The sequence below is a fragment of the Cebidichthys violaceus genome, unplaced genomic scaffold (assembly GCF_023349555.1).
Source record: "Cebidichthys violaceus isolate CVI_PGR_0920_01 unplaced genomic scaffold, fCebVio1.0.p SCAF_21, whole genome shotgun sequence".
NCBI classification, from domain to species: Eukaryota; Metazoa; Chordata; class Actinopteri; order Perciformes; family Stichaeidae; genus Cebidichthys; species Cebidichthys violaceus.
Genome location: NW_027176384.1, coordinates 5,571,784 through 5,643,872, shown reverse-complemented (window position 1 = coordinate 5,643,872; position 72,089 = coordinate 5,571,784). Strand labels below are relative to the sequence as shown.

Sequence of the window (72,089 nt, the reverse complement as noted above, 5' to 3'; positions counted from 1 at the left end):
CGGAGCGGAGGACCTATTGTTATTCTAATGTTTTTTATTATTAGGGCCCGAGCATCGACGTAGTCGGAGCGGAGGACCTATTGTTATTCTAATGTTTTTTATTATTATTAGGGCCCGAGCACCGACGTAGTCGGAGCGGAGGACCTATTGTTATTCTAATGTTTTTTATTATTATTAGGGCCCGAGCACCGACGTAGTCGGAGCGGAGGACCTATTGTTATTCTAATGTTTTTTTATTATTATTATTATTATTATTATTATTATTATTATTATCGTACCAGTTTCATCGCAAAAAGGAGGTGCTTGGGATACTGGGAATCTTTTGAAATTTGGCACAAAATTCAATCGTGGTGAAAATTCCAGTATTATTGGGGTGTCCAGCTGCGGCATGACATTTTGGCTCGATAGCGCCCCCTACAGAGTAGCCCCAACTTTGGGTTTCACCTAGCTGTATAAAATTTGGTAGGTATGTGGAACGTGATGCGACGTACAAAAAAGTCAAAAGGAGGTATATCCTAAACCAAACAGGAAGTCGGCCATTTTGAATTTTATGACGTTTTTGGACCGTTTCAAGGCGCCGTACTTTAACGAACTCCTCCTAGAGATTAAACTCGATTGCCTTCAGATTTGGTCAGTATGCTCTTGAGACCTTGGCAGTGAAACGATACTCAAAGATCAAAAAGTTATCGAACTGTGTCCGTGGCGTGGCGGCAAAAAAACACCATTCGCCATGAAACAGGAAGTTGTTGTAACTCGGCTGTACATTGCCTAATCTGCTCCAAATTTCTCATATGTCATAACATCTTGACCCTGAACACATGTATATGACAATTTAAAATCATAGTAATAGCGCCACCTAGTGGCAACAGGAAGTCATAGGTTGTGTACTTTGACACCCTACTGCTCACAGATTAATCGGATCCCTCTCAAATTTTGTCACAAAAGCCTTAAGACCTTGATAATGCTTCATTGTGAAAATTGTAGGAAGTTGTCGAAGCGTGGCGACGTGGCGGCTCTGCGAATTTCGATCCTTCGCCATGAACGAATAAACTGATGTAACTCGACTCCGCATCATCAGATCTTTACCAGATTTCACATGTTTGATTAAACTCCAGGCCTGAAGACATCTGCAAGCCAATTTTGAATCATAGTCATAGCGCCACCTACTGGCAACAGTAAGTTAAAGTCTTTATACTTTGGCTTGTTTCTCTTAGTTGGAAAATCAGATCAACATCAAATTTGTTCCACACAAATGTAAGAAGTTCATAATGCCAGTTCTCTAAGCTTTTGATGTTTCGTCGAACGCCGTTGCCGTGGTAAGGCAGTCTTCGCCGTGAAAAACGATGGTCATTTGGAGAGGTTAAAAAAGCTCCAAACACAAGCAAACTTGACACACAGATCACAAGGCCAAAATGTAGTTATATAATATGATTTTATTCAATCAGAGTGTTAAATCGGCTCAATAGCGCCCCCTACAAAATTTCGACGAAGCAGCCCTCGCAGTACGTTTCACATAGATTAACAAAATTTGGTAGGCACATGTATCACATGTGGACTTAAATAAAGGTCTCTTGGGGCCATGCCCTAAACCCAACCGGAAGTCAGCCATTTTGAATTTAGTCTGAATTTCTAGTGTAGTTTTTGCAATTTCCAGGCGCTCTACTTTAACAAACTCCTCCCAGGGAACTAATCAGATCAACTTAGAATTTGGTCAGAACAATCTAAAGACCTTTGTGATTAAAAGTTACTCAAAGCTTGTTGTTTCGTGAAATGCCGTTGCCGTGGCGATGCATTCCTCGCCATGAAAAACAAAGGTGTTTTTGAGGGGCTAAAAATACTCAAAACAAAATCAAAGTTGTCACACACATTTAAAATCCTGAATGTAGTTATCTGATGTGATTTTAATGCTTCAGAGTGGCAACTCGGCTCGATAGCGCCCCCTACAATATTTCGACGATGCAGCCCTCGCAGTACGTTTCACCTAGATGTATGAAATTAAGTAAGCAGGTGTATCACATGTAGACTTAAAAAAAAGTCTTAGGGGTCCATGCTCTAAACCCAACCGGAAGTCAGCCAATTTGAATTTTGTATGATTTTCTTGTTGTTTTATTTCCTTTTCCAGGTGCTGCACTACGAACTCCTCCTGGGGAAATAATCCGATCAGTTTAGAATTTGGTCAGAACAACCTAAAGACCTTAAGGATTAAAAGTTACTAAAAGCTTGATGTTTCATCGGATAACATGGACTTGGTGTCGCGGCAATTTTACATGATTCGCCATCATCCATCAAGCTTTTGTAACTCAACCTTACTTTGTCAAAACTGCCCCAAACTTGACATGCTTGACTGCTGTCGTGATTTTAGGACTTCTGCATGCCAATATTAACTCATAGTCATAGCGCCACCTACTGGCAACCACGGACGTAAACAGAATTCTATAATAACAGCGGCCCAAACAGGGTTTGTGGGCACACCATGAGAAAAAGACTTCTCTGATCTAAATATGTGCAAACTAAGATGCTTGGAGAACAAAAGTTAATCAACAGTGTTTTTCAAACCATGTCAGTGGGCATTCGTATAAATGATCTGTCTAGAGCTTCTACATGAGAATCAGGTTAAATGTTACAATGAATGCTTCACACTACAATCTAAAGTTACAGAAGAGCTTAAAATGAAAACAGTGTCAAATTAAAGTGTTCAAGTAAAAACAAATGACACTGCTGTTCTGTTAACTCTCATGTAAGTCCAAATACAATCAGTAGGACACTGCAGGGAGTTGAACTCCATCCCAGTAACCGGACAGTCTGTTATGTTACAAATACTGAAGCACATTCACACGTTCATTTTCTTAATGATCTTAACAGGCTTACATTTATGATTGTATCGGAGGTACACTCAAAACATTTGAGGCTTAAGACCTGGCAACATGGTCCTGCTATGCTGCTGGTCGACGCAGGAAATATCATCTAACTTGTGCATGCAGTGTATGATGGTCACAGAAATGCATTGCCGCATCAACCAGAGTCTTGCCAGTACCCTCGACGTGTGTGACGTTGCGAGGGCCCGATCAATGCTGCTTGCAGCTTTAATTATTATTATTATTATTATTATTATTATTATCGTACCAGTTTCATCGCAAAAAGGAGGTGCTTGGGATACTGGGAATCTTTTGAAATTTGGCACAAAATTCAATCGTGGTGAAAATTCCAGTATTATTGGGGTGTCCAGCTGCGGCATGACATTTTGGCTCGATAGCGCCCCCTACAGAGTAGCCCCAACTTTGGGTTTCACCTAGCTGTATGAAATTTGGTAGGTATGTGGAACGTGATGGGACGTACAAAAAAGTCAAAAGGAGGTATATCCTAAACCAAACAGGAAGTCGGCCAATTTGAATTTTATGACGTTTTTGGACCGTTTCAAGGCGCCGTACTTTAACGAACTCCTCCTAGAGATTAAACCCGATTGCCTTTAGATTTGGTCAGTATGCTCTTGAGACCTTGGCAGTGAAACGATACTCAAAGATCAAAAAGTTATCGAACTATGTGTCTGTGGCGTGGCAGCAAAAAAACACCATTCGCCATGAAACAGGAAGTTGTTGTAACTCGGCTGTACATTGCCTAATCTGCTCCAAATTTCTCATATGTCATAACATCTTGACCCTGAACACATGTATATGACAATTTAGAATCATAGTAATAGCGCCACCTAGTGGCAACAGGAAGTCATAGGTTGTGTACTTTGACACCCTACTGCTCACAGATTAATCGGATCCCTCTCAAATTTTGTCACAAAAGCCTTAAGACATTGATAATGCTTCATTGTGAAAATTGTAGGAAGTTGTCGAAGCATGGCGACGTGGCGGCTCTGCGAATTTTGATCCTTCGCCATGAACGAATAAACTGATGTAACTCGACTCCGCATCATCAGATCTTTACCAGATTTCACATGTTTGATTAAACTCCAGGCCTGAAGACATCTGCAAGCCAATTTTGAATCATAGTCATAGCGCCACCTACTGGAAACAGTAAGTTAAAGTCTTTATACTTTGGCTTGTTTCTCTTAGTTGGAAAATCAGATCAACATCAAATTTGTTCCACACAAATGTAAGAAGTTCATAATGCCAGTTCTCTAAGCTTTTGATGTTTCGTCGAACGCCGTTGCCGTGGTAACGCAGTCTTCGCCGTGAAAAACGATGGTCATTTGGAGAGGTTAAAAAAGCTCGAAACACAAGCAAACTTGACACACAGATCACAAGGCCAAAATGTAGTTCTATAATATGATTTTATTCAATCAGAGTGTTAAATCGGCTCAATAGCGCCCCCTACAAAATTTCGACGAAGCAGCCCTCGCAGTACGTTTCACATAGATGAACAAAATTTGGTAGGCACATGTATCACATGTGGACTTAAATAAAAGTCTCATGGGGCCATGCCCTAAACCCAACCGGAAGTCAGCCATTTTGAATTTAGTCTGAACTTCTAGTGTCGTTTTTGCAATTTCCAGGCGCTCTACTTTAACAAACTCCTCCCAGGGAATTAATCAGATCAACTTAGAATTTGGTCAGAACAATCTAAAGACCTTTGTGATTAAAAGTTACTCAAAGCTTGTTGTTTCGTGAAATGCCGTTGCCGTGGCGACGCATTCCTCACCATGAAAAACAAAGGTGTTTTTGAGGGGCTAATAATACTCAAAACAAAATCAAACTTGTCACACACATTTAAAATCCTGAATGTAGTTATCTGATGTGATTTTGATGCTTCCGAGTGGCAACTCAGCTCGATAGCGCCCCCTACAATATTTCGACGATGCAGCCCTCGCAGTACGTTTCACCTAGATGTATAACATTTGGTAAGCAGATGTATCACATGTGGATTTAAAAAAAAGTCTTAGGGGTCCATGCTCTAAACCCAACCGGAAGTCAGCCATTTCTAATTTTGTATGAATTTCTCGTGTATTTTTCCCATTTCCAGGTGCTGTACTACGAACTAGTCCTAGGTAATTAATCAGATCAGCTTAGAATGTGGTCAGAACAATCTAAAGACCTTTGTGATTAAAAGTTTAGAATTCATCAAACATGGACTTGGTGTAGCGGCCATTTTACATGGTTCGCCATCATCCATCAAGCTGTTGTAACTCAACTGTTCTTTGTCAAACTCTCCCAAAGTTGACATGCTTGATTACTGTCATGATTTTAGGACATCTGCATGCCAATATTAACTCATAGTCATAACGCCACCTACTGGCAACCACAGACGTAAGCAGGATTCTATAATTACAGCGGCCCGAACACTGAACTTAATAAAAGGGTTTGTGGACACACCATGAGAAAAAGACTTCTCTGATCTAAATATGTGCAAACTAAGATGCTTGGAGAGCAAAAGTTAGACAACAGTGGTTCTCAAACCATGTCAGTGGGCATTAGTATAAATGATCAGTCCAGAGCTTCTACTCGAGAATCAGAATAAATGTTGCAATGAATGCTTCACACTACAATCTAAAGTTACAGAAGAGCTTAAAATGAAAACAGTGTTAAATTAAAGTGTTCAAGTAAAAGCAAATTACACTACTGTTCTGTTAACTTTCATGTGAGTCCAAATACAATCAGCAGGACACTGCACCCAGTAAACTGACAAGTCTGTTATGTTACAAACACTGAAGCGCATTCAGGCACATTCATTTTCTTAATGATCTTAACAGGCTTACATTTATGATTGCATCGGAGTAAACTCAAAACATTTGAGGCATAATGCCTGGCAACATGATCTTGCTACGCTGCTGGTCAACGCAGAAATATCATCTAACTCGTGCACGCAGTGTATGATGGTCACAGAAATGCATGACCGCGTCAACCAGAGTCCTGCCGGTATCCTCGACGTGCGCGTAGTTGCAAGGGCCCGATCAATGCTGCTTGCAGCTTTAATGTTTTTTATTATTATTATTAGGGCCCGAGCACCGACGTAGTCGGAGCGGAGGACCTATTGTTATTCTAATGTTTTTTATTATTAGGGCCCGAGCACCGACGTAGTCGGAGCAGAGGACCTATTGTTATTCTAATGTTTTTTATTAGGGCCCGAGCACCGACGTAGTCGGAGCGGAGGACCTATTGTTATTCTAATGTTTTTTATTATTATTATTATTATTATTATTATTATTAGGGCCCGAGCACCGACGTAGTCGGAGCGGAGGACCTATTGTTATTCTAATGTTTTTTATTATTATTATTATTATTATTATTATTATTAGGGCCCGAGCACCGACGTAGTCGGAGCGGAGGACCTATTGTTATTCTAATGTTTTTTATTATTATTATTATTATTATCGTACCAGTTTCATCGCAAAAAGGAGGTGCTTGGGATACTGGGAATCTTTTGAAATTTGGCACAAAATTCAATCGTGGTGAAAATTCCAGTATTATTGGGGTGTCTAGCTGCGGCATGACATTTTGGCTCGATAGCGCCCCCTACAGAGTAGCCCCAACTTTGGGTTTCACCTAGCTGTATGAAATTTGGTAGGTATGTGGAACGTGATGGGACGTACAAAAAAGTCAAAAGGAGGTATATCCTAAACCAAACAGGAAGTCGGCCATTTTGAATTTTATGACGTTTTTGGACCGTTTCAAGGCACCGTACTTTAACGAACTCCTCCAAGAGATTAAACCCGATTGCCTTCAGATTTGGTCAGTATGCTCTTGAGACCTTGGCAGTGAAACGATACTCAAAGATCAAAAAGTTATCGAACTATGTGTCCGTGGCGTGGCGGCAAAAAAACACCATTCGCCATGAAACAGGAAGTTGTTGTAACTCGGCTGTACATTGCCTAATCTGCTCCAAATTTCTCAGATGTCATAACATCCTGACCCTGAACACATGTATATGACAATTTAGAATCATAGTAATAGCGCCACCTAGTGGCAACTGGAAGTTGTACGTTTTGTACTTTGACATCCTGCTCCTCACTGATTATTCCAATCCCTCTAAAGTTTTGTCAGAAAAGCCTTAAGATGTTGATAATGCTTCATTGTGAAGATTGTAAGAAGTTGTCGAAGGGCGGCGACGTGGCGGCTCGGCGAACTTCGATCCTTCGCCATGAACGAATAAACTGATGTAACTCGACTCCGCATCATCAGATCTTTACCAGATTTCACATGTTTGATTAAACACCAGGCCTGAAGACATCTGCAAGCCAATTTTGAGTCATAGTCATAGCGCCACCTACTGGCAACAGTAAGTTAAAGTCTTTATACTTTGGCTTGTTTCTCTTAGTTGGAAAATCAGATCAACATCAAATTTGTTCCACACAAATGTAAGAAGTTCATAATGCCAGTTCTCTAAGCTTTTGATGTTTCGTCGAACGCCGTTGCCGTGGTAACGCAGTCTTCGCCGTGAAAAACGATGGTCATTTGGAGAGGTTAAAAAAGCTCGAAACACAAGCAAACTTGACACACAGATCACAAGGCCAAAATGTAGTTATATAATATGATTTTATTCAATCAGAGTGTTAAATCGGCTCAATAGCGCCCCCTACAAAATTTCAACAAAGCAGCCCTCGCAGTACGTTTCACATAGATGAACAAAATTTGGTAGGCACATGTATCACATGTGGACTTAAATAAAAGTCTCATGGGGCCATGCCCTAAACCCAACCGGAAGTCAGCCATTTTGAATTTAGTCTGAATTTCTAGTGTCGTTTTTTCAATTTCCAGGCGCTCTACTTTAACGAACTCCTCCCAGGGAATTAATCAGATCAACTTAGAATTTGGTCAGAACAACCTAAAGACCTTTGTGATTAAAAGTTACTCAAAGCTTGTCGTTTCGTGAAATGCCGTTGCCGTGGCGACGCATTCCTCGCCATGAAAAACAAAGGTGTTTTTGAGGGGCTAAAAATACTCAAAACAAAATCAAAGTTGTCACACACATTTAAAATCCTGAATGTAGTTATCTGATGTGATTTTAATGTTTCAGAGTGGCAACTCAGCTCGATAGCGCCCCCTACAATATTTCGACGATGCAGCCCTCGCAGTACGTTTCACCTAGATGTATAACATTTGGTAAGCAGATGTATCACATGTGGATTTAAAAAAAAGTCTTAGGGGTCCATGCTCTAAACCCAACCGGAAGTCAGCCATTTCTAATTTTGTATGAATTTCTCGTGTATTTTTCCCATTTCCAGGTGCTGTACTACGAACTAGTCCTAGGTAATTAATCAGATCAGCTTAGAATTTGGTCAGAACAATCTAAAGACCTTTGTGATTAAAAGTTTAGAATTCATCAAACATGGACTTGGTGTAGCGGCCATTTTACATGGTTCGCCATCATCCATCAAGCTGTTGTAACTCAACTGTACTTTGTCAAAACTGTCCCAAAGTTGACATGCTTGATTACTGTCATGATTTTAGGGCATCTGCATGCCAATATTAACTCATAGTCATAGCGCCACCTACTGGCAACCACGGACGTAAGCAGGATTCTATAATTACAGCGGCCCGAACACTGATCTTAATAAAAGGGTTTGTGGACACACCATGAGAAAAAGACTTCTCTGATCTAAATATGTGCAAACTAAGATGCTTGGAGAGCAAAAGTTAGACAACAGTGTTTTTCAAACCATGTCAGTGGGCATTAGTATAAATGATCAGTCTAGAGCTTCTACATGAGAATCAGGTTAAATGTTACAATGAATGCTTCACACTACAATCTAAAGTTACAGAAGAGCTTAAAATGAAAACAGTGTCAAATTAAAGTGTTCAAGTAAAAACAAATGACACTGCTGTTCTGTTAAATTTCATGTAAGTCCAAATACAATCAGTAGGACACTGCAGGGAGTTGAACTCCATCCCAGTAACCTGACAGTCTGTTATGTTACAAATACTGAAGCACATTCACACGTTCATTTTCTTAATGATCTTAACAGGCTTACATTTATGATTGTATCGGAGGTACACTCAAAACATTTGAGGCTTAAGACCTGGCAACATGGTCTTGCTATGTTGCTGGTCGACGCAGGAAATATCATCTAACTTGTGCATGCAGTGTATGATGGTCACAGAAATGCATTGCCGCATCAACCAGAGTCCTGCCAGTACCCTTGACGTGTGTGACGTTGCGAGGGCCCGATCAATGCTGCTTGCAGCTTTAATTGTTATTACATTTTTTAAACAACTATTAACAATTATAACTTTTCTTTCTTTTTTATAATTATAACATATTTATAGATTCTTTTTGTTGCCTTTAATCATGTTGTACAGGAAATACAGATAGGACAGACAAAACAAAGAACAAAAACATATAACAGCGGGTGCTCCGGGAAACGCATTTCTCAAACCCTACCAGCATCATTCCCCCACCCCGATGCACGCTTCGCCCACATGTCGACCCCCTCAGGGGGCAGGCGTACCCACACTTCCAGCGCATGCGGTCGGGCGGCGCTCTCCCCCTCCGGTGTCGTTTGGCTACCTGGTTGATCCTGCCAGTAGCATATGCTTGTCTCAAAGATTAGCCATGCTGAGTACACATGGCCGGTACAGCGAAACTGCGAATGGCTCATTATTTTTTATTTTTTTATTTTCTTATACTATATTTATTCCGTTAAGGGGGAAATTTGTCTTTGCGTTTGACCCATCCCTAACCCAGGGAGCAGTGGGCTGACCATAATCAGTTATGGTTCCTTTGATCGCTCTAACGTTACTTGGATAACTGTGGCAATTCTAGAGCTAATACATGCCAACGAGCGCTGACCTTCGGGGATGCTTGCATTTATCAGACCCAAAACCCATCTCGGGGTGTCCCGGCCGCTTTGGTGACTCTAGATAACCTTGAGCCGATCGCTGGCCCTCGTGGCGGCGATGTCTCATTCGAATGTCTGCCCTATCAACTTTCGATGGTACTTTCTGTGCCTACCATGGTGACCACGGGTAACGGGGAATCAGAATTCGATTCCGGAGAGGGAGCCTGAGAAATGGCTACCACATCCAAGGAAGGCAGCAGGCGCGCAAATTACCCACTCCTGACTCTGGGAGGTAGTGACGAAAAATAACAATACAGGACTCTTTCGAGGCCCTGTAATTGGAATGAGTACACTTTAAATCCTTTAACGAGGATCAATTGGAGGGCAAGTCTGGTGCCAGCAGCCGCGGTAATACAGCTCCAATAGCGTAAAGTTGCTGCAGTTAAAAAGCTCGTAGTTGGATCTCGGGATCGAGCTGACGGTCCGCCGTGAGGCGAGCTACCGTCTGTCCCAGCCCCTGCCTCTCGGTGCCCCCTCGACGCTCTTAACTGAATGTCCCGCGGGATCCGAAGCGTTTACTTTAAAACAAATTTGAGTGTTCATAGCAGGCCCAGTCGCCTGAATACCGCAGCTAGGAATAATGGAATAGGACTCCGGTTCTATTTTGTGGGTTTTTCTCTCTGAACTGGGGTCATGATTAAAAGGGATGGCCGGGGGCATACATATTAAGAAGCGCTCCATTTTTTTTTTTTTTTTTTAGAACGTTCGGTTCTTCACGCACACGCAACATCAGTCAAGGCGAAAATCAAAAACATTCTATGGCAACTGGACCGGGTCATATAGGCTACGATGTTTTTGAAAAGTTCATTAATTTATCATTATTATTAGAGGAAATTATGAGGGCATTTTTTTGGCTATTTTTTGGCAATTTTCAGGGGCAAAATTATATATTTATATTTTTTATATAATTTTATAATTATATAAAAGAAACACCTTGGTGCCGACCGAAAGTCCTTCTCCATGGCTACTCCGAACTCCTCCCACACCCGCTGCTTTGCCTCCTTCACGGCAGCGGCTGTAGCGCCTTCAGGTCTGTCGGTACCTTGCAACTGCCTCAGGAGTCCTCCGGGATAACATATCCCGGAAGGCCTCTTTCTTCAGTCGGACGGCTTCCCTGACCACCGGTGTCCACCACGGTGTTCAAGGGTTACCGCCCCTTGAGGCACCTAAGACCTTGAGACCACAGCTCACCGCCGTAGCTTTGGCAATAGAAGCTTTGAACATCGTCCATTCCTGTTCGATGCCCCCAACCTCCACAGGGATGCTAGAAAAGCTCCGCCGGAGTTGTGAGTTGAAGATCTCCCTGTCCCTCCTCCAGACGTTCCCAGTTTGCCCGCACTAGTAAAGTCAACTTAATATTTGCTACTAAAGTCGAGTTATTGTTGCTAGTAAAGTCAAGTTATTATTGCTAGTAAAGTCAACTTAAATTTGCTAGTAAATATTAGTTGACTTTATTTGAAAAATTTTGTTGATTTTACTTGAAAAATTCTGTTGATTTTACTTGAAATATTAAGTTGAATTTACTTGGAAAATATTTGTTTTGTTCCATACAAAAACCAGCATTGCTTGTTCTACATAATAATTCTATGCAAATAGTTGCCTTAATTTTTTTAAGTAGATCAAGAATATTTTTATCAGTGTTCATACTTTTAATCAGCAATTGGCTAAACTGCTTCATAGACCCGCCTGCTGTGGGCAATTTTGCCAGAGCTGCTGAGACATGCAGACAGGTGGAGAGGATGTGCAGGAAAAGCATATATGTTGCGCAGATATCATATTTTACACATATTACTGGGTGCATTCTATATTTCAAAAACACAAATATTGACAATTTGTATAATTTATTATTTTTATTTTTTATTTCTTGTGGCTCAAGGGGGGGCGGCGCCCTAGCACCCTCTATTGACCAGCCGCTACTGGATTGGACGCTGCAGCCGATTGGACTGATCTGATTTTTTCTAAATATCACTGGAGTTGCATACCAGAGTGAAGACAGATCAGAGATTAAATTCAAGTTTTATTTTTGATTAATTTTCTGATTCACCATCTGGTTAAAATAGATGTTAATTGTAGACTGAACTGTAACTTTTCTGTAGTTAAAAAAAGTTATACACCAGACGAACAACGACTTGATGAATAGCAACAGACTTTTATTCCGAGGCCCCTGGATGATAACACAGTAAATACAAGCCACACAATTGACTAACGTAAAATGTAGGCCAACGCTTCAGTGTAGATAATGAGATATCAGTGTTATTTGACCAACTCTCAGAGTTTCAGTGGTTTGATAACATTTTGTGTATTCTATCCCTGCTGTTAGGCTCCGATCACAGCAAGATGCGTACTATTCTTTTCCTATGGTACGCCTGGTGTGCGCCTGACGTGCGCTCCTCACATGTCACACTTGGCTCAAGCAGCCAATCAAATCGAGCAAGAGGCAGGCGTTACTACTTAACCGCTACCTACATGTTTTGAAACCAGTAGTCTTGGACAAAGGCAGACGAAAGGTTGTTATTCGCATTTTTTAATTACAATGAACTATATAATATCCCCTCCTTCTCGATGTCTGCATTGAATCCATTATTTCCTCGATATTTAAATTTGATTGCCTGAAGGGGCACGCACCCCTGCTCTACAGGCTCATCAGCTGTTTGGAACGACTGCCTTTGCCATGGGGCGTTTTTGAAAGGGCCGCTTGGTGTAATCGGGGCCTTAGTCAGTTGTTGGCCTTCTTGTTAATAACTGATGACTTACATTTTTTTTTTTTTTTTTAGGTGAAATGTTTTCCCCTACAGAGTAGTGCAGTGGGCAACTTTCTAGGCCAACCCCAGAAGTTAGCCTGGCACTAGTTCCCTTGTCAAAAAGCCAATGTGATTTTTCCATTGGATATAGGATTATTGCAGAAAATAATCTCTTAATAAAGTTTCTGATACCAACACGTTTTGTTCAGCAAGATATCTTCACAAATGAACACCGTTTTTATGTTTTTTTGCAGAGTGAATGCAATCAGCAGAAGTAAGTAGCTGTTTTTTCCAGCATTTATTGTGACATGCTTGAAGGCAACTTCTCCCTCCCAGCCAACATGTCCAAGTGGGTTACACATTGGTTAAATGTGTCAAAATGGGTTCAATAACATTACTTCATATGGAACACATTTGAGATACTTCTGGGTGACTGCTTTGAATTAGACCAAAAATCAATAGCCTATTGGAAACTTGACCCCTGAAACTCTGATTTCCACCTTAAATGTATTTAGGTTTCCTTGAACTTGTAAAAATAACCCACATTTTATGACACTATTACATAATACATTTTTGTGTATGAAATATTTAAAGCCAAGACAGCATGTTTTCTTTAGATTTCACCTTAGCAAAATTAAGCAGAAATCCTTTGGTGGTAAAGAGCAGTACAATACAGCTGACCCCTCAACAGAGAAGGACAAAATTACATATCAAAATGTATTTTGATACAAAATACCCCTCAAATAAATGTATTAAAATAAAACAGAAAATACTGGTGCCAGAAAATGTAAAAAAAAATTCCCTAATTTCCTATATTTTAAATACAAAATACAATACATGTATTTTGTATTTAAAATATAGGAAATTAGGGATTTTCTGTTTTCTCACTATTTGGTATAGCAGAGCATTCAGGTTTGGGCTATGTAATGTACACAAAGCTCTGGTGAACCCCACAAAAAAGAAGAACAGTCACAGAATGTCAGTGTAACTAAGCAAAGCTATTAAAAGACAACAACTTGATTGATTATGTATATATATATATATATATATATATATATATAATAAACTTTGGCTTTGAAAATATTCATCACAGAATGAATTAAAAACAGTTGTACACAGGTAAAGAGCCTAAATAAATTACTGTACTGAGGCATGTTGTCCATCTGGCCAACTGTAGACTGTATGAAATAATAAAACTAAGAATACTTTCATAATATGCCTTTTTGTTAAAATGTAAGCCTATTTTTCATGTTCTCAGGTTACATGACTGTAAATATTGTTTACTCTTAGCGACACAAGAGCGCGCAAGAGCACACACAATAATTAATGCGATGAATGTTCATGTATTGTATTTTGACTTAATGGACTTCCCGTACATGGACATTTTTATGCGTGACGTTTTTCATATTCCAGTCAGTCCGCGCTCAACCCAACTGGCAGATGGCCACATTTCATTGTTCTGAAATAAATTTCCTAAAATGAGAGAAGTCGTCAGCCTCCTTCCTACGCATCGTCAGCAGCACCACTCTGCTGATAAAACTCAACACTTTTAAATAAAATAAATTGGATATTTAATGTTTTTTTTGTTTTTTTTAACAAATGGATATCTACTGTCATAGCCTGGCTAACTGTGAACTATATTATCTGCCAGTAATTGATATGGCATTATGACATTCACATTGAGAAGCAGCATAACTTGTAATACAGTGCAAGATTAGATAGTCAGACGTCTCTTGATAAGGTTATCATGAATATACAAGCTCCCAATCTCCCTCTTCCTATAGCTAGCTACTCGACTGATAAGTTAATTTGCTAAACACTGGCTATGCACTAGCCTAGACATCATGCTAGCATCATTAGCATGTTAGCATCGATCGCTAGCTTGATATTATAACCGTCACCATGTATATACAATAGGCTATGTAGCCAGACCCATACATAAATTATACATCAAGTTAGTTGACATCTGTCACACTCAGATAAAATATTTACCTTGATAGACAATCTGTTGAACTTGAAGATCTGAAGACTGAACTTGTGAACTGTTTTTTGATTCGTGGAGAAAGTATTTTGAGTATTTTAAATACAAAATTACTCCACTCTAAAGTATTTTGTTACAAATTACGTTAGATTTTTTATCGGCCCTATCAAATATAAATTACAAAATACTCAAAAGTAATTGAAATACGTATTTCAAATACAAGTAATAGAAATACTGCCCATCTCTGCCCCTCAACTTAATGTACATAAGAAGGAAGTAAGGAAAGGGGAAGCGACTGATAATATTTGTTCACAGTGAAATATATATAGTGGTATATTGGCATGAAGAAGGCAAACACCAATCATGCTTTGCTAATCACAACTTTCTGTAGTTCTCTCTCCTATTCTAGTTATTGCACAGAGCAATAACTGTGCACCGAGCAATAACTAATGATTAAGCTGTTATTTTCTGGCTCAATGAATATGACATATTACAGTTTGCATTTTCTGAATTACTCTCTTTGTAGAGTTTTGCAATTGTAGAAATTATATCTCCGCTGGGGACAAAAATGTTCTCCCAAAACCAATATAAATATGTCCACCGAGAATTGAATGGTAAAACTGTCCACAGTTAACTTAGATGAAATTGATAGTTTAACCAAACAATGTTGAGAAATTCTTTGATATTTTGTTTTAATTTTCCAAACCAGGGTAGGCCTAATATCCCCAAAACAACAGTATCACCGTGGAGCATCTCACAATGATAAGCAATTTACAAGTAAATTGTGTTGAAACCAAAGTAATGTGCGTTAATCCACTCACACTGATTGGTTTTCATTAGCCTGGAGATTCGTCAGTGTTTTTTGGTTTGTCGTTATAATGAGTGGGACACTGCTGCCTCGTAGTGGACAGTACCTAGCGCGAGTTGTTCGGTAAATTCCGACTCGAACCCTAGATATGCGAAAGAAGCCGAGCTGGAGCGGAGCTCTCCGGAACATCCGGCTGTAGCTTCTCAACATAAACAGCAATGGCGGAGGCAGCAGCAGCGTCTATGGCGGCTTCATCAATAACAGTAGGTTGGACCAAACACGTAACCTGCAGGTAAGACCAGAAAATGGACTTTTAATATCAAAGACAGTGATATCGTCTGTCGTTCAATACCAAAATAGCTGTTACGCGGTGGCTCGCTAGCGACTGACAACAGCGTCATCTTCGGCTCGGCTCAGCTGTTGTCTAGCTAGCTTCAGTACTCCACTGTGTTGTTGTGTTCACTGTGTTATGGTCTCAGAGCAGACTGGCGTGCTAGCTTAGCGGCCAGCGTGCTAGCGACATTTTCAACGATTAACTCGGCAAGCATTAATGCCAGACTAAAATGTTGGACTACGCAAACCAACTGTTATACAACAGAGTGATGAAGCTCTTAGTTGTGAGCTGTTCTCTTTTTACTTTAAAACAAGTCAACGTTGATACCAGCGAGTATAGCTTGTTGGTGAGTTTGAATTTACTCCGCGTACCATGACCTACTATTCATAGCAGCTGCTGGGTGCCACATCCAGACATTAGCTAGCGTTATCAGTCAAATTGTTTGGTGTGACCTAAGAGGAGCTTTAATGCGTTGCCAATGTGAAAGTGAAAGACGACACAGTTATCTCGCTAGGATCTAGCGGGTTCGTCAAACGTTTAAAGTTAGCTTTCAACTTAAAGTTAAGTTTGACATACGGATTTGAATGAACAAACAAATGTTTTCCGTTCAAATGTATACGCCAGTAGGCCTATGACCTGAAATCGTTTACTCGACTTTACGATTTCTTATTTTGTATTTTCAGGTATTTCATGCATGGTCTATGCAAAGAAGGAGGCAACTGTCGATATTCCCACGATCTGACCAGCAGCAAACCTGCAGCTATGATTTGCAAGTTCTTTCAGAAGGGAAACTGTGTGTTTGGGGACCGTTGCAGGTAAAGTCACACCTGAAATCTAAGTATAATTTAGAAATGTAACATATATTTATTGTCTGGATCCAATTAATACGGTTTGGCTCATGTTTGTAGTCAACTGGCATGTTCAAAGTCAGCTGCCACAGCTTAAAAAGTGCTCCCGGTTGTCAGTTAAGCTGTATCATAACTTCCTTTCTAAAACTGGCCTTGCCCTCAGTCAAATGACAGCACAGCAACTTTGCTGGCAGGGCTTGTCTCCTCAAGTGGATCAGACACCTGAGACTGCTGCTTTCTGAGGTCAACATGTTGGTCTGTATCTGTGTCAGCTCCTTGTATGTCCAACGAGTAACTGCAATCACTTGTCTGTGGCATTTCAGAATTGCTCTGCTGGATAGAATAGTCTACTATAAAAAAAAAACGTCTAATGTGATAGTGGTGTATGTTCAACACTCCTGCCAGCATAATCCAACTCCTGGTTTTCTCACCACCGGTCCTTGTTGAGAGACAACGATTCTAGTACATGCATAGAGCACTCGGCTCACTGTATTTGGGAAAATCTGTTGGACAAATGTTCTGTTTCCTTAAAATCCTGTCTATAAGATATACAAGTTTGTTCTGTGTTTGAATATGATGCATGGACGTGTCTTAAAGGACCATACCACTGGGCTGCAACTAATGATTATTTCTTATTATCGATTAATCTGCAGCCATTTTCATCATTACTTGTTTTGTTTATAAAAAGACAGAAAGTGAATAATGCACAATTTCCTTGATCCCGATTTTAAAATATGTATTTTCTGACTAAAAGTCCAAAACTCAAAGGTGGTCAGTTTACTATCATAGAGGACTTAGAGAACCAGCACATATTCACATTTGAGAGGTTGGAACCAGTGAATTTGTGGCATTTTTGCTTTAAGTGATGACTAAAAAAAATCAAAAAATCAATAACTGATTTGATAATCAATTATCAAAATGAGTACCTATTGATTGGTTAATTGACCAATATGAAAATTAGGTTTTGAAGACTTTAAATTTGTACATGGTATAGCCCATTAAAATACATAAAAATCATGTCATAAGCATGAGGTTGGCTGCAGATTAATTGAATACAGTTTGGAAATTAGCCACGTGATTTCCCACTATCACAATCATTTCCGACCGCATTAAAAACCTTTTTAAAACCCATACATAATATGCAATAAACATCACTCAACAATTTTGAATCAAAGAGCTTAATGTTTTAAAAGGGCAGTATGTTGAATTTCATTAACCTTTTGACAGTTAAGATGGTCCAGAATGTAATTTGTTTCCAACACATGTTACTTTTACCATCTATGCGAGCTGATTTTCATACAAGACTGAAATCAACGTCAACCAGTTGCTTCCTTTAAAAATATGTTGAGCAGTTTTACTTGTAGTAAATGGGCTGGAACATGCAGCGGTATGGTCTTTTGAGAAGCGGATTAGGCTCCCAGTCTGTTGCCAAGCTTGAATATACCCAGACAGCAGCAGGCAGCTTGTACAGACAGTGTCTGCTCCATGTCTGGCTTCAGGAGCATCCCCATAGGGAGGCACTCGGATGACCAGCCCAGCATCAGCAGGGGGACATTAGTTATTCACATACTTGATCATTTTCTTTTAGTAGTCTGCTTATTGCCTGTAGGAAGCCTTTGGTTTGGTGTATATAACACTGAGCTGCTTCTGTTGTTGTGTTGATAAGTCACATTCCTCCATCCTTGTGATGGAGCTGCAGTGAGGAGGGTGTCCTCATTATGTCTGTGTTCCTGTGGGGCTGTGCACTCTGTATTAAGAGTCCAGAGAAAAGCTCTCACTGTGGGGGTTTATTATGGCTGAATTCCCTTGGCTCTGTCTATTGTGATGGTCTCTTTCTTTCTTTCTTTCTTTCTTTCTTTCTTTCCCAGCCCCCATGGCCAGACAAAGTGCATTGCAGTCTGCATGGCAATTGTATAACGCTCTCCGTTTCCCTCCCGCTCTCTTTCCCTGAGCTAGCCACCCCTTCCAGTGCTCTTGCTGGGTTCCTCGGGTTCATTTTGCTGCAGCACCCTCCTCTCTCATTTATTTATGCATAGCTCCAGCAGCCCTCCTCCCAGTCATCCAGCGCTCCCAGTGGCTGTCTGGGAACAGACTGGTTAAAAGTGTTCTGATTGAGCTCACCATCATGGATGAAAGGCAGGTGTTCTTTTGTATGGCTGTGTGCACGCAGAGGCTGTCCTGGCCTACGATGAGCTCCATTGTTGGCGAGTCATTCAAATGATTTGGAAATGAATGATTGTATTTTTATTAAAATAGTTTGAAAATATTTTGGCAATATCAGTAGTTTTAATTATATATTATGAGCTGCTTAGAGCTAATTCCAACTCAAATATCTTTTTTTTATACTGCTGTAAAAACATCTTATGTATTTATTAAAGTTTCTCGCTCAAAACTAAATTTGACAAGGTTGAACACATTGTGATGGTGTTGTACGGTAATTTAACTTCAACCAATAATCAGTTTTACTAAGGTGTGTGTGTGTGTGTGTGTGTGTGTGTGTGTGTGTGTGTGAGTGAATTAGTGCTGGGCAATGATTACAATTTTTAATCACATGATTTTCTGCAATTAATCGCATTGTTATGTGCAAAATTCAATAATGAATTAAATTATAGTGTATTGTGCACTTTTATTTTGAAAGTACTGCTATATGAACAAAAATGCAATAACATTTGGTTTGCAAACACTTTAAACAAATAAGGTGCTTTTTAACAGCAGTATTCCCTTTACACACTGACTGAACGCTGGAGACTGTGCGATGTAGGGGATGTGTTCAAAAGGCAGATGTCTCGCAGCAGCGATCATATTTCTTGCACTATCTGTGCTAAGTGTGCTGACTTTATTTGAAGCGTTCCACTGCTGTGCAACATGAATAAAATGTTCTGCGCACGTTTCAGCAAAATGTCTGTCTTCTGTTTTCATTACAGTCAGATGCTGTGAATGCAGCTCCCACTGTTCATCAATATAATGCACTGTAACACCGAGGTAATTATGGTTACCCAGCGATGTCCAGTAGTCTCCAGTGAGAGCAACAGTTAGTGCACATTGTAACGCTGGCGCTTTTGTAGTCCTTTCCTTTTCATACAACTCGTGTATTCTTCTTGTGATGGTGCGTCTCGAGGGAGGCTCATGCGTGCCTTCATTCGTTGCGATCCTAAGAAAGTTCCTCAGACCGACATCTTCCACAATACTAGTTGGTCTGCAGTTTGTAGCTATACACTTTGCTGTGGCATTTGTTAGCTTGTCTTGCTTTTGTTTATCTATACTTCTCTCACACGCTGCATCCAACGTAGTCTGCCAAAGCCACCTCCGTGAGCAACGGACTTTCAAAATAATAATAATTAAAAAAAAAAGCGCAAATTAATTGTCGCCATTAATTAGTTAACGCAATGACGCGTTAAGTTGCCCAGCTTGCGTTAACTTGCCGAGCCCTAATAATAATAAAAAAAGAGTAAGCGTTTGATTAAGTTAGTTGTCCCAAATGTTTTAAGGTTGTTCCTTCCACGGCTTGTTTTCGACTTGCAGTTGTGAGAAATTGTGAGCTTTATGTCTTCTTCACTCTTTACATGTTGCGTGCGTTTGTGACTGCGCTGCTGTGTGTCGACGTAAAACTAACATGTAGCGGTGTGTAAATGTGACCAACAAAAAAAACGGAAATTTAGTTTCATCTCCATCTATTATAATTGTGATTTTGGTTCATACCTCTATGCCATCTCATTCTCACATGAGAGTGGTTCTGCTGTGTTTATGTTATCAGATTAGTTGCATTTAAGCACTCTTTACAGGGCTCAACACTAACTTTTAAAAGGGGCATCAGCTTTTGTTTGCTAAAACTGCAATTATGGTTTTACATGCATGAAAATGTGACATGCATGTCTGTTGTGCATGCTTTGCAGTATACTTTTTCGTCTTGCTCAAAGATGCCAGGATACTTTGCCTCCCTTCACACATTTTTGTTTTCTTTTACATTAAGGTTCATTTAGTTCAATGTCAGTTAAATCAATTTATGATGTGGATGGGTTAGTCAAACTGTTCACCCCACAGTCACACAACTTAATATGCATTGTCTCTAAAACACAGTGGTGGACCGTCAAGGCCAGCCAAGCCTTCTCTGCTGGCCTAGACAGAATCACAAAGCTATAGCTATTTTATAATTTTTCATAAATAAACTACATGCTATTACATGTAGTGTATTTATGAAAAATTATTAAATTAAATATTTTTCCCATTCGCTTATTATCTCATTGCATAGCTACTGTCTTCCTCGGTTGCCCTCCAGCACTGCTTGTTTTAAGTACCGTATTTTTCGGACTATAAGGCGCACCGGATTATAAGGCGCACTGTGAATTAACGTGTCTATGTTCACACATAAACCGCACCGGATTATAAGGCGCATTAAGCAAAACGACACAGTCCGGTAAATCAAACTTTATTCAACTCAGTTGTAACAACAAATACCGGTACAGAAAAATACACTCACTTATCGATTCATTCCTCTTCCACAAATCCATCGAATTCTTCATCTTCAGTGTCTGAGTGAAACAGCTGTGCGATTTCGGCATCAAGAATGCCCGAATCCCTCTCGTCATTTTCCGAGTCAGTCTTGTTGCCGTTATCGGTACTTGGCTGTTCAGTGATGATTCCAGCTTTCGTGAAAGCTCGGACGACGGTTGCGACCGATGGTTACTTGTTGTGCTTATTGATCGATTTTGACTTTTAGTTTAGACATTACATTCCTGTTACGGGGCCGATCAGGTAGTGACACAGCGTACCGTAATGCTCCGAATATCCATTGAGCGGAGCGGCTTCGTTGCTTACCAAAGTCGTACTTACACATTTCGGCAGATTTTTGAGCGCATTGTACCACATAAAATCGATCAATAAGCACAAGTGATAAGGCGCGCTGGATTATAAGGCGCACTATCAATTTTTGAGAAAATGTAAGGATTTTAAGTGCGCCTTATATTCCGAAAAATACGGTAGAGCTTTTATCCAATCAGATTTTGCCTCTGTGCTGTCTCTTAGGCAGATTTTTTTTTTTACTTGAGGCCTGCAGAATTACAAGTGAATCTCTTTGCAGTTTATGTAAATGGGGATGGTATTGTTGATTGTCATAGTCTTCAACCAATCAGATTTTTAGTTTGATATGTTGGCCGTATTCTTTGACGTGCCAGAGCCTTGTAGCTGGTCTACAAGTAGGTCAGCATTAACGTGCGGCTTGATTGGTCAGTGGGCTAACGTGACTTGTGAAACTAGCTAGCAGAACTTTGTAGTAGGAGTAGGAGTTTTTTTTTTTTTTTTTTTTTTTTTTTTTTAACACTGAATGGCTGAAGGAGCAGGAGAAACGGATTTGGTGGCGGATTTACTGGCATCGCCTTTCTGGAGAAGGACATTTCAAGAAAAGCTGGACATCGTAAGAAAGGGTCGGCCAACCCCACAGCTAGCAGCCCTGACCCAGCCAGGAAAAGGATCTGTGCGAACGGTATTTCTGGCTAACAGCGTCTGAGAAATTGTATGGCTGGGAATGCGTTATATTTGCAACTGAGCGTCTTGGTGTTTGGAGCTATGCTGGATTTGCAAACCTGAGTTGCCTAACCAAGGCAGCAACAAGACACCATAGTACGAGAGGACACTAACAAGCTACGGTGCTTTTGAAAACTTTTGGGGACCGGAGTGAATCTACAACTCAACGAACAAGTTCGCAGGAGGACCTCTTGCTGGAACTGAACCACTACATTACAACCATTACAATCAAAGAAAAGAGGATGGACTTTGTCTTTAAATAGTGAACAGCAGCTTTGGTAAGTGAACTGCTTTTGTTTTTTTTACATCTGTAGTAGCGTTAATACTGTGCTAATTTGTCTATCGTGTCGTTTTTATGATATGGTTCATATTGTTCCCTCTGATGTGAATAATATTTGAATAGCCCGTGCTTTTGAGTGTGTGAATGAATGCGTGTTTTAGCGCCGCAGGTTTGCTGGATTGATTTGTCATATAAATATGTGAGCTTGTTCTTGTCATTGTGTTAATTACATTGATTTTGACTATATGCATTGTCCGTTTTTGACGGTTTACATTGATTTCAGGATGGTTGAAATTATGCCATGCATTTGCCACACCAGTGCTCTACCCCATCAAAAGCGTTTGTATTGACATTTGAGGAGAAACAAATATGTGTGTGTGTGTGTGTGTGTGTGTGTGTGTGTGTGTGTGTGTGTGTGTGTGTGTCTCTATCTCTCTATCGATCGTGTGTGCGCCAAAACTATACAGATTATTTAGGCCATACCATCCTCTAGGTCTGTAACGTCAGTTTCCTTGTACAAATATTACACAGGTGCAGTGGTTGATCAGTGGTATCTGGTTGACTATGTTTAACTCTGACATATCAAACATGTTTAAAATGAATCTAGGCGGCCCTGACAGGTCTGCGAACAGTTACCACCCCTCACATTACCGGATTGTGCCGAACATCGGACAAACGAAAGTCCCAGGCCAGATTTACTTTCCGACATTCAAAGGAGAAATCTAGCCCTATGTTCTGCCCAGATCATCTGGTAATGTAGGCTATCCTTTTTTACTTGATTTAGACTGTATTCTGTTGATTTACACTTAAAATATTCAGCCCTTTTTGCATTATTCACTTTTGTTTCACAATTTATATCTAGCCTTGGCTATAGACTTAATCCTTTTTTTCATTAAGGAGAAAATGTGTGAAGCCATTCTTATTGCACCTCATTTGCAACAATAAAAATGGCGTTAATACTGCACATCGCTTTTTTTGAGCCAATCCTTATCGATGCAAAATAAATACTTTCATGGTGACAGCCCTAGTGCCATGGTTAATTGTAACAAGTAGTACAAATGCTTTCTTGAGATGGAGATACAGTGTCAGCCAGAGACATGGCATTAAATATGGGCAATGTCCTTGATTAATGGGAAACTACTTTTGATAATGAGTCACTTTGGACTTGAAGGAGTTATTTGCTTCTGGAAAAACTTTTTGACTTCTTTATACTTTTTTATGAACCTTTTATTGATAGTAGAAGTTTGTTTTGTGCCCCTTTCGTAAGTAGCTGCTCAGTAGGGTCAGTAGTGTTACAATCCTGGATTACTCATATTTAGCATCTTAAAGTTATAATTTTTATTGTTCGTTATCAACATGGGTTTGACTGTTTGTATTTCAGCCCGTCCCTTATAGCTGAATATTTTCCTCTTCATCGCTCTGGTTCTATCTTTCCTGCATTAGTGCTCTTGGGCAGTACATCATGTGAACTGTAACAATCCTGGTCCCGTGTGCCTCCTCAGGTTTGAACACTGTAAACCAGCGAAGAATGAGGAGTTACCAACCCCACAGACGCTGCCGCTGCCCTCTGTCTCACTGGCCGGCTCGTTAGACCCAGAACCCAGTGGGTCAACACCCGGTTCAGGGGCACAAGACTGGGTCAACGCTGCTGAGTTTGTTCCAGGACAGCCGTACTGTGGACGGGGTGAGCTACTAGCATTGTCATGTGTCATATTGATACTCAAACCCAAACATTTAATGGGAAGGTCTTTCATACTTCCATTGTAATAAATGTGATAAATCAACACTAGCTCACACGCATGTGTGACATTGAGACACAACCGCCCCCACATTTTTCATGCTTCAATGTGCTTTATTGGCAGCTGCATGCAGCCAATCGGGTTACACAAGAGTTGTGAATTTATTAAGTATCCATCATAATAATAATAATAATAATAATAATAATAATAATAATAATAGTTGAAAGCCTTCAGTTTCATTGTGAACTTTCTGGGGTCTCCGTGGACATATAACATAGAGCTGTGATGGAAATCAATCAATGAATCATAGAATGTACACTCCTTATGGAGTCTCCTTTAAAGTCACTACGTCCACTAAAAGTGCAACAGGCAGAGGAGGGGGAAGCTCAGGAGACTGCTGGTGTTCCTGTGGGTGCTGTGACCCTGCGACCAAGGTTTGCTGCTCCATATAAAAATTTCGCAACGAGACTTCTCCTTGAGAAATACTTTGACACAATAACAGAAGGGATCAAGCGAAATGTAAGATAAGCTATATTTCTCCATAGGGTTCTTCACATAATGCTGTCAGACACTTATGATAACATTCAGAGCCTGTCAATGGCAAAAACAAGGCATTGTAGTGGACGTAGCGTTACATTTGCACTGCGTAATTGCTCTCGCAGCTCGTTTCACTGCTGCCGCTTACAGCATTCTCTCTCTATACTGGACTAATTTAAAAAAATGATTGTCCCCATTATACAGTCGGGTACAAAAACATGGGGAAATAGGGCTGAAAAGTTACCCTTTAAGTTCAAGTTTAAAGGTTGCTTAAATTGAGGGCTCATTTACAAAAGAAGGCATTAGTAGCAGCATGAGGAGTTTTAGCTTTGTGACACGAAATAAATGTAAACATATTTCCATGTACAGCTGAGCCTGTGAAGCCTGAGACGTCCGTCCCTCTCATCGAGGAGTTTGACAGTGAGGCATCGCAGGACAACAAAGAGCTGAGGAAGCAGCTCTGTCCGTATGCAGCTGTTGGAGAGTGCCGCTACGGTATCAACTGTGCCTATCTCCATGGCGACGTGTGTGACATGTGTGGCCTCCAGGTGCTCCACCCCACCGACAACGCCCAGCGCTCCGCGCACACTAAGGTAGGGGTTACAGAAATAACTTAACCATGCCGGGGTGTGCATTTACTATCCCACTTTTCCTATAATATTCTGGATTTACTAGAGGTGGATAATAAAGCAAATTTGTTACAGCTGATATGCCGGCGACTTGTTGCTTTCACTGGTTTAAATGTCATTTGTCATTTTAACCAGTGGAAGCAACGGTCAACACTGGCTTAAAATGAGAAGCTGTTACCTAAATGTTTTGTGCATTTTCATTAGGAGTGTTAAGATTAGTTAAATTTTTAACCAATCACATAAGCGCTCCCCCACGAGGGTATACTCTTATGTACGGGGAGGAAAAGTGAAAGGAGGAAGCATCTTTAGCTTTGGTCCAACATTTGTCCTGGGCTTAGTGTTGAAACAAACAAACGTGGGCAGGAAGATCATGTGCTCGCTCATGATCATGGTAAAGATCCCCCAAAAGAATACAAAAAAAGGGACACAGCAACTGTACAACAGCATGATGCTCATCCATGCTGTTGGAGTACACCCGCCTTTCCTACTTATTTAAAGTTGTCATAAAGAATAAATGCCTTGGCTTGCAGTGTCGATGTTACAATAACTATTTTGCCAGAGAAGACATGACCATTCGTTTGATATATTAGTAATATGACAACTGACTAACACTAGCTACCGTTTGTTAGCCAGGTGATATCCCTGACCATTCCATGAGTGTATGCCAGAATAATTCAGCTGACAAATACAAATATTACCTGGCAAACAAACGTATAGCTAAGCTAAACTTAACTAATGGTCGCTTACGCTGTGTACAAACAGTGACAGTAAAGTGTTGGCGAACTTCGCTCAGCTCACTATTTTGTTAGAGCAGACATGATCAGCCTGTAGACAGGGGTGGGCAATTCTTTTTCCCAAGAGGCCACATGAGAAACGGGGACTGTTGTGGAGGGCCAGACCAATAGACTGAACTCAATCCTGATCTACATTATTTCACCTCTTTATAAAAAGCAGTACATTGTATGGTTTTGATAAGCTGTGAGTGGTAAGAGTAAATATTATGATCAGTGGTGGAATGTAACTAAGTATATTTACTTAAGTACTGTACCTGAGGAAAGTACCTTGAATTTTTACTTAAGTATTTCCATTTTATTGAACTTTGTACTTCCACTACATCTCAGAGGGCAATATTGTACTTTTTACTCCACTACATTTGTCTGGCAGCTTTAGTTACTAGTTACATTGCACATATCCCAAAAATATACATATGTAATATCCATATTATGTCCATAGTAGAACACTGACAGGGATCATGTTTCTGCTAAATGAGTACTTTTATTAGTATTGTTTGTAGTCCAATTACCTCATTTTCTGTTTTTCAGTTCAGTGTGAGAAATCTAGTCTATGTTGGGCTTGAACGAGTGCACTGAAATCAGGCTGAATGTCTGAGGTGATATGTCAAGGACAGCTGACAGGTGATCGTCAGTGAGAGAGGATCTGGATTGTTAAACTTCATCACATCATTAACCTTGTTCACATATGTAGGTCGATCCAAACAGAACCAACATCTTCTGAGCATGTTGCTTTTGCAGTTTAGCTAGCAAAGATGTCTGTACCATTCTGCATCATTAAAGTTTTCGTATTTCAAATTGTAGTCCTTAAACACTGTGATCTGCTATCCACAAACTAAGCAAACAGCTTTACCTTTTGACTTCAGTAAATAAATACTTAAAAGTCCATGTTTTGTTAAAAACTCTACACTCTGTGTCAATCTTTCTCTTATTAAACATAGGCTTACATTTTTGAGGGCTAACAGCTTATACACATCTCCCATAAGCTCAGTACACCAACACATTGCCGTGACGCCGCTGCTCGCACACATTCACTAAAGTATGTAAATTGAGAAAAAAGAGCAACAGTCTCCTTCAAAATAAAAGCAATATTTTGTGCATGATGTACACTTGTTTACGTTTTATTTCAAATTTCCCATTGATGTCCGGCAGTCTGGTTGGCCCAGGTCTGCTGTATAAGTTTGATTTATTAGTAAAATGCCAGCTGAGCGAAGCGTGTCATCACTTTCACAGGTGGTGCCACTGCTGTGCCACTTGCCTGCCACTATCAGTAATAGCATCGACTGTTGGCTAACATTAGCATAGCTGTATGTTTGTTTGACAGATGATGGTCTTTTCTCCAACACGTTGCTGTGTCACTTCGTTTGGATTCTTTCACAAGTGTTAAAACGACAAAGTTGTTTCAACACTTGTGATGTTTTGGCTATTTCGCAGTAGCGAGCTATCTGAGCTGTTTCAAGGCAATTCCTTCCCAGCCTGTTCACAAATAATTCCCCGTTGGAAAAAAATGCTTTTGTGAGAAGGGTGTTGTCAGGGCAGTCTAAAAACAACACACAAATGCATTGGATTTCACACATGACAAGCAGTTTGTAAATGCAGCTTCACCAGTTTGTATATAAATGTAAGAACATCTAAATGTTTTATATAAATAAATATGAAATTTCAAATTCTTTTATACATATATTTGCGGATTTCTATTACATTTATTTAAAACGAGAACTATTTCTGTATCATGTTTTTTTTATGTGTGGATTTTGTTCACATTTATATATGATATACAGGTGCTGGTCATAAAATTAGAATATCATCAAAAAGTTGATTTATTTCACTAATTCCATTCAAAAAGTGAAACTTGTCTATTATATTCATTCTTGGCCAACTGAAAAGTATGAACATGAAAAGTATGAGCATGTACAGCACTCAATACTTAGTTGGGGCTCCTTTTGCCTGAATTACTGCAGCAATGCGGCGTGGCATGGAGTCGATCAGTCTGTGGCACTGCTCAGGTGTTATGAGAGCCCAGGTTGCTCTGATAGTGGCCTTCAGCTCTTCTGCATTGTTGGGTCTGGCATTTCGCATCATCCTCTTCACAATACCCCATAGATTTTCTATGGGGTTAAGTTCAGGCGAGTTTGCTGGCCAATTAAGAACAGGGATACCATGTTCCTTAAACCAGGTACTAGTTGCTTTGGCACTGTGTGCAGGTGCCAAGTCCTGTTGGAAAATTAAATCTGCATCTCCATAAAGTTGGTCAGCAGCAGGAAGCATGAAGTGCTCTAAAACTTCCTGGTATACAGCTGCGTTGACCTTGGACCTCAGAAAACACAGTGGACCAACACCAGCAGATGACATGGCACCCCAAACCACCACTGACTGTGGAAACTTTACACTGGACCTCAAGCAACGTGGATTGTGTGTCTCTCCTCTCTTCCTCCAGACTCTGGGACCCTGATTTCCAAAGGAAATGCAAAATTTACTTTCATCAGAGAACATAACTTTGGACCACTCAGCAGCAGTCCAGTCCTTTTTGTCTTTAGCCCAGGCGAGACGCTTCTGACGCTGTCTGTTGTTCAAGAGTGGCTTGACACAAGGAATGCGACAGCTGAAACCCATGTCTTGCATACGTCTGTGCGTAGTGGTTCTTGAAGCACTGACTCCAGCTGCAGTCCACTCTTTCTGAATCTCCCCCACATTTCTGAATCGGTTTTGTTTCACAATCCTCTCCAGGGTGCGGTTATCCCTATTGCTTGTACACTTTTTTCTACCACATCTTTTCCTTCCCTTCGCCTCTCTATTAATGTGCTTGGACACAGAGCTCTGTGAACAGCCAGCCTTTTTTGCAATGACCTTTTGTGTCTTGCCCTCCTTGTGCAAGGTGTCAATGGTCATCTTTTGGACAACTGTCAAGTCAGCAGTCCTCCCCATGATTGTGTAGCCTACAGAACTAGACTGAGAGACCGTTTAAAGGCCTTTGCAGGTGTTTTGAGTTAATTAGCTGATTAGAGTGTGGCACCAGATGTCTTCAATATTGAACCTTTTCACATTATTCAAATTTTCTGAGATACTGAATTTGGGATTTTCCTTAGTTGTCAGTTATAATCATCAAAATTAAAAGAAATAAACATTTGAAATATACCAGTCTGTGTGTAATGAATGAATATAATAGACAAGTTTCACTTTTTGAATGGAATTAGTGAAATAAATCAACTTTTTGATGATATTCTAATTTTATGACCTAGTGACCAGCACCTGTATATTTGTGTGGCTTGAAAACCTATTTTTAAGGAGACTAATTCCGACACACCGCCCTCGTCCCACACAACTCTTTCTCTCTGTTGATGTTGTAGCGTAAGCCTTTAAGCTCCGTTGTTTCATTTGCACCCTCCCTAGTACGACTGATTTGCACACCTTTGCGATTGTTGTGCTAACCTCAGCACATGTTGCTATTGGTGTACAGCTGATAGAAGTGTGTTCAAGTGGAACTCATACTTGTAAACTTTGGTTCTACATCACATGCATCAATCTACAAACCCCCATGTTTGAATGAGTCATTTTCAAAAAGTGTCAGCCCCATCAGTTACTGGTGAGACAATGAAATATGATCAAGGAAGTCCAGTTTGAGTAATACATCCCTCAGTTTTAAGGGTTTATCAAACACCAAAACACAGTACAGAAATTATAATAGCTTCACGTCTGGAGAGTTCCCATTACAAAGTCATGTACTGCGAATGAGAGCTTGCACGTATTTGATTAGCTATCCTACTCCGTTAATGGAGGACATTGTGTTGCATTGGAGCAAAACTTGAACCAGGACCACAGCTGCTCCAGTGCAGTGGTCTCATTTTAAATCAATGAGTGGCTGCTACTCTTGTCGACCACAGCTCAGGAATTTCACCTTAGACATCTAGTGAACACCGTGGTATTCTCTCAGCTACAGTACTTCTGCTACATTAGGTAAGGACCACAGTTTAATGGATCCCTGGAGAAAAGGTTGTGGTGTGTTGGTTTAACTGTTCCCTCTCCTAGGCATGCATCGAGGCCCATGAGAAGGACATGGAGATTTCATTTGCCATCCAACGCAGCAAAGACATGATGTGTGGTGTGTGTATGGAAGTGGTGTTTGAGAAGGCCAACCCAAGCGAGCGCCGTTTTGGCATCCTCTCCAACTGCAGCCACTGCTACTGTCTAAAGTGTATTCGCAAGTGGAGGAGTGCCAAGCAGTTTGAGAGCAAAATCATCAAGTGAGTCACTAACACATGGCAAGATAGGGTTTTGGAAGTGGCTGTTGGTTCCATCCTTTTATAGCTCAATGTTAAATTTCTTAAATCTGTATCTCTGGTAGATTTTCTCAGGAGATTGTCAAATGTTATAATCTTTATGACATTATAACATCAAAACCAATGACAAAAAAAGTTGTCAGATATATGGGACGACTAAAAACCACAAGGTATTTAATCTACAGCTAGTTAACAGAAAGGGAACATCCACAGAACTGAGAAGCTTAATGCTGCGTTCACATCAAACGTAAAACACAAATTAGCTTTGCGTTACTCGTGGGATCATTTGTGTTTATTTGCTTCATTCGCTTCATTCGCACTAGACGTGCCGGAGGAGTGGCTTATCTCCATGGAAACTATTATCAACCAAGCCATTTATTTCCAGCATCAACCATGGAAGAAATAACCACTATTGCTGCTTTGTACATGTTGTGGAAGTTCCAGATATCCCGGGAAACTAAAAACTCTCTTGTCTGAGTTCATAACATCATCCTGAGGCGCTCCGTGGATTTCATCGAAGAGTATTCACTGTATCTAGCAAACCACACATTGGCTGGTTTACTACAGCTGTATGAACCCAAAATAAACTATTTTGCTGTGATTTAACTACAATAAACGGACAAAAAGGATGCCAAAATAACAACACAATAATGCCAATTTGTAAAAAGTCTGAATTCATGTTTTGTTCTCTCAGAAAGACGACATGCAAATGACTTTTAAAATCCTTGTTTTCTCAATGGAGCTCAGATCGATGTAGCTAGGCTTTGCTAACATTGTAGCCGCTCCAACAACACTCAATATCATCTAGGCGTAAATACGGTAGCTTCACTATTGTTTGTACCATATGGTTTACGCACATACATTTATACACATGGTTTCGTCCGGTCTCTACTAATAGAGCTCTGGGTGAACACCTACGGCCACAATATTTTTTAAAACAGCAGGACCTCAGTGATGACTGGAGGAGAATCTCAACGCTGATAGGCTTTTGCAACAGTGTAACGAGAATTTCTCGCCCGAGTTGAATAATTTCGACACGTGCAAATAGCGCGATTTTGCATTTACTACTCGCGTCTTTGCATTGACTTTGTATGTAATCTAGTCATGCGAAAAATTTGCAGTGTGTTTGGTGTGAACACAGCATAAGACAAAAAATGTAGAACAAAAAACAAAACTCAACTCATCAGTATTGCCATTGATTGAACTGTTGTCAATAATGTCATTACGGTTATCTAACATTGTTCCATCAGCTGTATTGAGCTGATGATATTTCAGTTATAGAATATGGCAATGGACAGGCCTTATAATGAAAACCAGTAAGGACTTTTCATTTCTTTTATATTTTATTCCTATTTATAAAGCCAATTCCCGAAACGTCTGTGCAGGAACTAACTGAGATGACCTTAGTTAAAGCTCATTTCTTTCATTTGTAGTGGAGAACTGATGTGAAAGTAAGACAAATGCAATACTTCCAGGCATCCCATCTTGACAGAAATAATGTTAAAGACGGCGCTGCATGTAAGATAAGCCAATCAGGAATGTGAGATATGATTAGCAGTTTGAACAAGTAATGACACTAGAGTATCTGAAAAAAGGGTATGGAATGTTTACTTGAATACACAATCTATTTTAAAAATGTACCTCTCACTGAGGCCAGGAGCCAGGAGCTCTGCAGCTAGACCCTTATCATTTGAACCCAAACGAATCCCTTACATTGTTATTAATGATAATAACATACAATAAGGTTAACAGGTTGTGTTCTTAATGAAATGTTCTGGTCATGATGCCACACAGGCCCAATCCCAGTGACCACACAACTAATCTTCAACAGTACTTGTAACAGACTACAATGTACTAGGACTGTTTCCACCACTTGTTTTTCTTTCTTTGCAGGTCTTGCCCAGAGTGTCGGATCACATCCAACTTTGTCATCCCAAGCGAGTACTGGGTGGAGGATAAGGAGGACAAGCAGAAACTCATCCAGAAATACAAGGATGGCATGGGGTACACAGATCATTTCCTATGCTGAGGAAAAACTTGCTTAAAAGCTGTATCTCTGCTGGACTTATTTCTGACTTATTTCTACCAGCTGGTCAAAGAAACAGGGACACAATCTGTTTTTCTGCCTCTTTAGTTTTCACTAATGCTTAAGCTGAGTTTTTGTTTGTTTTTTAAGGGCATTTAATGAGGCATCTTTTCAGTCCGGTTTATTTTCAATCTTGGATTGTGATTCTGCGGGAGTGGGTGGTAATGGTCGACAGCTCTACATGAAGTGGGCGGATGATCCAGTGTGTAAAAGAAAATTCTGTGTTCATTTACAAAGCTCCACTGAGAAAACCTCTATCTTCCAAAGAATGATAGTGTTGTTTGATGCCTCTGGTGTGTTTTGTGCTCTGAATCACTGAGACAATCTTTGAACTGTACTTTCACTCTTTATGTCTTCTTCAGGAGTAAACAGTGTCGATACTTTGATGAGGGTCGTGGAACGTGTCCCTTTGGCTCAAATTGCTTCTATAAGCACGCCTTTCCTGATGGACGGCTGGAGGAAGCGCAACCCCAGCGAAGACAGACCGGATCCAACAGCAGGAATCGGGTAAGAGTTCACACTGCCTCCTCAAATCCTGTCATTAGCAAGTACTCATAAAGATACTAAAGTGTTACCAAGATTGTCACCGTTTTTCAAAAGCAACTGATTTTACTCTATTAACGACAGCAACACCTTCTCACCTATAGTGCCCTCTGCTGGATATGGAAAATAGAAAGTGTAAGAATATGTGACCTGAAAAATGTAAACTTTACTTAAAAGGTTCAATGTGGCTTTTGACTCGGGAACACCTGTTATGTTAATATAGTGTTATAGTGTTAATATCCAGTTCAATGTCACAACAAAACGAATAATAAATTAACTGAGAAATGGTGAACAGTGTGATGCGTGATGGAAGTTTCTTAAATCAAAAAATCAAAAAAAAGTATTTCTATTTATTTATTTACTTCTCATGACCTACATAAGTAAACAAGACCTTCAACAAGTATATTGGCTAATTCTATATAGGTATTCTTAATGCTTGTCATCGGGGCCACGGTCCGATTCTGGCAAAATCCGACAAAATCATTCAGGTTCACCAGAATCCAACTGATGTGGATTTAAAAGCCATTAGTGACAGAAGAAACTGAAAAGTGTGTCGCACTGCCATGTTTTTACAGTAGCCTAGAATGGACAAACCTGGCAGGAGTGAGCGAAGGGGTATTCAGTTGGTTTGCAATCTGCAACCTCACGTCTAGATGCAACTAAATCCTACACACTGAACCTTTTAAATCTGAAATTGGTATCAGAATTTTGACTGTGAGTAGCATCATTTTTTTTTCATTCCTAACATTTCCTCTATTACTTTTTTTTTCTTGTAGAAATGGGCTTCCATACTTTCCAGACTTTTATTGTCCTCAGAATACATTCTTCTTTGAGAATAAAACTCTTTCCCTCTTCCCCTCAGAACTCAAGACGAACACCGCTCTGGGACATCTTTGACGAACGGGAAAGCACCGACTCCTTTGACAACGAGGACGAGGAGATGGTGACGTTTGAGCTGAGCGAGATGCTCCTCATGCTCCTCGCCGCAGGAACCGACGATGAGGTGACAGATTCAGAGGACGAATGGGACTTGTTTCATGAGGAGCTGGACGATTTCTATGAGATTTACCTATAGCAGCCCCCCCCCCCTTTTGTGTATACTAGACACTAGAATGGACTGTCTTGTGCGAGTGATGGACAGTAGCTTTTTTCCCACCCCCTGTATTGTGGCAGTGCTTTATAGCAGGCCATTAATAAATGAACTTTTAAAAGATAAAAAAAAAAGTCCAACAAGTGCTCGTGCTAAACATTTTCTAGACATCTATCCTTGTGGGTCTATCTTGTGCAATTAATGTTAAAAGGAAGAAAAAAAATGACAAAAAGAACTCAATATAAGATTTAACAAATTATAACTTTCTTCAAATATTGTTAATAAACATTGTCAAGTTTATTTGTGGGTGTGGGTTTGACTTGTTAATCATCTACCCAGGTGTTATAATATGTACTTCTGAGACTCTGAGGATGCACTCTTACTTACTCGGCACCATTTACTGTAATCGTGATGGGCATGTTGTAAGATTTTACATATGCTTTTTTTTTTCTTTATTAAAGCTGCCGATAGCCAATATATTGTGCTGATGTTTTCACCATGTTGATACATTCACCATGATCATGTTCATGTTGTACTGAAAAGTATTTACTGTGTCCCCTTTTTCAAGGTGAAAAAGTCTGTCATGAGGCATTTAGATTATAATGAAACACACACACTGTCCATCAAAGCCCAGACATTGGAACTCTTGTAAGGTTTGTGACTGTTTAAAGCACGGTGACCCCGGGCCCTGATCCTGAATAGTTGTTTTTGTAACTCAGACATTTTAGTGACTGAGCAGCCCATAACATAAGTTAAGAAATCTTTTCTTTTTCAGTGGAAAATTGCTCAAGCACACAGATTTGAGCTGATTTTTCAAAATACTTTTCTTTTTCTGTGATCCAACTAATATTCAGCAGTCAGATAGACAAAATAAATAACTTCATTTAAATGTTGCTGAGTATCTAGGTACCAAGTCCTTCCTCAGAACCAGGCTATAAAGAGTCAACTCTAATAACTCTTCAGCAGTGCAGAGAATCACGGAGCTGAGAGACTTTCCATTCCCCACAACACCAGTGTGAAGTATAGATTCACTGCTCTGTTTCTTTGCTGCTGAGACACTCATCCACTGACTCCTGATAGCTGGTCTCAACCTGTTAAACTCCATTTGAATGCATATGTTTATACTGAAATGTGTGTTTTCTATGTTCCACAACCATCCATCTTAACTTGAAATTAAAGTTTATTATCAATCTCTGTACTGTGTTTAGTCCAAATACTTTTGTCTGTTTTGCTTTTAAGTCACAGCCTGATAGATTGCCATCAGTGTGTAAATTATCGTAGAAAATATACACTGTTGCTGTGCGTGCGATTATATGTATGTTGACTGACGTAGTGAATGAAATGTGATATACATATACGAGATATGTACCTATGTACGTATTTACTGTCAGGGATCTCTAAAAGTTATATTTGCTCCCTTTTTTTCTTTTGTGCTGATCCGATCTGTGATCTGATTTGTGATAAGATCCGAATCGTGAGTTCTATGATCTGTTGCACCACTATTTTAAGTGCTAATTCGAATACGGCAACTGCAGTGGTATCAGAAGATCGGCGGCACGACATGTAGTGTGAGCTTTGAGTGGTATACAAGTACAAGTACCATGTATGTTTGTGTGTATGTTTTTCTTTTCGAATTAACAATTTCAAAAACAAAGTTTATTAAACTTTGTTCTACAGAGTGCACTGCACATGCCTCAAAACATAGTTAATCAAGCGTTCACACATTGTCAATGTAGGGTGCATCAGTATGTATACCTCTTTTTATCGGGTGTATAAATAGCAAAACTTAATTTATGGAAAATTTACTTTTTTCTGGCTTCTCTGAATTGAAAACCTGTACCGTTTAGATTTCTCCAGCCCTGGTGTGGGGACAATATTGCTATTCATTTCTTTGTCTCTCAGTCTATGTTAGCGACATTTCACTGACTCCACTGAACTTGCCTCAGGCATTGTTGATTTGATTCTCAGCTGCATGTTGACTGAGCAGCCCACAATATAACGGCCAGCAGTGCCAAATAGTTCCACAGAATGGTGTCTCCCTTTTATGATGATATGATCCGAATTTATCTTTCAAATCACATATTGAAAACCTTTTTTTCCAAGCTGAAACTTAAATTCAGTTATTTTTTGGTAGCAAATACTGTTTCTACCTCCACATAAGGATACATTTGATTTTGGCAACTTTTTTTAACTTTAATTGGATTACAGTGATCTGCTCTGAATGCACCTTTTTTTTTTTTTTTAACTAATACAGAAGGACCTGAAATTGCCAGAGGCAATTCCATTCCATTTTAAAATATTGAGAAAATAGCACCCGTGGTCAATGTGGTTTCCATTAAATAATTTCTTTGAAATCGTTTTAAAATTGAATTATGTTATTTTTTTAAATGCATTTTAACTGCATATTGTGCTTGTTCACTTGCAGTGTGTGACACTTTTTGTGAATTTGTCTGCTTGTATCGTTTGTGTTTATGAATTTGTCTGCTTGTATCGTTTGTGTTTATTGTTGTACCAATGTTTAGCACTCTTTATTTGGTACAATGTATCAAATTAACTGCTTTCCCAAAATGAAAAAAAAATCTTCAAGTATGCTTTATAGGCATTTATGGAGCAGAGGACATTAGCAAATAGTAATTGCAACCAAATCCACCCATGTCAGGTGAATCAGGCATGCAGATGTTTTAAAGACGATGTTTAAGTCCTTGGGAGGCAGAATTTACAATCACAGTTTTGGATTCAGCATCTGGACATAAAGTGTTTTGCACACTGATTTCTCAGTTTACACATTGGGGTGACTGTGGCTCAGTGGTAAAGCAGGGTCGTCCTTCAATCAGAGGGCTCCACTAGTTCATGTTGATGTGTCCTTGGGCAAGACATCGAAATTGCTGAGTATGAATGATTAGATTCATCAGTTACTTTTGCAAATATATATCAGTTTAAATATAAACCATTTAAAGATGGTTTGCCTGTTACTCCAGTTATTTATTTCATCTAAAACAGTGGTGAAAAACACCTGGAACAAATGCCAGGAGTTGAGTTAACATTAAAACCAAATTTTGACTGAGATGTTAACTGCATGCCAAATTAATCAGATCACAAAAGGCCCAATTATGTTAAGTCAGTTAAAAAGTTGTTTTTTTTTATACAGAGTATGGCACAGTGCTCACTCCACATAAAACACACCGTATTTCATTACATCACTCACAGCAAATTTCACGGAGAACAGTGAACAGAACAGTATATGATGTACTGTTTGAAGTATAAACAGATGAAGGAATGTGTTGTTGATGCATAGCAGCATCACTGATCTGTTCTAACCAAATATAATTAGGAATAATTCTCTGGTCTATAGCTCAGAAACAAAGAATCCTTCAGTGCGTTTGAATGTTTCTTACCGAGCCTGTTTCTAATCGGTAAAGACAAAATTATTGTCACTCAACCTGCCTCTCCTCTGCTCCGTGTGTGTGTGTGTGTGAGGCTATCGTTGCATGCCACATTGTTATCATGGAATCATGCTCAATTGGTCCGAGGCTGTAGTCCCGACACAATGTCACAACACCATGATTATCTCAGTTTTATGCTTCCATGTTGCATATCCCTGAATTAATGTCTCACAGTTAAAATGAGCGTCTGGGGGCCCAGACACAGCCAGTCATTTATGTCCCAAGGCCCCCAAGCAGGTAATGTCGCGCCTGTTACCACTTAAAAGCAACACTAACACATCTTATTCATCCTGCACGTTCACATGCACTAAAAGCATGCATGGTCGGTCCGGCTATGTTAAGAAAGCAAGGAGAAGCTCTGATAACATCACACTCTGAACATAATAAAAACAAAATAATAAATACATGAAAATAATTCAGCTGTAGTCCAGTCCATCAGACTCCATGCCTTTATTTGCGCATGTCTCTTTCTCTCCACCTTTAAGAGCATCAGCAAGGAAGAAAGAAAGGAGAAAGGGAAGCGACGCACGAATACAATGATTGCAAAAACTGGGAACGACAATCCGAAGGCAGACTATCTCCGATCCGAAGCGAGCTATTGCCCAGACTCCCCCGTCTCCTCTTCTCCGGAAGCCGGGCAGCTAAGCAGGAGGCGGGACACTCAGACGACGAGCGGCAGCATCATCCAGGAGGAGAGCGGCAGCATCCAGCCACTGGTCTACTCAGCCGCGGCCGCCGCCTGCATCATGTCATCGGGGGAGTTCATGCAGACCGCTCCGCTGCTAGCGCACAAATCCAAGAGGAGCGTGCTGTACAAGGCGCTCTGCTTCCTCCTTCTCGTCTTCCAGGGGGGCATTCTGGACTTCTACCTCATCATCTTCACCGACTTGTATTGGTGCTCATGGATCGCCACGGATCTGGTGGTGATCTCGGGCTGGGGGATTTTCTTCATGAAGAACGCGCGGAGCAAGAGGGAGCGGGCCTGCGGCTTCCACCAGAAGAGCTCCATCTTCGGCTGCAACCTCGGGGAGTTCACCTACGCCTACCTGGCCTGGCTCATATATGTTATCGCCTGCACCCCGAAGGTGGTGCTCATCCTGGAGACATCCATCCTGGACCTGATTGAGCTCAAGGTCCCGTGTGGAGTGACCGGCTTCAAGATCATCATGCTGCTGTCCGCGCCCCTGCTCTTCTGCCTCATCAACTCTATCATCGAGGATTTAAACGGGGCGACGGGGCACCACTCCCAGAGCTGCTTCATGAGCACCTGCTTGGACCTGCTGGACAGCTTTACGCTGGTGGAGATGCTGCTGAGGAGCGAGATCCCCACCGTGTACCTGAAGTACACCGTCGTCTCTGTGTATTTTGTGGCACTGGCTGTGCCGGTGATCTGGCTTTACGAGCTGACGGCGTCAGAGCTGCGCTGCCGGTGGCTGTGGGCCCGCTTCTCCACGGGCCTGGTGGTCAACGCGCCCCTGCTTGTAGTCAGGTGCTTCCAGGTCTTTGTGTACAGGATGCCGGTGTCGGTGTTCATGTTCAAAAACATCTTCTTCTTGGTGTTTAAGTTCCTGGAGCTGGTGGAGCAGTGTGTGGCAGTGCGGGGGGTCCGGAGGCTGACCGGAAGCAGCAATCCGGCCCAGTTCTCCCACTGCGTGTCCGAGAACGACATGTGTCCGCACGGATACGTCAACACTCTGGCAGTTACCCAGTCCTAGAGCTAGGGGCCACGGGCTGAGGGTCTGAGGTGATGGCGGGAAAGCGGAAAAGTCGTGTTGCGTTCCAGTCACGCTCAGGAAATGGGAAAATCCAACTGGAATCCAAATTATAAACCCAACTCCTGCTTCCAGATTGTGGCTCTGGATAAATTATGACTTGGAAAAAATGACTCCACAAGAAACCTACATGAAATGATATTCAGGAAATAATATATGTTATTATATTTCAAATTAAATTAACACAAAGAAAAACTACAGCTAATTATCCAGATCCAAACGTAAAGGGTCACCTTACCCAAATGGCAAAACCACATATTTTCTCAGTTACCTCTAGTGATACTAGAGGGGGCCCATACCCTGGATGGATATTCAACCTTATAAAATTGTGGTTAATTGCTTGTACTACAAATTGCATGTACTACTTAAATTGACGTCTATCTTCCCACAAAGTGTCCTTGTGACTATGGTGAATCCACAGAGCACGCTGGAGGAAGTTTTCATCGGAATGGTTTTCTAAAAAATAAATGGTTCCTAAAAAACAGTCTGGTGTCCTTTTGATTTTTCAAAGTAACAGGGGCATCATTTGTGGAAAGAGATGTTGCTTTATAACTTTTAGAATTTTGTGAGCACAGACTGAATTCCACCCATTTCTGTTGTATAGGGGTGAAGAAATAAATATCAGAGATAAATACAAATATTGAATAAAAAAAATCCAGTGAAAATATCTGCAGGTAAGATTCCACTAACATGGGCTTTTCAAAGTCTGAGACTGTGGGCCTATACAAAGCTTGGAAGAATATAGGGCTCATCTATAAAAAACGGGCCCCATGACTGGACAAAATCACAGGAGCTACCTTAGGGCCCTTGCCATTAAGTGGTGTATATTACCAAACAACATTGTAATAGGTTGAGTTACAAAGTAATTGCGACTGTAAAACCTGAGGCCTTCGGGGCCTGATAATCAAGCTATGACTGTGTTTAAACAACAATTATATTGGGAGTATGATGGATAAAACATCATGAAAATAAAATAATCTATAGATTCATTATTATAGGCAAAAAAATGTAATTCAAAGCACTTTTTTAAAGATTACGTTGCTGAGTTGGAAATATGTGAGATAAGGGCAGCTCTGAAACCTCGAAGCTAACTAATCTTTTTGAGGTTTCTACTTGGAAGTAAGACATTTTACACAACAGGAGAATGGATTTTGAAATTTTTGGACATGTCTGGAACCTGGTCATCATCTGTACCAGCCTTACAGCCTCAGATCAGTCTACAGGTGCTACAATCAAACCCAACACCTCCTAAAGCCTACAACAAATGGAGAACAAACTGTAGTAGACCTTGTGTTGAATCATGTGTGTTCAGTCTGTGCTTTGAACCGATGCACTAGAAGGTAGTGTGCAGAAGGACAGCAGGGCAACAGCTGGAATTTGAGTCGTGTTGAGACTTAAAGTGCCATTTGAAGAATCCCCCCCCCTTTACCCAATTGTTTTCTATTGACAACAGTGTTGCCAGCATATCTCTGCTGGTTCTAAATGCTGTGTCTGGTACTGAGAGTTGAGTAGACACGTGTGTGTGTTTAAGTCAATACCATGCATAAAGGTCCAACAGTGCCATGACAAACAGGTTTTCTACAGCCACATGTAGAAACATGGACATGGCAGATCAAAGTATATAAAGAAGATCTATAGTAAAGACATTGTGTATTATGGATCAGAGGGGTCTGGAATGGATTTTAGTGCCTATTATTTTGGAGCTGAATTAACTAAATTTATTGAGGTGTGCAATTTGACAGCTTTCTTTGCTACTATGAGTGATCAGTGTTTAGAGGTTCAGAGGTTGTGCCTTGTGAACAGCGTAGTGTAGGACTGCTGAGGGATTGAGACTGATGAGAAGGAAAATCCACCACAAAGGACAATACACAGAGTTTTGTCAAGTGCATCCCCATTTACTGCAAATCACAAACCTGTTTACATTATTGCTAATATTTTGTGTAATGTTTTACATGTTTGCCTACCTCCCAGTAAGCTATTATTTGACTCAACCCCTGAAGTAATGTAGCTCAATTCAACTCTGCTCTAATGGTTCTGGCTGCTGACGAACACAATGTCAGAACCAACAAGGAGAAAAAGCTCAGTTTAAATGAAGTTTAAATAAGTTTTCCACCCATATGCAAACTACTACTTGAATGTGAAAGCTACATATTTATGTAACATGTTAATGATGACAACAAAAGGTAAAGACTATCTGCTGATGTAGACCATGAGATGTGGTTGAAAGTGATTTTGAGATTATTTGTGTCAGAATACTATTCACAATCTCCAGAACAAATTGTCACTCTCAAAAATGAAATAAAAAAGTTGAATGAATAGATATTTGTTGGACATTCCCATTGCAGGCTGCTCTTATGAAGTTGACCCTGATGTGTGGCCTCTCTGTGGAGGATGACAGATCATAGAGCTGCTGCTATACAAAAACTACATGATAACTGCTTCAGCGCTTCTCCTGGCTTTCCGCTCTCATGTTGCACTGAGAGCGGCATGTTAAATGCTTATCATATTCCAAAGTATTTAAAATGTTATATTTTATACTATTTTGTATTATTTCCACGTGCCAGTAATCTGCTAAATCGTTGCATATGTAAGGAGGTACCTAGGCTGTTGAAAAGGCTCTCTAACACTGTTTATTTTGATTTGCACAAGAAGCTTACCACACAGTCAACTCACAAGCAGGGGCATTTCTTGACATTGAACTTTAAACTGAAGTGTAGTAGGCCTTTAACCTGCATGAACAGGCACAGTGACACTGACATTACCAAAGGCTTTCATGGACATGGATATTCAAAAGGAGCCAATCATGTAACACAGATTGAAATGTTTAGCCTACGTGCAATGAAAAACACAATGAGTGCATTCTGAACACTCTCTTGTCTTTTATTATACAGGCTTTCTTTTTCTTCAAACTTGTTTACAGAGAAAGAACATTGCTGTTGTTTACATATCTGATTTTACCTGTGCTGTAAAGTCGTGTGGTGTATATCTGTACGGATGTAATCCAATCTATGTACTGTAGATGTAAAACAGATTATGTGGTTAAAACCTGAAATAAATCTGAGGAAACTACTGTAGAAAGTGATTTATATTTAATATTTTTGGGGGATTTCTTTATAACAGAAGAAAATGACTGACCCTGACACAAAGATAAGTGCTGTAAGAAGCATGAAAGAACTTCATTATCAAGAAAGTGTAATCCTAACAAAAACACACTGATAAAAATGTTATTTTTTACAATATTCCTGGATATTTGACCTTTCTCCCATGGATAAAAGGACAATTGTTGAAGAATTCAGATATTTTCAGTTTAAAACATTCAACAAATTAACTAACATTGTCCACAGAATGTTAGGAAGTAAAAGTCTTCAATGATATCTATGTACTGTTTTGAGAAAGGCGGTAGTGAGTCACTGTAGCGTCCGTTCCGCTCACGTTTCAGCAAAATTACTGTCTTCTGTTTTCATGACAGTCAGACCATGTGAATGCAGGTTCACATGCTCTGACAGTGCATCACTGTCTTGATACTCTTGATACAGTGCATCATCAACATAATGCACTGTAACTCCGAGGTGATTATGGTTACCCAGCGATGTTACCCAAACTCTGGGTTGAGTTCAGCAGTGAGAGCAACAGTTGGTAAACGTTGTAATGCCATCACTTTTGTAGTCCTCTCCTTTTCATACAACTCGTGTATTCTTCTTGTGATGGTGCGTCTTAAAGGAGGCTCATACTGCCGTCATTCGTTGCGATCCTAAAGGTGTGTTCACACCAAACGCGACGCGAACGCACCTTGAGAACGTTCCTCAGACCAACATCTTCCACAATACTAATCGGCCTGCAGTTTGTAGCTATCCAATTCGCTGTGGCATTTGTTAGCTTGTCTTGCTTTTGTTTATCTATACTTCTCCAACATGCTCAACGTAGTCTGCAGAAGCCTCCCTCCACCGTTTGTTTTGGTGATTTGCTGGCATCAACAGTGTGTATTGCATTTAAAAAAAACGGCGTTAACGAGCGATAAAATAATTGTCGGAGTTAATTAATTAAGTTACCCAGCATATAATATAGGAGTTATTATATCCAGAAAAGCATCAACTAATATTGGAGCCTCACCCTTTACTGGCCACAGAAACACCTTTGTGTTTTGGGCTCTTACACCCTCCTACATTCAGTCACTCATTATGATCACACAGGTGACACAGGTTAAAGTCAGTGGAGGCTTAGTACTTATCCAAGATTCTTCTGAAACAGCTCCTCCTGCAGTCTTCTCAGAGCCACCAGCGGATCCTCTTTGACAGGGCGTTCATGCTGGGAGGACATTTTGGAGATGTACCCTTGATCAGATCCACTGCTTGGACCCTTTCCACTGGGCTCCAGAACCTCGTCCTCCTCCATCTCCGTAGGCTGAGAGTGGCAGGTTTCGGATTGATGGAAGTATTCCCTCTGCATGCTGGCACAAGATAATTCTTGAGGTTTTAAGTTCAGCGAATCCTGTGGGGCAGAGCTTCTGTTCTCCAAACGAGCAGAGAGTTGGCCCATCGGCAGCAGGGAATCCTCTTCCTCATCCTCTGTGGGAATTCGACTGAAGGGTTCTGCCTGGAGGAATAGCCAGTTCTGTCTTGGTGGTTGCAGGTTGTTTAAAACAGGCTCAACCATGTAGACAGATTCTGGCCTGGGGCAGTGAGGATGCACATCATCCGTCAACACCTCATCCAGGTTTGACAGATACTGATGTTTGCGCTTAGGGTTGACTACTGGTGTAAGTTCTGCCACTGATGACTGTTCGCACTCTGGGTTGAGTTCAGGTGTAAGCACGAGAAGACTGTCATTTTCATTGATTTCTACCTCATGGATGTAGACAGGAAGTCCATCTCGGATTAGAGGAACACACTCTAGGACTGGAGGGATCTGCAGTTGGTCTAAGAGTCGGTTAGCCTCAGTCATGACCTCCTCCTCATCATTCACACACTCCTTCTCAAACCAGTCTGGATTTTCCAACTGGTAGGCCTGGAAGGCTTCGATGGCATTCTTCAGGGCTCTACCTGATGGACAGTCGAAATATTCATCCCCACCAATGCCCTTGATGTGGTTGACCTGACCTGGCTGATACTTCTCAATGTCTAGGATGCGGAAGTACAACTCTTCGAAATGCTTCATCAGCTTGTATTTGACTGCGATGTCAAAAACTGATGGCACGTCTTGTTCCCTGCTGATGTCGTCAAAGTAAGCCACCATGTACTTGCCCAGCATGCCGGCCTGGTGCATGTCTGGTAGGAAGAGGTTGAGAAAGGGAGTGAGCATGTCATCAGTAGGGGAGAGAACGTCTTCCCTCAGAGTCACCCGGCCTTGACCGCACATGGCCCTCCACTTTGCCTGGACGCCTTGTGAGCACAGCACCAGGATTTTGTCGGAGGGATTTTTGAGCTGTTGTCGTTGCCACTCAAGCCAGCGAAGGCGCCCCACCATGCCGACCGAGGTGGAGTCTAACAGGTCCACAAGCACCATGGTGCCACATTTGGCCTGGAGGAAGGCGCAGAGCTTTAGCACTACGTCCCTGTAAAGGCGGTGGTCCTGGGAGTAGATGACCAGCACTTTGGCAGGCTGTTTAAGTTGCTGCTCCCACGGCATCTCACCTGCCACAGGTGCTGCCGTAACACCAGGTTTGCCTGAAAGTGCACGAGAGCACAGATGAATGCAATAAGCAAATTAAGTATAATTTTGAAGGTGCTATATGCAAACATTCAGATAGAGCAGCAAACAACTATTTGCTATGTAAACTAAGCTATGTATTGTGACTAACCTTGCTTCCGGGATAGGATGTACATAACAACTGCCATCACAACACACATAAATACCACTCCCAGGATGACAAATGTGTACACGGGAACATCTGTTGGCTTTGCTGTGGAAATCAGAACACAGTTCACTGATTAGCATTTCCCATAGGGTGTTGTTTTAGTCATGCTAATGCATCATCCTCTGTCCCGGTACCCTCACATCGGAACAGGAAGAACTCCCCCCCCAAAAAAACGTTAACTACTTTGTTGATCCTGTGACTTTTTCTGTAGCACCACAAGCAAGTACATTTTTTTACCAAACGTATGAAATCACATAATTCTCTTACAGCTAACAGAGTTGGTTCCCACATGATGAGGTACTGACGTGGGGGATTGTCTCATTTTCATCTGGTGTTATGATCAGGTAAAATATTTGAATTCCTCCAATAGTCAGAAAACTTTTATTTATAGAACACAAATCACAAAATCGCTTTTGACATGGAAAAACTCTCCCCAAAAACCTTTAACTGGGAAAAATAGATGAAACCAATACTTTTGTTTATGACCCAATACTTGCAAAACGAATGACTTTCCCATCATCCTCAGTTGTGCTGTGTGTTTGGTGCTAACTAGTTTGGTTCCTCTCACTCGTGACGTGTCATCTCACATTCAAGGTAACAAGGAAGAGGTGCAGAGAAAAAGTAATTCAGGAAACATATTTTAGGAAAGAGACATTGTGCCCTTAAAAGTAACTGATGGATCACATGCCATTGGGCTTAATACTAGTGTGCAAAGCATTAGTAGGCGTTGGTATTAGAAATCTACAGAAAACAAAATATTCCATTAACAGGTAAATGCATTTTCTGACGTAAGCTAGCAGCTGTACAATCTTAATATAAAAACAGGGTGTCTTGATGTCAATCTATCATCTTTCCTGGCTGTTACTCAAGACTTTATTGCCAAGTTCACAGATCGGTGTGGTTCAGCAGTGAGCACAGAATGGCGACGAAGTAGGAATTTGAGAAATGTTGAGAGCAGTTTGCAGTACAGGTGGAGCTCCGACCATTTTCACTCACATGGCCAAATACTGTTGAAAACAGGTGTGGCTACCAGTTTCTAATTTGTTAGGAGATTTGTATTAATCTGTTAATCTGTTTCCTGTTTCTTTCCTGGAACAAATTTCTTTGCTGGGATCAATAAAGACTTACTGTGCCTTGCAGTATGTTCACTCCACATGGCGTTGCATTAAAACCTGATATCAAAATTAATTTATATTTGGATTGTATGGAATGGACCTACACAAAATAAGTCAAAATTGGTGAGGTGAAATGAAAAAAAAAAATTGTTAAAAGAAGTTCCAAAAAAGAAAAATTGGTGTGTGCACATGTATTCACCCTCTTTGCTATGAAGCCCGTCAATAAGATCCGGTGCCACCAATCACCATTACCTTCAGAAGTCACACAACTAGTTTAAAAAAGTAAATTTATGTGCAAGCTAAGTGTCACATGATCTGTCACATGATCTAGCGGAGCACCATTAAATCCATTATTACAAAATGGAAGGGTTATGGCACCACAACCCACCTGCCAAGAGAGGACAAATACTCACGGCAAGCAAGGAGGACGTTAATCAGAGAGGCAACAAAGAGACCAAAGATAACCCTGACAGAGCGGTAAAGCTCAACAGTATCTGTCACAGAGCTGGGCTTTATGGAAGAGTGGCCAGAAAAAAAGCCAGTGCTTAAAGATAGGAATAAATATCAAAATCATGGCTAGGAGCCAACATACCAAGACAAAAATCCAGAGTTCTCTTTCGACGGGCACAGTCCTGGCCACATTGTGGGAAAAGAGGTTTGATCTGAAGCGAAGAATGAAGTAATGTCAACAAATGTGATCATAGAGAATGCACAGTTATTGCCATCTCAAAAAACAAAAATAGTAATACACTGTCACTCAGCTAAATATTTTACCTCAGCATCAAACTGGCAGCAAAATCTTGGCCATTTATCCAGGCTGAATGTTACATTCAGGGTCTTCTGATTGGCCTAGAGAAGAGAGTTTAATCATGCACAGAATGTTAGAATTGAGGAACAGCATTTCAGAGCACTGCACAGTAAATTTGTGATTTTTGTCTCGTAAATTAAAGATTTTTCATTGTGAATTTACAGATTTTTTTTCTCGGAAAGTTACTACTTTAATCTAAAAATATATATATTTTTCCCCGCTTTCCCCGGGTCCAAGAGGTTAAATGTTAGATTCTATGTTAAATGCATAGAAGTAGAATAGTAAGTGTTTTTTCTTCAGTGGGTTCATTTTCTAGCTTATATTATGCTTTCCATGTATTTTACTTCAGCTTATGTTTATCTTATTTTTACTATTATTATAAAGAGTGTTTTATGTTCCATCTAATTTTCCATTAAATAAGAATTGTCGTTTTGGGAAAAACGCTTGAGAATTGGATTGGTCTGTATTAGAAACACCTCTCAGTATAACACAATAAAATTCAAGAGCACCATAAACTAGAGCTTGGTGTGTGCTTTGAAGAGGAGTGTAGCAAGTTTACCCAGTGGGTCAAAAACCTCATTCGGTCTTATATAATAATCTAGTTATTTGAAAAGACAGTTTTAATACACATGAATGTACTCAATATACTAGGTACACTAGGTAGACAGTAGTCCTAAAGAAGGACAGAGGGAGATGCTGACATCTCACTCTCAGATGCAGCTCATGTCTCTGTTATACAGTACAATCAAGTGGTTTGCAAAAATAATGAGCAGCCTTTCTACCATCAGTGGACATATACGGCACAGAGAGGCAGGACACAGTTTCCCGTACTGACACAAAGACAAAGAACTAGGCTAAAAACTATAGGCTGAGCTACAAAACACAGGATGTTGTAATAAGCACATGTAGTAATATTCTGGCTCAAATCACTGAAAAAGGAAAATGCATTAATCTTCTATGTTAAAATGCATTCATCTTCTATGTGATACTGCTACTCAAACACAGAGAAATGTCCAGCATAATGTGACCTCACCTTGCATGTGCGGCCAACATGTTGGGTAGTGGAGCAGCTAACAATAACAATGTATTCCTCACAGAGAGTGTCGGGAGTGAAGCTGACAGCCAGAGCGGATCTTCCACGGACTGCAGTGATCTTAGTCAGACTGATGTTAGGCTGCCACAGACTTCCTACAGTACAGCAACAAGGCAGCGTGTTAGAAGTGGTCTGTGTGAATTACCCACTCTTACTGGGCTTTAGAATGTCAGGGACTCACCTCTCTCTATGCAAAACTCGGTCATCTGCATTTTGGGATCTTGACAATCTGTGAAAACCAGAGAATTTCATCAAATTCAAGTCAGGAAGACTCCGAGTTCTGCAAAGTGAAAACGACACTGGATGCACCTAGTTTGCTTTATTTCACCGAAAACATAGTTGTTTTGAGTTTAGGAAATTGGGAAAGAGTTGTATGAGTCATCACACTGTAATCTTTTGTTTGCAGATATCAGGAGTCTCATTTATAACCATTGCGTAAGCACAAAACAGGGCCTGAAAGAGGCGTACGCCACTTCCCACGCATACGTTGTGATCTATAAAAACAAAGTTGACAGGAGAATGTGATCACCTGTACGGAAACTCTGACCCATGCATACAAACATTTCGGAGACGCACATTGTAATGTGAGCAGCATCAATACAGCTGCATCAATACAGGTATAATGATGCCTCTCACATTTAATTTCACTTCATATCACACGTTACTTTGCACTTATATATTCTCTTTATCATTAACAGTCAAACCAGCAGTGTTATTTGTGCTTGTCTGTTAACTGTAGATAACTGTAAGCACATTTCAATTATAAAAGATATAAACCAAAACCTCAATACAATTTTGCAACTTGTGCTAAAGATACGATATGAGTTTTCATAAAGTGTTTTGTGAGTAAAATCACTGCAGTGAACTATTTATGGTTTATTCCATAGTGACAGATACAGCACACTGTACACAGACAAACTGTAAACAGCTCTCTGATGCAGTATCAGAGCACACTGGAGCAGAGGAGTCACCATGGTGATGTCACACACCTTCTCCAGTCACCTCACCTTCATCTCCTGTACATTATGTGGAGGAAATGAAAGTATTTCCTTGTGAGAAATCAAAAAAGTATCTTAAGCTTTCTGTCTTTTAAGGATTTATTACAGGATAAGATATAGAAAAATCAAAAAAAGAATAGTGAACAGATTTAAACAGATTAATTAACAGATTAATAAAACAGAGTCATAAATTACGATACAGCTCTATAGCAGAGAGCGTTCCTTCACCCATAGCAGAACAAAGGAAGACTCTGCCTTCTCTGCAAAGAAAGAAAGCCCTTCTTAAATGCCTGTCTGAGCGGAGTATTACCCTCCTCAGCAGAAACTACGTGTCAAAGAAAGTCCAGCTGTCCAGTTCCCTGTAGCCTAGGGATGTTTACATAAAATCAGGTAACCATCTGTTTTCTATAAGGCCCTATCACCAAGGAAGTTGCCCCCCTTTGTTCCCATGATAAGAAGAAAACTCTGCTCCTGTTTGCCCAAGGGCCAAAGTTCAAACAGATAGAAAACACATGATCAACGAATCTAAGTAAGAAATAATCATTAGAAGTCACATGAAAACAATTTTCTCCTGACACATTACAATTGTGTAAATCAGCAAATTGTGGAAATAAAGCCAGTGACAGCTCTCGTACAATCACTCTGTATCCTCATTATCATAATCTAATCTCATTGTCATTTCTAATCATAATACCATAAGAAAACATATGTAAATAAATAAATATATTGTGTTCACCTATCAAACTTCCTTTTTTTTTTTAACGATAACCAGGCCGCCGATTGTTGTGATCATTTTGGAACCTATCAGTCTGATTGCTGTAAACACATAAATAATACGGTGACTCGTGATGTGTTATGTTGTAAAAGGTAGATACTCTGGTGTGATGTTCACAGTAAAACCACACCACCTGGTGGGTGGTACAAGATATACATTTAGCCAGCAAGGCAGCATTAACAGTGTGTGTACGAGCCTCGAGTATGAAGGCAAATCACTGTCAAAATCCGAGAGCGCAAATAAGATTCACGCGCGCGCAAATCAAATGTGTATTTTACACTTTGACAAGCGCATTTGCATCACTCCGCTCGCGAAAGTCACTCGCGAAACTTTACCCTGCTCGCTCGCGAGTCTTTTACCTGCTCGCTCCGAGTAGTTTTTCTTTTTGACAGTAAGTGGGCGGACCCAGTCTCCATTGTATCTCTACATCTAATTGGTTACAATCCTCGTCTTTGGATAGACCGGATATCACTCACCTAGGTCTGTTAGAGGTGGTTTTTAATCCTCCACTAAACACTACTCCACTACATCTCAGAATGTTCTACATTTGTCTGACAGGTTTTGTAAACTTTTCAGACTGTAGAGGCTGATGAAATACAATAGCGTTTTGATATATGTTTCTCTTGTAAATGGAGTCAAGTTGGTTTAAATTCACTCATCATTCCATTTCAGACAATGTGTGTTTGATAGTCAACCCTCTTCTGACAAACAGCTCAAAGAAGCTCTTTGATCTTAATTGATTAAAATATGATGTGATCAGATTTAATCATACTGTTGTGTTTACAGAAGAGATATAATGTAGTTGCATATAATATGAGCAACAATTTGGACCCGCTCAAGGATCTGTAGCCAAGATTAGGGACCACTGTTTGTATATTAACTGTTTGCCCAACTTAAATCACTGACAAGTAATTAGTGGATGAAAAAGTATTCAGATCCTTCACTGCAGTAAACGTACTAATACTGATGAAACAATCCATTACGAGTAAAATACCTGCATTCAAAACCTTAGTCATGTATGTTATTATCAGCAAAATGTACTTTAAGTGCAGAAAGTAAAAGTACCCGTGCAGTAAAATGTACATTATTTGCCCCTGACCTGTAGTGCAATCTGAAAATCTCCCCCTAGCGTCTGTGTCAGAGTGATATCCGATCTATCAAAAGACGAGGATTGTAACAATTAGATGTAGAGATACAATGGAGACTGGGTCCGCCCACTTACTGTCAAAAAGAAGAGAGGGAATTGAGGGAATTGAGGGAATTGAGGGAATTGAGGGAATTGAGGGAATTGAGGGATTTCGCTCGCGGACTGATGTAAAAGCGCTTGTCAAAGTAAAATACGCGTGCGGCTGTTTGATTTGCGCACGCACGTGGATCTCATTTGCGCTCTCGGATTTTGACAGTGATTTGCCTTCATACTCGGAATAAAAGCCTGTTGCTGTTCATCAGGTCGTTGTTCATCTTGTAGTTACACTACAGAAACATTACATCTGGCACTATTAAGACTGTGTAAATGGAAGAATTGGGAGTGAACAAGTGTTCTTCCTCTCAGTATTCTCCATGATTCACTGTAAAGAGACACTGATCAGCAGCTCATTTCTATGCATCAACATTCATAAGGTGCTTTGCTTTGACCATTTTTGGTTGAATGTGGGTGTGTAGTAATGCGGCATGTGAAGCTGAACCAGCTGCTCACATTTACAGGTTGATTTTGGATTTATAAAAGAAAATGTCTCACTGGCAGGAAGGTTTTATAAATCTGAATATGTTTTGGCGTATGTGCATTTCCTCCTTTGAACGTACACAAACATTTAGTGTGGATCCTATGCTCTGTTTTATAAATGAGACCCCAGATCTGTATGCCCACCTACAACTTCTAAAGCTGCTATGGTGACTTTTTCAGCTACTTCATATACACTGTACATAATCCTGTATATTCCAGTCAACCATTTTACTTAGGCTCCAAACAAACAGACAGACAGATTATTAACTTGTGCTGAAAACGAACAAATAAGAAAACTGGAGTGAGATAAATTTGACTTAACACAAATGTGTAAATACATATACATTTAATAAAATAAAACATAAGCATGAACAGACAAAGTCTGTTAAACTCTCTTGGCTTCAACTCACCAGGAACGGTGACATCAGTGCTGACGTCATAGCTGCTGTGGCCCAGCTCTGTTTTGGGGATGTTGAAAACAGAGACCCGGTATGTCTGACCAGGGTCCACCACAAGGGTGTTAGCTGAGAACGACCACTAAAAGAGCAAAACAATATTGTCCGTTAGAAAATTCAACTTTGCGGAACGATTTGACCAAATACAAACTGTGTCGCTAAGGAACAGGGTTTTATTTCTCTGGTCTTGATCTTCTGCATTTTATATTGAGCTGCACTAAACTGCACAATATTTTGGGTGCCCAGTTATGGCAACATGCTCAAGGCAGTGACTCACACTTTCTAAAAACACCTTTTATTACCTGTTTTATACTCTCACTGACTACTCTTAACCGGCACCCGGCCGATTGGGGGCGCAAGCAATAACCAGGCGGAAACTTCCAGTTCTGAATACTGAAGCAAAAGCGAAATGTCTTAAAATTGCATTCTCTCTATGACCAGACTTCTTCTGTGGTTCCAAAAAGAAGTCCAAGTGTATAGAAGTCTATGAGAAAATGACACTACTTCTTACTTGATTTATTACCTCAGTAAAGATTGTAAACATGAGTTTATGGTCTCAATCTCTAGTTTCAAGTCTTCTTCAATACAGCATGATGTTCATTTAGTAAATTCTGGTCCATTTAGAGTCAAATAGACTCTAGAAAGCAAGGTATGCTTTAGGGCCAGAGCCATTATACGGCATCTCTCCGTCACTCCGCAGCGGTCCTGCAACCAGTGAATGAAAGTTCATTGGTTGCAAAAAGCCAAGATAACAAAGGCCAAAATCCAAGATGGCGACGGCCAAATTAACGAATTTGAGGCTTATACAATTGAAGTTTATTGTCATTAATTCTGTAACAGCCATTTTGTTATTGTTTTGTTTTGTTAAAGATCCCACCACTTGGGGGCGTAGAGCCGCTGTCAATTATGCAAGAGGTTAATATAATTAGGAGGGTTACTTGATGCAGGTGTTGCTGACTGGGCAAAAAACGAACAGTTTTTGACCGTGCGATAATGAATGAAGATGGATGTTATAATTTATTTTGTCTATGAGTTAGGAAAGTGGCTGTGCTCTGTTTGTATTGGAAATGCTGCGATTGTAAGAAATAAATTGTCTATACTTTTTGCACGTGTCTAAACAAAGCAATTAGCAACCGTGGTGGCCTTTGTTTGATAGGCAACGGGGTCACTACAATTACATTAAAATAAGCATTGCCAATCCAGTTTCAGGAAAGTACACTTGAATGTTAAGAAACATCTCAGCTTTCCATCATGGGTTTCTTATAGAGTAACACTGTTTCGTTATGTAAATGAGCTCCACCTCTTTGCAAAATCCTGATAGTAACTGTTGCCAAGGGCATAAGCAGCTAATATTGTTCAATGAAAAAACAGTGGCTGAGATCAGGTCCAGTTCTGATGTTATGAACTGCACAACTCCCCTCACCTGCCTCCTAACCAGCTCATTCAGTGCACCTGTTAGTCACACCCACCTCATCAGCTCTATCACTCTCACCTGCTCACTCTGCTGCACTTACTATATAAACCCCTGCCTCTCAGTCACTCTTTGCCAGATCATTGTCATGTCTACCTGCCCATTTGGCTCGTCTTGTTCCCGGTTTCCCTGTCTGTCTGCTCTGCCTCATTCTGCTGGATTTTCCCCCTCGTTGCTTGTCTTCTCTGTGGATTCCCTGTTGTGTCCTGTAAGTTTTCTGTTTTGATTTAATTATTCATTAAATACCTTCTTCACTCTACTTCTGGTCTGGACTGCTTTTGAGTCCTCCACCACACCCCGTGACAATAAGGGTCACATATTTATAATGGCACTATCATTTTACTAAATATCTGAGTTGTTGTGAGCCACCCACCTTTTCCCCTGTCGGACTTCTCATTGAGAGTTTGTCTTTGAAGGAATATCGGACACACAGGTTCTGGTTGGTGGATGCTACCAGAACATGAAGCTCGGTAGCTTTCAGGAAACGTATACTGCCTGAGGAGAGACACAGCAGAGGTCACTGCCTGTCTTCACTACATCACATCAATGAAGCTAAACCTAAGGCATCATCTGAAATTTAACAATTATTAAATTTACTTTTCCTTGTCTACCACTACTTCTTGCATCTTTTAATGTAATACCTGAGACAGCAGACGGACTCACCATCATCCCGTATGTTCCAGTTAGCGACCAGCACAGGGTGCAGGTGTCCTGACTCATCCTGCCTGGTGTTCACGCTCACCTGCAGCCCCTCTGGTCTGCTGGGAGTGTACTGATTCACATCCAGCCATTTACTGTCCATACAGTTACCTGCATACAGACACACACTGCATGTCAGAGAGCTGGGAAACCTGACATTTCATTTTCTATTGTTTCATCTTTATTTTGTAATTTATTTCCTCATTTAACTTTAAGATAAAGTATGATTATATTGCTGACTAAATGTGTTGAACACTATTATTTAAACCGCTCAGAATCCAAACCTGAAATGTGTGAATGTTGGGTGACTTTGTGTGCTCAACAAATGAGTAACTAGGAAATGACAATAGTTAGAACAAGGAAGAGTAAAATTCACTTACTTGTGGTGACTGTACACCTCAAACCCTGTGTCGGGGGGGGGGGGGGGGGGCGAGATTAATGAGAATTGTAGTATTGTCAATCTTACAAATATAAATTTACTAATTTGCCAAGGTTTCACACACACGCGGGCACCTGCCAGTAGGCAGGTAAAGGACCAGCATGCAATGGGGTGGGCCTCTGGTCTTTTACCAGAGCAAAAGAGGCTGCGATAAGAGTTCCCTTGTTCTTTAGTTTGTTTGGACAATGCATTATTTTGCCTGTGTAAACCACAAACCCATGGTGCGACAGTGGCCCTTTTGATTTGTTTGTTTTCAGATGTATAATAGGACAAATGGCCACTACAGTGTGTATTGAGGCACAAAAAAAATCTGGTGATCCATTTTCTAATTCTGATCTAAATTGTTTCTTCTCCTGTGTTTATGAATTAATAACTGGTGGAAAAAAAGGCTGATTTTTCTTTTTTTTTTTTTTTCCCCATCTGTGAAAGATGTGGGGGGGGGGGGAAAGTTTGAACACGTGAAACACCTGGACAGTTTTGCCTGCTGCCGTGGCCCTGCCTGACACCCACTGCTACTACGATTATTGTAAGTCACATTTACTATATGACTGCTGTTTTTTATCATTGTATTTTATTATTAGTAATCAATTATTTATGCTATTTTTAGTGCTGCTATTACTACTATAGTAATTACTATATGTATCATTTGTCATATGGATAGAACTATGTTGTAATTATATTATGTTCTTTCTGTACACATCTATCACACTTCTGTCCATCCTGATAGAGGTTTCTTTTTTTTCCCCTGTTTTTTGGGGACTTTCTACTTTTCCAATGTGAGGGTCCAAGGACAGAGGATGTCGTTTGTAAAGCCATTTGTGGTATTGGGCTGTACAAATAAAATAGTATTATTATTTTTTTTTAAAGTAAATTTTTCTCCTGTGGAAACTTTGCAAAACATTGTTTTTCGCCAAGATGTCTATACAAGAAAAATCTAAATCAATCGTCTGTTAACTAAAAGACCTCATTGCAACAAAATAGGCTTTTCATCAAAAGCACATTTATTTTGGCAGGCTGCAGTATGTTCATAGTAATGTGTTAATTGAATTATATTTCTTTTTCAAAGCATCTTATTTGGAAAACAGGCTGTAAAGCTGGGGCAGCCAACACACTTTGGTGGAAACACAACTTTGTACAAAAAATGTACAACTTTTTGTGCAGTTGTACACATTTTTGTAACTACTCAATTGCTACATTGTAATGTGTAACACTAAGCAAGAATGTTTTGGAATACTCAGACATCTCAATCAGCAAAATGGTATATTTAAGTGTCATAAATCATTATAACATGAAAGTATCTTCCTTTCACGAGAAACTGAGTTGATATATTTTTAATCTTGGCATGACCTATCTCTCTATATTATGACAAAACGGTCTTATCTGAAAAAGTTTGTCAAGCTGTCAAAGCATGTGGCTTTTTTTTTTAACTGTTTTACATATTTACTATATACAAAATTACTCTATAGGATGACAGTTGAACTTTTTCAGATGCAATTTTCAGATTGTGTTACATATTGATGTCAAGAAATTATCGCACATCATTTTGTCCATACGACAAACCATACCCAACCAGCAGTGTCCTTTCTGTTGCACGAAATGGAGATAAACATAGGGAAATAACGGTGCGGTATCGACGATGTAAAAAATAAAAGAAGAAAATACAATTCAGTGAATATTGGCCTTAAAACGTACTCTACACCACATCACAGCGTTAGCCAAAAAGATAAAACAAGTATTTGTTCTGTTGGAAAAAACCTTGTAGAGTTTCCTGGGACTGAAAAGTAGACTTATATCTTTGTGAATGATTGAAAGCTAAAATCCGTGTTTCCTGTCAGGCGGTGCCAGCTGAACGTTACCTGTCGAGAGCAGTTGAGAGGAGGCCATGATAAAACCGGCAACGCGGACGACAGCAACACGCATATTACCACCAAAACTCGTCGAAAAAGAATCATAGTGGAGGTAGAAAGCTGTCAGTCCACGTCCCTGCTATGAAAGAAACATGTAAGGTAGAGTTTCAAACCACTACACCAATGCGGAAACGAAATGAGTGCGTGACTGCCGCTCCTGCCGATAACTGAAAACTTCCTGCTTTCTACGGAAAGTACCTGCTGTGTTTACAATAAATTATCATCTGCTGCCTTCAGGTGACTTGGGAATATAGAGCACTATTCTGTTTGGCTGCTTTTGATGATTAGATAAGAGAATATACTGGAGCACCCCTCACCCCTTTAAACTTATATAGTCGTATGGAAAAAAAAATAACACGAGAGAAACGTATCAGAAATATATTAGACATGTGTCTTGATGATTCTAAGAGTTATAGATTTCTTAGATTGGGATATAATCTATGAACTAGCCTATTACAGATTTTTTTTTTTGTATTAAATATTCATTGAACGATTGAGACGAATAGTATTAAGGTATCTGAAAACTTTTCACGGACAGAGTGCCCAGGACTCCCCACTTATAGTTTAGAGCCTAATTAACGGCAAGGAAATCACACAGACCTTAAATTCTGCAAATAGGGTTGTAGCGTAGTGCCGTTTTGAGTTGCGAACTGATTAATTTACAGAATTTGTCATTCCTTAAGATTTGCGTGATGCAAATCCAGAAGAAAGATCCCACCCAGTGAGCATTTTTCCGTTGAATAGAAGTCTACGCCCACCGTTGAAAAGACGTTAAAAATTTGAAGTTTTTTTCGACGACTATTTATAGACTTGATTAAATGTTCACGTTTAAACCAGATTTCAACGGGATTTGCAATATTACAATTGTTCGTTCTCTACATTGTGCTAATAATAGTATATCATTTGGAGGTTTACTAAGACTCCACATGTATCAGTTGAAAGCCAATATTGCGAATAGTATGAACGTTTAATCAACGTCTGGAAATAGTCGTCTAAAAAAACTTTCACTTTTGAACCACTTTTAAACGTCATGGTGTTTTCAACGTCGACATAGTTCAATATGTAGCAATTAAATACTTAATCATAACACATCAACAGTTTCCACTTACAGGACAAAGACCAAGTAACACAGGCAACAGTTAATTTGTGTTTATTAAGCAACAATAACAATGTACTTTATATACAACCATAATCTCCCTTTCCTTCTTTAAAAGTCATTGTCAACGCCACACAGGAGCCGGTTTCATAAGGTCTGCCATATTTTCAGGGTCGACATCTGTAAATAAAACAAGTATTAGAAAAAAATAGCTTTTAGACCAGTTTTGAACGTCTTTTCACCAGAGACCATAGACGTCTTTTCAATGGAACGATGCTGACCTGGATATTACACTGTATATACTTTATAGTGCTATAAGCCAAACAACAATGTTTAAAATGTCTTATTTGTACATCACTTTGTTTTACTCACTTCCTCCACATTTAAACTGTGTACAGCCCCACTCGCTCTCCGTCGTGTATTTCACATGTAAAATGTGAAATACTCCCTGCAGTATACAGGATGAGAGCTAATGTAACTGTAATCTTAAATACAGGATGGTCAAATGGAAATATTACAAATGGTCTTAATTCAAAGCCATGGTTGCTGAATGTTTGTCCATCGTTCTCCCCCTCAGCTCCTGGCTCCCTCCCAAAACAAGAACAGAATTAGCAAAATACTCAAATTCAGTGAATTCGTGTAATTAATCTCAACGTTTGTAACGTTACCAGACTTAAAGTGATATCTCAGGTTGATAACCTGCCTACCTGAGCTCACGTTGGTCCGTTTATGGACATATGAAGTATAAATATTCTGTAAAATCGTCACAAGCTCAGTAAGATATCAGTGAACCTCTGGGGTTCTAAAGTGAAGTTATTAAAAGTTACTTTACAAACTACGGTCGGATGCAGGCAGACGAGCTGATAATAGCGCAGCGACTAACGCAACCGGTCTATGACTGCATCTTCTGACAGTAAGGCCAAGATCCTCTTTGTGGCACTGGCACCTCAGTGGCAAGCGTCAGTCAGGCGTCAGGACTGTGGCACCTCAGTGACTAGTCTGTGGCACCTTGCGGCACCTTGTGGCAACTCAGCGGCAACTCAGCGGCAAGCGTCAGTCAGATGTCACAACAGCGGCACTCGTTCGGCACCCGTCATGAAGCTGCCGGACTGAGTGGGCGGAGCCACATTTCCTGAGAACACCCATTGTTGTTACGACAGGTCAGCTGCCGTAAATCAGTGTTATGATTTTAGTTGAGTCACCTGAGCCACCCGTTCTCTGTATACGTCCGTAACCACGTTGTTTTGTTTCTCATTCATTTTATTAGGGCCCGAGCACCGACGTAGTCGGAGCGGAGGACCTATTGTTGTTCTAATGTTTTTTATTATTAGGGCCCGAGCACCGACGTAGTCGGAGCGGAGGACCTATTGTTGTTCTAATGTTTTTTATTATTATTATTATTATTATTATTATTATCGTACCAGTTTCATCGCAAAAAGGAGGTCCTTGGGATACTGGGAATCTTTTGAAATTTGGCACAAAATTCAATCGTGGTGAAAATTCCAGTATTATTGGGGTGTCCAGCTGCGGCATGACATTTTGGCTAGATAGCGCCCCCTACAGAGTAGCCCCAACTTTGGGTTTCACCTAGCTGTATGAAATTTGGTAGGTATGTGGAACGTGATGGGACGTACAAAAAAGTCAAAAGGAGGTATATCCTAAACCAAACAGGAAGTCGGCCATTTTGAATTTTATGACGTTTTTGGACCGTTTCAAGGCGCCGTACTTTAACGAACTCCTCCTAGAGATTAAACCCGATTGCCTTCAGATTTGGTCAGTATGCTCTTCAGACCTTGGCAGTGAAACGATACTCAAAGATCAAAAAGTTATCGAACTATGTGTCCGTGGCAGCAAAAAAAACACCATTCGCCATGAAACAGGAAGTTGTTGTAACTCGGCTGTACATTGCCTAATCTGCTCCAAATTTCTCATGTCATAACATCCTGACCCTGAACACATGTATATGACAATTTAGAATCATAGTAATAGCGCCACCTAGTGGCAACAGGAAGTCATAGGTTGTGTACTTTGACACCCTACTGCTCACAGATTAATCGGATCCCTCTCAAATTTTGTCACAAAAGCCTTAAGACCTTGATAATGCTTCATTGTGAAAATTGTAGGAAGTTGTCGAAGCGTGGCGACGTGGCGGCTCTGCGAATTTCGATCCTTCGTCATGAACGAATAAACTGATGTAACTCGACTCCGCATCATCAGATCTTTACCAGATTTCCCATGTTTGATGAGTCTGTGGTCCTGAAGACATCTGCAAGCCAATTTTGAATCAGTCATAGCGCCACCTACTGGCAACAGTAAGTTAAAGTCTTTATACTTTGGCTTGTTTCTCTTAGTTGGAAAATCAGATCAACATCAAATTTGTTCCACAAATGTAAGAAGTTCATAATGCCAGTTCTCTAAGCTTTTGATGTTTCGTCAAACGCCGTTGCCGTGGTAACGCAGTCTTCGCAGTGAAAAACGATGGTCATTTGGAGAGGTTAAAAAAGCTCGAAACACAAGCAAACTTGACACACAGATCACAAGGCCAAAATGTATATATAATATGATTTTATTCAATCAGTGTTAAATCGGCTCAATAGCGCCCCCTACAAAATTTCGACGAAGCAGCCCTCGCAGTACGTTTCACATAGATTAACAAAATTTGGTAGGCACATGTATCACATGTGGACTTAAATAAAAGTCTCTTGGGGCCATGCCCTAAACCCAACCGGAAGTCAGCCATTTTGAATTTAGTCTGAATTTCTGGTGTCGTTTTTTCAATTTCCAGGCGCTCTACTTTAACGAACTCCTCCCAGGGAATTAATCAGATCAACTTAGAATTTGGTCAGAACAATCTAAAGACCTTTGTGATTAAAAGTTACTCAAAGCTTGTTGTTTCATGAAATGCCGTTGCCGTGGCGACGCATTCCTCGCCATGAAAAACAAAGGTGTTTTTGAGGGGCTAAAAATACTCAAAACAAAATCAAAGTTGTCACACACATTTAAAATCCTGAATGTAGTTATCTGATGTGATTTTAATGCTTCAGAGTGGCAACTCGGCTCGATAGCGCCCCCTCCAATATTTCGACGATGCAGCCCTCACAGTACGTTTCACCTAGATGTATAACATTTGGTAAGCAGATGTATCACATGTGGATTTAAAAAAAAGTCTTAGGGGTCCATGCTCTAAACCCAACCGGAAGTCAGCCATTTCTAATTTTGTATGAATTTCTCGTGTATTTTTCCCATTTCCAGGTGCTGTACTACGAACTAGTCCTAGGTAATTAATCAGATCAGCTTAGAATTTGGTCAGAACAATCTAAAGACCTCTGTGATTAAAAGTTTAGAATTCATCAAACATGGACTTGGTGTAGCGGCCATTTTACATGGTTCGCCATCATCCATCAAGCTGTTGTAACTCAACTGTACTTTGTCAAAACTGTCCCAAAGTTGACATGCTTGATTACTGTCATGATTTTAGGACATCTGCATGCCAATATTAACTCATAGTCATAGCGCCACCTACTGGCAACCACGGACGTAAGCAGGATTCTATAATTTCAGCGGCCCAAACACTGAACTTAATAAAAGGGTTTGTGGTCACACCATGAGAAAAAGACTTCTCTGATCTAAATATGTGCAAACTAAGATGCTTGGAGAGCAAAAAAGGTAGACAACAGTGGTTTTCAAACCATGTCAGTGGGCATTAGTATAAATGATTTGTCCAGAGCTTCTACATGAGAATCAGGTTAAATGTTGTAATGAATGCTTCACACTACAATCTAAAGTTACAGAAGAGCTTAAAATGAAAACGGTGTTAAATTGAAGTGTTCAAGTAAAAGCAAATGACACTACTGTTCTGTTAACTTTCATGTAAGTCCAAATACAATCAGCAGGACACTGCAGGGAGTTGAACCCCATCCCACTAAACTGACAGTTTGTTATGTTTCAAACATTGAAGCGCATTCACGCACATTCATTTTCTTAATGATCTTAACAGGCTTACATCTATGATTGTATTGGGGGTACACTTAAAAACATTTGAGGCTTAAGACCTGGCAACATGATCTTGCTGCGCTGCTTGTCGACGCAGGAAAAATCATCTAACTCGTGCACACAGTGTATGATTGTCACAGAAATGCATGGCCGCGTCAACCGGAGTCCTGCCAGTACCCTCGACGTGCGTGAAGTTGCGAGGGCCCGATCAATGCTGCTTGCAGCTTTAATTTAAGTATGATTTTGCTGGTTTTGCAACAAAAGGGAACATAATACACTTTCCTAAATCTTTATAAATTTACTAATTTCATTTACCACAATTGGATAAAGTAATGAAAATAAAGCATCCGTTTTATTATCATTTAAAAGTATGTGTGTATGTATGTATGTATGTATGTATGTACTTTTAAATGATAATAAAACGGATGCTTTATTTTTGAGTTGTCACTGAGGTGCCACAGTCCTGTCACTGAGGTGCCACAGTCATGACGTCTGACTGACGCTTGCCACAGACTAGCCACTGAGGTGCCAGTGCCACAAAGAAGATCTCGCTGTCTCTCTCTTCCGAAGGATACAGCCCCTGAATTGAGACGCACAGCTACAGTTTACTGCTGGAACACGCATGTGCAGGGACTCGGATCTTCTCAAACTTGCTCTATATTTGAAAACTCGGCACGGGACTTGCGAAGTGAACGAGCTGACCGAATAAACGTGAGGCTTCACGCTAGTGATGGCGAGATGAAGCTTCATGAAGCATTGAAGCGTTCCATCCAATTGGTTTACTCGTGGGCCGAAGCTTCATTTGGTCTACTGCTCCATCAAGTGGACAATAAATGTAAGCGATTATAATGCCACCATGGCTTTGGTGTGCCGTAGGAGCTGGCTCAAATCGCGGCAGCTAGTAGAGGCACTTCCTGTGGCAAGCTCAGCTGCTGCGGCAGCTGTGGCAGCTGCCACTGTTTGGGAGAGGTGGCAGTTTAGCCTTTATTTTTCGTTATTTGACAATATGTGACAATACATTAAGGTCCTTGAAGGTATGACTGTTGGTAGTTGTAATTGGTTTAGTACAAAAATGCCGATTTGTAATAGTATGGCGACTCGTTTTCATTAAAACTAAGCTAATATAGGCTAACGTCAGTTGGTACTTGTTGGTACTCTGTTTGTCCTGTCTATGCTAACGAATTTCATTGCACAATGGATTTATCAATTCAGAAAAATATATTTTCGAAAAACAGAGGAAAACATCTCTATACCTGTGGTGATAATAAAAAAATATGTATGTGCCCTGCATTTGTTTATGCCTGACAGAAGTGCTCACTTAAAGGTGTACTCCCTCTTGTGGCCAAATGGGTCAATAACGCTTGTCTTCAATATGTACTATTCCTGGGTGCAGAAAACTGGAGCGGTCACTATTTTGTAAATTACAACACCACATGAACAATACATATTTTGGAAAACGGTATACAGTTTAGGTCATGCTATGGAGCTTTAATGAGATGAAATAAAATGAAATCAAAAAACATATGTTGGGGTGGCTTCTTGCCATTAATGTTGAAGTCCTTGTCCTAACATATACTTTTATTTGTTTATTTATTTTGCAGGGACAATGCACACCAATCAACAGCCAGAGAGGCTAGTTTTCATCTGCTGTCCCCGGCCAGATGTTTGAAGGCTGCCTAAAAATTTCAAATAAAAATGGAATTAAAATTCATAGATAGACAGTAATGTATAGACAAAAACAATACACATATAAGCAAAGTGTACAACACTAGAGCAGACATAACAGGCTGCAGCATGAGTCAGGCAGAACAAACCCACCTACAGTACAAGCGCATATATAACACTGAGGCACATAACATGCACATCAAAAATAGAAAATAGCAACAGTGAACAAGACAAATGCACATATAGGCAAAACAAGCAGACAGGACAGACGGTACATCAATGCTTGCACACCTGATTGGCAACAAGCCCTTCCTTAAGGCTGTGTTTGAATGTTGTGTACATGTTTTGTGTGCGTATGTGGTGGCAGAGTATTCCACGAGTGAGCTGCCTTCACAGAGAATGTAGATTTGCTAAAAGAGCTTGACCTACAGTGCTGTGAAAAAGTATTTGCCCCCTTCCTGGTTTGTTATCTTTTTGCATATTTGTCACACTTAAATGTTTCAGATCATCAAACAAATTTTAATATTAGACAAAGATAACCCGAGTAAATACAAAATGCAGTTTTCAAATTATTTTTTTATTAAGGGAGAAAAGCTATCCAAACCTACTTGGCCCTATGTGAAAAAGTAATTGCCCCCCCTTGATAAATCATGAATGAACTGTGATTTTTTTTTTTTTTGTTGGGAAAGCTGAGTTTAATTTCACGAGCCACACTCAGGCCTGATTACTAACAGACCTGTTGAATCAAGAAATCACGTAAATAGAACCTGTCTGACAAAGTGAAGTCGGCTAAAAGATCTCAAAAAGCAACACATCATGCTGCGATGTAAAGAAATTCAAGAACAGATGAGAAACAAAGTAACTGACATGAATCAGTCTGGAAAGACCCCAGAACAACATTTAAAGAACTGCAGGCCTCACTCGCCTCAGTTAAGGTCAGTGTTCATGATTCAACAATAAGAAAGAGACTGGGCACAAATAGCACCCATGGGAGAGTTCAAAGGCGAAAGCCACTGCTGACCAAAAAGAACACAAAGGCTCGTCTCACATTTACCAAAAACATCTTGATGATCCCCGAGACTTTTGGGCAAATATTCTGTGGACTGACGAGACAAAAGTTGAACTTTTTGGAAGGTGTGCGTCCTGTTTGTTACATCTGGCGTAAAACTGACAGCATTTCATAACAACATCATACCAGCATTCCTGAAAGAATGTCGAGCCATCAGTTCGTGACCTCAAACTCAAGCGCACTTTGGTTATGCAGCAGGACAATGATCCGAAACACACCAGCAAGTCCATCTCTGAATGGCTCAAAAAAAGCAAAATTAAGGTTTTGGAGTGGCCTAGTCAAAGTCTGGACTTAAATCTGATTGAGATGCTGTGGCATGACCTTCAACAAGCCGTTTCTGATCGAAAACCATCCAATGTGGCTGAATTAAAACAATTCTGCAAAGAAGAGTGGGCCAAAATTCTTCCACAGCGATGTGAAAGACTCATTGCCAGTTATCGCAAACGCTGGATTCCAATTGTTGCCACCAAGGGTGACAAAACCAGTTATCAGGTTTAGGGGGCAATTACTTTTTCACATAGGGCCAAGTAGGTTTGGATAGCTTTTCTCCCTTAATAAATTAAATCATTTAAAAACAGCATTTTGTATTTACTCGGGTTATCTTTGTCTAATATTAAAATTTATTTGATGATCTGAAACATTTAAGTGTGACAAATATGCAAAAAAATAAGAAACCAGGAAGGGGGCAAATACTTTTTCACAGCACTGTATGTGAAATGACACAATCACCTCTTGAAGCAGATCTAGTGAGTCTGCTGCTTTTGTTTAATAAAATCACTAAGCGGAGGTGGGGCCATACCATGTCAAATTTTAAAAACCAGACACACATCAGTGTATTTAATGAGGTTCTCCCAAATCAAGATGTTTGATGAGGATATTGCAGTGATGGTGACTTTTGGGTTTTTAGAGCTTGTTTATGGAGAATATGAATAGACGTTAATGTTGTGCTGCTGGCTTGTGCCCAGCTGGTTGAGCAGTAGGTCAGATGGGGGACAATCATCGCATTAAAATACAGTTTCACAGCCTGCATGGTTAGACTGCGTCTTATACAGTTGTGGTCAAAAGTTTACATACACTTGTAAAGAACATAATGTCATGGCTCTCTTGAGTTTCCCCGTTATTTCTACAACTCTGATTTTTCTCTGATAGAGTGATTGGAACAGATACTTCTTTGTCACAAAAAACATTCATGAAGTTTGGTTCTGCCATGACTTTATTATGGGTTAACAGAAAAAGTGATCAAATCTGCTGGGTCAAAAATATACATACAGCAGTGCTAATATTTGGTTACATGTCCCTTGGCCATTTTCACTTCAATTAGGAGCTTTTGGTAGCCATCCACAAGCTTCTGGCAAGCTTCTCGTTGAATCTTTGACCACTCCTCTTGACAGAATTGGTGCAGTTCAGTTAAATTTGATGGCTTTCTGACATGGACTTGTTTCTTGAGCATTGTCCACATGTTCTCAATGGGATTTAAGTCAGGACTTTGGGAAGGCCATTCTAAAACCCTAATTCTAGCCTGATTTAGCCATTCCATTACCACTTTTGATGTGCGTTTGGGGTCATTGTCCTGTCGGAACACCCAACTGCGCCCAAGACCCAACCTTCGGGCTGATGATTTTAGGTTATCCTGAAGAATTTGAAGGTAATCCTCCTTCTTCATTATCCCATTTACTCTCTGTAAAGCACCAGTTCCATTGGCAGCAAAACAGCCCCACAGCATAATACTACCACCACCGTGCTTGACGGTAGGCATGGTGTTCTTGAGGTTAAAGGCCTCACCTTTTCTCCTCCAAACATATTGCTGGGCATTGTGGCCAAACGGCTCGATTTTTGTTTCGTCTGACCACAGAACTTTCCTCCAGAAGGTCTTATCTTTGTCCATGTGATCAGCAGCAAACTTCAGTCAAGCCTTAAGGTGCCGCTTTTGGAGCAAGGGCTTCCTTCTTGCACGGCAGCCTCTCAGTCCATGGAGATGCAAAACACGCTTGACTGTGGACACTGACACCTGTGTTCCAGCAGCTTCTAATTCTTGGCAGATCTGCTTTTTGGTGGTTCTCGGTTGACTCTTCACCCTCCTGACCAATTTTCTCTCAGCAGCAGGTGATAGCTTGCGTTTTCTTCCTGATCGTGGCAGTGACAAAACAGTGCCATGCACTTTATACTTACAAACAATTGTTTGCACTGTTGCTCTTTGGACCTGCAGCTGCTTTGAAATGGCTCCAAGTGACTTTCCTGACTTGTTCAAGTCAATGATTCGCTTTTTCAGATCCATGCTGAGCTCCTTTGACTTTCCCATTGTAGCGTTTGTGGCCGTTTGTATCCAATGAGCCCTATTTAAATGGCCTCAGAGAAGTCACCAGCTGTAGTCACTCATAATCACTCACAAGAAGTTAAGAGGCCATGCTATGAAGCTCATTTCATTGACACAACTTTCTAAGTCACCAAAATTGCTAATTCATGTTGCTGTATGTATATTTTTGACCCAGCAGATTTTGTCACTTTTTCTGTTAACCCATAATAAAGTCATGAAAGAACCAAACTTCAAGAATGTTTTTTGTGACAAAGAAGTATCTGTTCCAATCACTCTATCAGAGAAAAATCAGAGTTGTAGAAATAACTGGAAACTCAAGAGAGCCATGACATTATGTTCTTTACAAGTGTATGTAAACTTTTGACCACAACTGTATATCTGAAATTCATGAGATTACATTTTAAGACCTTTGTCACACGTTTTACCTGCTTTTTAAAAGGGAGATTAGAATCAATAAAAATTCCTAAATATTTAAAATCTGACACTACCTGTAGTTTAATAAAAACGAGTAGCGATACTATTACTGTAGTGACCCCGTTGCTTCCCAAAAAAGTCACCACGGTTGCTGAAATGTTTGTTTAGACGCGTGCTAAATAACGAAGTCCAGTTTCTAATGTAGGCATTTTATTTCTCACATAAACAGAGGCCAACCACTTTATCTGTCATTATCCATTTCCTCTACATAGATCAATAAATCCTAACATTTGCATTCATTAAATGTCGCACGTTACATGTCGCACGTTACATGTCACACGGTTAAAACTGTTTGCTTCCTCCTGTTCAGCAACACCTGTAACCAATGACCCCACTGATTATATTACCTGTGCCTGGTTCACACCGGCACTACGCCCCCAAGTGGTGGGAGGTTGTACAAAAACAACAAAATGGCTCTTACACACCGGCCCCTAATTGGTACTGGCAGCAGACAAAACAATTATCTATAAGTTTTACATAAGGAGCCATTACATTAGAAACAAAAATATACTGTTTTAAACTGTCAATTTCATAAGAATTTCCTACAGTTGATAAATTATGTTTCCATGTCTTGAAAACATGGTTGTGGGTTTTCACCATTATTCTTTATACGTCAGTTGCTTCACAAAGCAAACAAATCTTTGTCACTAGTCTTTCAATTATGCTGGTCTTGGTTTGAAGACGAACAGAACGAACTAGTCCTTTCCTATCAGGAAATGTCTGTAGTATCTTTCAAAGTATCCAGGATCCACGAGGCGCTGTTGAATCAACGATATCTCCAGGTAAAAAAATGTTTTTTTCCTCATTCCATCTTTGTCTTTCTTGCAGCAATGGTACGTATTCTTGTGTCCATCTTTTCCAAAACAGATCAGCCAAATACTGAGTCTGTCTCCATCTCCTTTTTTATATACAGATCCCGTTTTTCAAAAAGTCCAGGTGGCAAAACTGGGTTTCCTTTCATCAAGAGAATGTGATTTGGCGTCAATGGCTCAAGGTCATTAGGATCATCAGATAACTGTAATAGGCCGATCATTTAGTATGGCCTCCATTTCACATAACAGTGTGAAATCCTTCCTCATCCAAACATTGCTGACGAAGAACAGTGTTTAGAATCCTCCTCACCATACGTATGATGCGTTCCCAAACTCCACCATGATGGGATCCAGCAGGAGGGTTGAAACTCCATCCAATTCCTTCCTGTGCCATAGTATTTTGTATTTTACTGTGATCTAATGAAGCTAAAGCTTCTCTGAGCTCTCTTTCAGCTCCCACAAAGTTAGTTCCGTTGTCTGATCGCATCGTAGAAACTTGTCCTCTCCTGCAGATGAATCTTCTCAACGCATTGACACATGAGTCTGTATCAAGCGAGTAAGCAACTTCCAGATGGACTGCTCTACTTGCCATGTAAGTGAAAAGTATATGACCAGTTGAAGAAAGGGATTATAACCTGCATGGGACAGTTACAAAGTAAAAGTATAACATTCAATCTTATTCAATCTCTTATCACTAGTGGAAGACTGGGATTTTGGTAGTCTTTTAGACAAAGGTTGTGGTTTTAAAACATTGTTGCTGAATATTAAATTCTGTACAAAATGTGGATAACACATATACTTAAAACTACATATTTCCCCTGTACCAAGTTATCTCTGCTGTGAGCTAATTTAGCGTACTACTGGAAGAGAGCATGTGGCAATTGTCTGCAATAATTGAATATCAATTAATTATTTGTCTTTACTTAAGCATGAATTTGCATTTATTGCCTTATCAGAAACATGGTTTACTGAGGACTCTAGATACATCTTTAAAATAGCAAAATACAGTTCAGTTCACCATGCAAGAGAGGATGGATCTGGAGGTGGAGTATCTCTGTTTATTCATGGTGACTATAAATCAAAATGTTGTCTTTACTCTAGTTACTTTTTCCCTCTTATTTATAAAGCAAAATGAATTACAGAGTTACATGAGTTCTGTATTCAAGATTAATAGAGCTAAACATATTAATAAAATAATGGATAATACACCGTTCCACAGTAATGTTAGGTACATCTAATGTATTAATCTAATCTAATGTGTGAAACGGCAGAAAGGAACCATGAGCTCCCCATGTTCCTGAGTCTAAACTGATGTCATGTAACCGTCTCTTTGGTCAACGTACTGTGTGAACGGTGTGTCTAGTTTAAGTAGTCCAAGTGTCAGAGCTGACAGTAATGCGTCCTTTATGTCATTAAAGGCAGCAGTCGAGGAGTCAGTCCAGGTCAGTTTGTTCTGCGCAGAAAGATGTTTACCATGAATCATGGAAGAGAGGAATGCCTCTCTTTCTGAGAAGTTTAGGATCCACTGATCTAATGTGACGTCATTCATATAAAGCTCATCATTTGTTTCTTAGTTGTGTTTTAGGCACATTTTGAATTGCCTGTATTCTCTTGGGAGAGAGGGTTTTGCTCTCTGCTGTGATCACATGTCCCAGATATGAAACTTTATCCAGAGCAAATTTGAATTTGACGGATAACCTTGTGACCATTTGCAGCCAAAAATTAAACAACTCAGATTGTGTGGGAGACAGAGAAACAGAGTCAGCAGCAGCATTTTCTGTCCAATAAATGTCCATCATACATAATTTCTCTACCTATTACATTTATAGGGCAGTGATCAGACAGTAGAAATGAATGTTTGTCTGTGATGTTATCTAATATACAGGATAAGGGCTTTGTGTACATTTCACTTATTGGTATGCCTCCTGAGCCAATCAAAAATGTAACATATTTACCTTTAATAGTTAACGTGTTGTGGTAACTTTCTAAAAACTTAATTTTTGTTCGAGTACATCTGGTATGTGGGTGTGAGTGGTGTTTGTATGGTTTCTAATGTGTGTATTGATGTACAAGTTTGTCATAGGCAGAATCTAAAGTTAACTCACCCTCTGTTGTAAAGTGTGTGCGTCAAATGGTCCATCTCTGAGGTCTGCCCCGCCGCGCCTGCTCCTCCCCTCTTGACTGCTGATGTTGAGCCCTCCCACCAGTCCTGCCTCCATGGAGATTGTGGGCCGTCCCTTAGACAATGTCCAAGTTGCCACTTTTATGGCACACAAAGTTTTCAGCTGGTGTGTGTGTTTTCCAAAGTCAATTTTCCTCCTCACCTGTCATGGCCTGACTCCATTGTCAGCTGGGCATCCTCAAGTTTGCGCTGACGAAAGTCTTTGCTCATTCTCTGTCGTTGTACTGCTTCTCAGTGTGTTCAGCATCTTGTAATATGGTTGCAGTCTTCCATATCACACAATTCTCTTTAGTGTGATGTTTTTCAGATTCATAGATGGCAGGAAAGCCTTCTTACAAAGTTCTGTCGTATATAACATATTCCAGGTTGATTACGGCTGGTGTGAATGCCGCACATCTTTTATGATAACGCACAAAGGAGGTCATAGTTCTCTTGAATTCTGTGAAGTTGCTCTTTGAACTCTCCACATGAGTCATGGCTTCTTCTTCTTCGCGTCTTCTTCTTCACGTCTTCTTTCTCCGTTGTAATGTCCTCTTTGTCTCGCGTTTAGATAATCCAGGTTCATATTGTCACCAGTGTTCATTGACGGGCTTGTAGCTGTGAGCGTTGACATGGTGCCTGTAGAGTTTGATGAGTCTCGTCCTTCTTCATCGTTGGAGTGTTGAGTGGTGGGTTTGGCTGTAATGTTGTTTGTGCCTGGAGAGCATACAGCAGCGGCGTTGCGGAGACCAGATCAGGATCCACTCGACTATGTAAAACAAATACAAAACAAAAACAAAAGTTCAGCAGTATATTTTCCTTTTCTATTAGTTGTATGTGTCTTATTCAAATACATTGTTTCTTTCTTTACCTCTTGGACATTACTTCATTTGTTTCTGTTTCGCCTTTTCCTCTCTGCTCCAGACACGGTTTGAGTTGATCCAATTTTTGTCGTAGGCTAAAGTTGCCTTTTCCAGGGAACCCCAATTTTATCCATTCTTCCAATTGTTAGGCCATCTGATTATCTTTGTCCCACATGTATTTTATTATTGGAGGTAAGACCTTGGCATCGGGCTGCTCAGGCTCATTATATGACTTTTTATCATTTCCAAATGTTTCACCTTTATCTTTTATTTGTATTATATATTTTTCATATCATTCCTTTTTTTTTTTTTCAACTCTGTGTATAATTTCTGTATCAGATTGAGACTGAATAAACCTCCCGCAGGAAAACCATTTTCGTTTACTCATTTGTTTGGATGCTGGCAACTCACTCCCCATATTTGTTTTTCATGAACATGACATTGAGCCCATCAGGCGGAGTAACCTGGCATTTACTCTTACTAGCCCCCATATCTTCACGTTTTCACTTATATGGGTCTATCGCGCGTATCTCTTTCAACAATATAAACACAGTCGTCACCGTGAGTTTCAAGATTTGTTTCTGGCACAATCTGAATAAAAGCCGTTGCTCTAGACTCCCAGTCTAAGCCGTTATATAGACGCAGTTGTCCTTACGGACTCTTTGTCTCTTTGGTCAAGCGACTTCAGCGCTTACCGCCTAACCCCAAGATGGAGCAGGCGCTAAATGCTCACCTCTGTTTCCCAGCATAGGTCAAAGGACTTCAGCGCTTAGCGTACCTCCCTCCAAGGTCTGCAACACTAAACACTCATCCTTGTTTTCCAGTTCTCCTTTTTTAGACATTTACTTACAGACTTTTGTTTTACAAGTCCAAGGACTGCAGTGCTCAACGTCTACCTCCTCGAAGGTCTGCAACATGCAACGCTAGACACTCATCCCTGCCTCGTTATCTATGGGTCAAAGGACTTCAGTGTTTAGCTCTAAATCCCAAACACTCACCCTTGTTTTCCAGCTACCCAATCGTCACTACTCAGAAAAATGCTAAATTACTAAAATATGAGTTGCGCCAACATCCTCAATAAAACCCCAAAAAACACATAATAAAA

At 40.2% G+C, this 72,089-nt stretch overlaps 3 protein-coding genes across 3 annotated transcripts; 2 read left to right on the top strand and 1 right to left on the bottom strand.

Moving 5' to 3' along the window:
* The first annotated feature begins 15,494 nt into the window (after positions 1-15,494).
* On the top strand, positions 15,495-35,179 carry mkrn1 (makorin, ring finger protein, 1). Its single transcript, XM_068717043.1, has 8 exons — positions 15,495-15,603; positions 16,329-16,460; positions 23,796-23,977; positions 24,939-25,162; positions 30,016-30,230; positions 32,160-32,270; positions 32,715-32,859; positions 33,758-35,179. The coding sequence occupies exons 1-8, from the start codon at positions 15,530-15,532 to the stop codon at positions 33,968-33,970; spliced, it is 1,296 nt and encodes a 431-aa protein (XP_068573144.1). The 5' UTR covers positions 15,495-15,529; the 3' UTR covers positions 33,971-35,179.
* A 2,764-nt stretch (positions 35,180-37,943) lies between these two features.
* On the top strand, positions 37,944-42,256 carry tmem121b (transmembrane protein 121B). Its single transcript, XM_068717042.1, has one exon. The coding sequence runs from the start codon at positions 37,965-37,967 to the stop codon at positions 39,141-39,143; it is 1,179 nt and encodes a 392-aa protein (XP_068573143.1). The 5' UTR covers positions 37,944-37,964; the 3' UTR covers positions 39,144-42,256.
* A 16-nt stretch (positions 42,257-42,272) lies between these two features.
* Positions 42,273-56,709, bottom strand: LOC137877254 (interleukin-17 receptor A-like). Its single transcript, XM_068717041.1, has 11 exons — positions 56,487-56,709; positions 54,572-54,596; positions 54,156-54,302; positions 53,866-53,987; positions 51,977-52,103; positions 48,252-48,299; positions 48,011-48,165; positions 46,944-47,018; positions 46,762-46,831; positions 44,998-45,099; positions 42,273-44,863 (listed from the first exon to the last, which is right to left on the bottom strand). The coding sequence occupies exons 1-11, from the start codon at positions 56,580-56,582 to the stop codon at positions 43,425-43,427; spliced, it is 2,406 nt and encodes an 801-aa protein (XP_068573142.1). The 5' UTR covers positions 56,583-56,709; the 3' UTR covers positions 42,273-43,424.
* Positions 56,710-72,089: the final 15,380 nt, after the last annotated feature.

What these genes read in the sequence shown, in the direction of transcription:
- LOC137877254 (XM_068717041.1), bottom strand. Translation starts at nt 56,582, where the DNA reads ATGATTCTTTTTCGACGAGTTTTGGTGGTAATATGCGTGTTGCTGTCG. An exon ending in CTGGAACATACGGGATGATG is followed by an intron (nt 53,988 to 54,155) that starts GTGAGTCCGTCT and finishes GTCTCTCCTCAG; the next exon opens with GCAGTATACGTTTCCTGAAA. An exon ending in CATCCTATCCCGGAAGCAAG is followed by an intron (nt 44,864 to 44,997) that starts GTTAGTCACAAT and finishes GTGCACTTTCAG; the next exon opens with GCAAACCTGGTGTTACGGCA.
- mkrn1 (XM_068717043.1), top strand. Translation starts at nt 15,530, where the DNA reads ATGGCGGAGGCAGCAGCAGCGTCTATGGCGGCTTCATCAATAACAGTA. An exon ending in GTGTTTGGGGACCGTTGCAG is followed by an intron (nt 16,461 to 23,795) that starts GTAAAGTCACAC and finishes GTGCCTCCTCAG; the next exon opens with GTTTGAACACTGTAAACCAG. An exon ending in TTTGAGAGCAAAATCATCAA is followed by an intron (nt 30,231 to 32,159) that starts GTGAGTCACTAA and finishes CTTTCTTTGCAG; the next exon opens with GTCTTGCCCAGAGTGTCGGA.
- tmem121b (XM_068717042.1), top strand. Translation starts at nt 37,965, where the DNA reads ATGATTGCAAAAACTGGGAACGACAATCCGAAGGCAGACTATCTCCGA.